The sequence below is a fragment of the Ammospiza caudacuta genome, chromosome 23 (genome assembly GCF_027887145.1).
Source record: "Ammospiza caudacuta isolate bAmmCau1 chromosome 23, bAmmCau1.pri, whole genome shotgun sequence".
NCBI classification, from domain to species: Eukaryota; Metazoa; Chordata; class Aves; order Passeriformes; family Passerellidae; genus Ammospiza; species Ammospiza caudacuta.
The window spans coordinates 7,389,197-7,456,521 of NC_080615.1; the positions used below are offsets into that span (position 1 = coordinate 7,389,197).

The following is a 67,325-nucleotide window of genomic DNA, read 5'->3' on the forward strand; positions in this document are numbered from 1 at the left end:
CGGGAACCGGGCAGTGAGAGCAACAGGGAGAGAAAAGGGGAGCAGGGAGAGAAAATGGGACTGGGCAGTGAAAAGGGGACCAGGGACAGAAAAGGAACCAGGGGGTCAAAAGGAGGCAAGGGAAAGAAAAGGGAACCAGGGGGAGAAAAGGGACCAGGGGGACAGAAAAAGGGATCAGGGGGAGAGAGGAGAACCAGGGGGTCAAAAGGAGGCAAGGGAGAAAAAAGGGAACCAGAGGGAGAAAAGGAGATTGGGGAGAGAAAAGAGGACGCAGGAGAGAGAAGAGAACCAGGGGGAGAGAAGAGAACCAGGGGGTCAAAAGGAGACAAAGGAGAGAAAAGGGAACCAGGGGGAGAAAAGAGAACCAGGGGGTCAAAGGGAGGCAAGGGAGAAAAAAGGGAACCAGGGAGTGAAAAGGGACCGGGGAGAGAAGAGGGGAGCAGGGAATCTAAAGGGAACCACGGAGGGAGTTCAGAGCTGACGCCACTAAACCTTTAAAAAAATTACAACATGGGCTTGAGAGTCAGTTGAGTTCTGTTTCTTTGCTGCCTTCAGATCCTCTTTTCATCTCCTCTCCAGGCAGAAGAACACATCCTTTTGCAAAAAGCAGCTGTGGCTGCTGCCACAGGGGCTGTAAGAGGAAGCCAGGCAAAGGCAAACTGTGGGTTTGCCCACATCAGTCTGGGGAACACGAGCACCCCAAACTCGGGCCTGGAGGTTGGACAGCACAGCCCCAGCCCCTAGATCCAGCCTCCTGCAGGGAGCTTTGTGGCACCCACTTGCTGAGGAGCCAAATGGACAGCACGGCAGGAAGCAGCACTAAACACAACAAGGGAGCCCAGCATGGATTGGTTATAAAACTGCCTGCCTTCATTTTATTGCCTTTGGTAAAGCTTGGTAAATATTTCTGGGACAGGCAACTCCTTGTCTGGCTTTAATTACCTGGGCAAATTTTCCTAAGGATTATATTGACCTCAAATATGTCACGGTTTATTGAGGCCGTGTTCCTGAGGCTTTTCCCATTAGGTGCTAATGGATTCTGGCTAATACTCAAGCAGGATTGACCACCAGCAGGTGCCCTGGCCAGCTCCACGCTACCACAACTACCTGGGGAGAGAACTGGGGAGGGCAACACCGCCTTTGTGAGAGCCAAGTACAAAAATCACCATGGCTCTGATCCAAAGAGATCAGGGAACACGCTTGAGTAATTGCATTCCTGACTATCTGCTTCTCTGGGCATGATTCACCCCGAGCTGGGGCTGGGAGATTTCAAGCAAAGGGTGATTTGACTGGGGACTGTTGTGACTGTCTCACTTGGGGCTTTTGGGAGGGTTTCACTTGGGATTATTGGGACTGATGCAGGGACCCCACACCTTGGTGCTGCTGGGGGCTCCCAGCCACGCTTTTCCCACCTCTCCCTTGACCGTTCACCCCCAAACGAGCCTGCAGCTGCCAGCTCTGCTCCCTCCCAAGCTGTCAGCTCCCAAAATTTCTGCACAAGGACTTTCTGCCCCCCAGCTGCCTGCACTGAGCCCAGAGGACGCGAGGCAGGGACTCCAGTGTGGCGCTTCCGTTCACGCTCGAGAAGGGGCCGAGGTAAAACCTCAGCCAGAGGTTTGTGGTTCTTGGCCACATGCAAAACTCTGTGCTCGTTTTCACTCTCCCACGCTTGGCAGAGAGGTGAAATTTCCCCTCTGGGATCCCCCCCCGGGCCCCCTGCCCCAGCATTGTCACCACCCTGGTGACAATGGGCAGGAAGGGATGTGTCACCTGCAAGGGAACCCTCAGGAACAGCCCTTGCTGTGGAGCACAATGGATGCCTGCAGGAGTTTGCTGTCAGTTCCTGCAGGTGCAATGCCCAGGGGCTCTCAGCCCCCACCCTCCCAGCAGCACACCTGGAGAGCTCCCCCCATCCACTGCCCAACTCCAGGCTTGGGAAGAGAGGATGGATCTGGCCCTGGGATGTGCTGCCCACAACATCACCCACACAAACAGCAGTGGATTTGTCCTTTAATCACCCCAAAAGGGTGGTGCAGGAGCAGGGTGGTGCTGGCTGCTGGACACTCAGTGCCCACAGGTTCAGGGAGAGGAGCAGCACAGGAGAGATGTCCATGCACGTGCAGATCTGAGCCAACCCTCGAGTCCCCTGGGTCACAGTGCAGAGGGCAGCACTCCAGCTCTTCTGGGAACTCCAGAGCCTGGAGCTGGGCAAGGGCTTCATTGCAATGTCCTGAGCAATCCCTGGAGGTAGCTGGGCAGGTGAAGACACAGCTCTGTGGTCAGGGCAGGAGGAGCTGCCAGTGTGGTTGGTACAAGCTCTGAGGCAGCCTGGGTGGGCAGAGACGAGTCCCTGGGAGGGTCATGCTGTGAGCCAGGCATGGAGACACAGGAGCTGCGTGTGCAGGGTCCATGCTGAGCAGTGCTGAGCCCGAGGGCTGCCCATGGCCTGGGTGGAGGTGCTGTGTGGAAGAGCCTGTCCAGAGGCTCCTGGGCTGTTAGAATGCCTGGCACAGCTTTGTGTGCTCCTCCTGGCGCTGGCTCTGCAGGGACGCAGGTTGGAGGGGTCATTCTGCCTGGCCCTGTGGCCAGGGGAGCGCACAGCCTCCTCCTGGCAGCACCACAGGTGCCAGGAAATGTTGGGATGGGTGGAATAGGAAGGTGGCAGCACTCAGAGCCCTGCCAGGCTGCGAGCACTGCCCTGAGCAGTTACCTGTATGATCTCTATGCTGTTGGCAGCAGCCATCAGCCAGGACACAGGTCCCTTGGGTGCCACCTCAACGTCACAGGGTGCAGGGGAGCCACTGCGAGAGGGCAGGGAGGGCGTGCAGGAGCCTGAGGCGGGGTCGCTGTCCTCAAAGAACTGCAGGGGGGACAGCCCGATCTGGAAGAGCAGGAGAGGGATGGACACACAGCCCCTGTGGGGGACACCCATTCCATTGTACAGCCCCACAGCACCCCAGGGCTCCCCAGCCAGAGCAGGAGCGTGTCCCCAGGACCCACCGAGTGGTAGAACTCGTCCCCAGCGGGGTCGATGACCAGCAGCGTCACCTGATCCTCCCGGGCGCGGATCCTGTGCACCGTCTGCTCGTGGTCCAGCCCCTCGATGCTCTCCCCGTTCACGGCCAGCACTCGGTCCCCTTCCCTCATCCCCGCCTGCTCTGCTGGCAGCCCCACATCCACATCCCACAGGAACTGGCCTGCCACAGCACAGGGAGGGCGCAGAGGCTCACAGAGAGGAACTGGCTCTGCTGACCCCCGTGTGCAGGTGGGGACAGGGTATAGAGCTGTCAGCTCTTCCCAACCCTCAGAAACGCCTTTCTCACATACAAACTGCCCTTCTCAGGGTGGGGACAGGTCCCATTGCAGGCACAGAGCTGTCAGCTCTTCCCAACCCTCAGAAACGCCTTGCTCAAGTACAAACTGCCCTTCTCAGCCCTCTCACCTACTCCTCCCGAGCTGCAGTCATCCTCCTTGAGCAGGAAGCCGTAGGCAGCAGGACCCTTCACCAGGTGCAGGTGGGGACAGGTCCCATTGCAGGCACAGAGCTGTCAGCTCTTCCCAACCCTCAGAAATGCCTCGCTCAGGTAAAAACCGCCCCTCTCACCTACTCCTCCCGAGCTGCAGTCATCCTCCTTGAGCAGGAAGCCATAGCCAGCAGGACCCTTCACCAGGTGCAGCTCCCGGACCTTGAAGGGCAGCCTGGAGGTGTCAGCCAGGGCAGCCGTGACCCGCAGGCCCCGCAGGCGGTAGAACTCCTCCACGGCGCTGGATGCCACCAGCAGCGTCACCTTGTTGCCGCTCTGCTTGAGCTGGATGGGAAGCACAGGTGACATTCTCAGTGACATTCTCAGTGACATTCTCAGCCCCATCCCTCGCCCCCCATGGCAGGAGCAGGCACCTTTCTGGTGAGCTGGGTGTGGGAGTAGCTCTTGACGCTGTCCCCGTTGAGCTCCAGCAGCCAGCAGCCCGGTGGCACCCCTGCTCTGTCCGCTGGCCCGTCCTGCAGCACCGACAGCTGGAAGGTGCCCTTGGTGCCTGCAGGAGGAGCAGAAGGGGCACCTTGGGGTGAGTGAGGTGCTACAACGGGGAGGCTCGTGGTGGCAGCATCTCGTTTTACCTTCTGGACACGACACGCTGAAGCCAAAGCCGCTTTTGTCCCTGGTGACGTGGCAGAGGCGTGGGCGGATGTCCTCGGGCAGCATCTGGGACAGGTCCCTGCCCAGGGCTTTGGCTGCTTCGTAGGAATCACCATCCAGCACTGCCAGCAGGACCTGGTTCCCACTGGCCTTGATCTTCTGCACCACCTGGAAGGACCCAGGAACCCTGAGCAGGCACCCTGTGATGGGGTGGGGTCCCTGGGGTCAGCAGGGCTTGTGCATGTGGTGGTGTTTGCAGGGGTCCCAGGGTGAGGGGAGAGAGGAGAATGTTGACTCCATGTTTCAGAAGGCTTGATTTATTATTTTATGATATATAGTATATTAAAACTATACTAAAAGAATAGAAGAAAGTATTTCATGAGAAGGCTAGCAAGCAAGAAGAAGAATGAAATGAATAACAAAAGCTTGTGTCTGACTGAGAGTCCAAGCCAGCTGACTGTGATTGGCCATTAATTAGAAACAACCACATGAGACCAATCACAGATGCACCTGTTGCATTCCACAGCAGCAGATAACCATTGTTTGCATTTTGTTCCTGAGGCCTCCCAGCTTCTCAGGAGAAAAAATCCTAAGGAAAGAATTTTTTAAAACATATCTGTGACATATCACCACATATCACCTTTTTTATTTTAATTAAATTAAAAAGTGTATGTAATTTCATCTGCTGGGCCCATGCAGAGGAAAGAACAAACACTTGAGAGGTTATCTGTTGCCAATCAAAACCTCAATCAAGTGCTGATGTGGAATGATCAGGGAAATTCTTCACCTGTAGAACATCAAATTCTGTCATATCACTAAAACAATCTTACAATGTAAGAAAATGCTAAAACAACGCAAAGAAAGTGAAATGCTTCAAGTGCAAACAGCTGAGCCAGGCATCCTCTGTGCCCCTGGCTGGGCAGGACCCAGGGATTCCCATGGGAATTGGGGAATCAGGGATCCTAGGTGTTCCCATGGGAATCAGGGATCAGGAATCAGGGATCCCAGGCATTTCCATGGGAATCAGGAATCCAGGGGTTCCCATGGGGATCAGGAATCAGGGATCCCAGGGACTCAGGGATTCCCATGGGAATCAGGAATCAGGGATCCAGGTGTTCCCATGGGAATCAGGGATCAGGAATCAGGGATCCCAGGCATTTCCATGGGAATCAGGGATCAGGGATCCCAAGGATGCAGGTATTCCCATGGAAATCAGGGATCAGGAATCAGGGATCAGGAATCAGGGATCCCAGCTATTCCCATGGGAATCAGGGATCAGGAATCCCAGGCATTCCCATGGGAATCAGGGATCAGGAATCAGGGATCCCAGGCATTCCCATGGAAATCAGGGATCAGGAATTAGGGATCCCAGGTGTTCCCATGGGGATCAGGGATCAGGAGTCAGGGATCCCAGCTATTCCCATGGGAATCAGGGATCAGGAATCCCAGGCATTCCCATGGGGATCAGGAATCAGGGATCCCAGGCATTCCCATGGGAATCAGGGATCAGGGATCCCAAGGATGCAGGTATTCCCATGGAAATCAGGGATCAGGAATCAGGGATCAGGAATCAGGGATCCCAGCTATTCCCATGGGAATCAGGGATCAGGAATCAGGAATCCCAGGCATTCCCATGGAAATCAGGGATCAGGAATCAGGGATCAGGAATCAGGGATCCCAGGCATTCCCATGGGAATCAGGGATCAGGAATCAGGAATCCCAGGCATTCCCATGGAAATCAGGGATCAGGAATCAGGGATCAGGAATTAGGGATCCCAGGTGTTCCCATGGGGATCAGGGATCAGGAATCAGGGATCCCAGGCATTTCCATGGGAATCAGGAATCCAGGGGTTCCCATGGGGATCAGGAATCAGGGATCCCAGGGACCCAGGTGTTCCCATGGGAATCAGGGATCAGGAATCAGGCATTCCCATGGGAACCGGGGATCAGGAATCAGGGATCCCAGGGACCCAGCGTTGCCATGGGATGCTCCCAGCTTACCCTGAGGTGGTCCATGTGGTCCACGAAGTGGCCATTGACCTGGAGCAGGCGGTCCCCGTCCTGCAGCCCCCTGCGCTGGGCCACCCCCCCCAGCTCGATCTGCCGGATGACGTGGCCCTGGCAGCCCAGCTCCTCGTGCAGGCAGAAGCCGAAGGTCTCGGTGCTCTCCTTGGTCAGCAGGTAGAAGCGGGGCTCCCCCACGCCCTCACCGTCTGTGGGGGGGCACAGCCCGTGAGCAGGGCCCTGCAGGGATCCTCACACAAGTTCTGCACCCCATCCTGGGCTGAGGAGCTGCTCATCCCTCCTGTGGTCACCTCCCACAGGTCCCCAGTGGGACAGAGAGCTCAGGACCCCAGCAGTGCCCAGGTACCACAGCCCTGTGCAGGGACCGGGACACTCAGGTGTCACAGCCCCGTGCACAGACACAAGGACACCCAGGTGTCACAGCCCCGTGCACAGACAGGGACACCCAGGTGTCACAGCCCCGTGCACAGACACAGGGACACCCAGGTGTCACAGCCCCGTGCACAGACACAGGGACACACAGGTGTCACAGCCCTGTGCACAGACAGGGACACCCAGGTGTCACAGCCCCCTACACAGACACAGGGACACACAGGTGTCACAGCCCCGTGCACAGACACAGGGACACACAGGTGTCACAGCCCTGTGCACAGACACAGGGACACACAGGTGTCACAGCCCCGTGCACAGACAGGGACACCCAGGTGTCACAGCCCTGTGCAGATACAAGGACACCCAGGTGTCACAGCCCCGTGCACAGACACAGGGACACACAGGTGTCACAGCCCCGTGCACAGACACAGGGACACACAGGGGTCACAGCCCCCTACACAGACACAGGGACACACAGGTGTCACAGCCCTGTGCACAGACACAAGGACACCCAGGTGTCACAGCCCTGTGCACAGACACAGGGACACACAGGTGTCACAGCCCCGTGCACAGACACAGGGACACACAGGTGTCACAGCCCCGTGCACAGACACAGGGACACACAGGTGTCACAGCCCTGTGCACAGACACAGGGACACACAGGTGTCACAGCCCCGTGCACAGACAGGGACACCCAGGTGTCACAGCCCTGTGCAGATACAAGGACACCCAGGTGTCACAGCCCTGTGCAGATACAAGGACACCCAGGTGTCACAGCCCCTGCAGACACAAGGACACCCTGGGAGATGAGGGCATGTATTTACCCGTGTCCTCAGTCAGGGTCAAGGCTGGGTTGTCGATCCCAACTTTGGGGTTAAATTCAAATTTTCTGAAATGATAAAGGGCAGGAGAGGCCACGTTAGTGCAGGGTGGCCATGCCCCTGCCTCCCCCAGCTTTGGGGAGCTTGTTCCTCCATAAAGGGCCAACTGGGTCCTGTGCCTCCTTTTCCTTGGGGAAAGCCAGAGGGGATTTTCCTCTTGGACCATTCCCCACGTCTCTCCTGAGCCCCAGAAAGCCCCTGGTCAAGGGGAGATCAGCACTTACATGATGGACATCTTGTCTCCCTCGAGCCCTGCAGGGGGAGAGGAGAGGTCAGCACAGGAGGGGGTGGGCTGGGAGCAGACCCCACGCTCAAGCACTCCCAGGCTGAGCCTGCCATCCATGTGAGGGGGTTTGCCAAGCCCACACAGCCCCCAGGCCCCTCTGTCTCTCAGCACAGGTTGTTCCTTGGCCCTGTCACACTGTCCTCCTGCCTTCCCAACGGCAGGATGAGCTGCTCAGGTCCCATGGGCAAAGCAGGGCCCAACAGATGGGGCCAGTCCTGGGGGTTACAGGGCTCTGCAGTGAGGGCTGAGAAGGTTCACCAGGACCCCAGGGAGCTGCTGGAGCCAGGAGAAAGAAACAGAGACCTTCCCTGGCACACACCCCCCCCATAAAACCCCTCCACACCTCTTTGGGCACAAGGACCCCCAAAAACCCAGGGAGAGGGGATGCCTCCCCAGCATCCCCACAAGGTGACATTTCCCTGCACGCCTCTGGCTCCTTCCACAGGCTGCCTGGGCCCTGACAGTGCCTTGCTCCACCTGGCAGCAGGGCCTGTGTGTGTGGGGAAGGGTCTGCGGAGGATTCCCCGGCAGGCACATACCTTTTGTTTGCTTCATGGCTGCAGGGATTGCCAGAGGGAGCAAGGTACAGGGTGAAGTGGCAGGGAAGTGTCCCCGCCTCTCCCAAGACGCCCCAGGTTTAATGGTTAAACAGCCCTGAGCTTCCCCTGCCCTCCCAGCCAGAGCTGGGAGCAGGGACCAGCACCCCAGGACACCCAGCTTGGGGACAGCTCCTGGTGGCTTCCCAGGGGACACACAGAGAGGGGAGAATGACTGGTTCAGCACTGGAGCAGAGGTGGGCTGCTCCACGCCAGTGCTGGGAGATGGGGAAAGGCAGAACCCTGCACTCCAGCTGCTCCAATTCCTCCCCAGGAAGGGCCCCAAGAGGAGATCAAGTCTTGGTACTAGTGTGCTTCAGTGGAAATAGAGAGGTGCACTTTAATGCTCCCAAAAGCTTCACAGACAAGCCCCGATCCTGCTCCCTGCCAGCACTCTGGCCAGGCTGCAGGGGCTGGCTTTCCACAGGCCCAGAAGAACAAGTCCCATTTGCTCCTGACCTGGTTTCTGTGCCATTCCCACACTCGAGCCTCGCGTGCAGATGAGGCTGAGCCCCACACACCCAGCACCCTTGACAGCACCATCCACCCAGCATCTCCAGGTGGGTGAGGGCGCAGGGAACGTGCTGCTGGGCACACTCCACTGCCCCACCCTGGCTGGTGGATGGGCAGCAGGTCAGAGGCTCCCATCCTGCAGTTCCCCCAGCATTTTCTTGACCTCGCTCTCGACTCGCAGGAATTTGGCTTTCCTCCAGGGGTTGGCAGTCTGGCTGCGGCTGCTCTCCAGGTCCTGCAGGAGGAGGGCGAGGTGCTGCCGGACCCGCTCGCGGTCCCAGAAGGGCAGGTTCCTCTGCACCACGTTCAGGATGTGGGACCAGTAATCGGAGACGTCGGTGCCCGCCGTGAGGAAAACCAGAGCCCTGACGCCGTCCCGGTCCATGCGCAGGGAGTCGAGGGCCCTCTTGCCATCCTCGCTGATGTCGTTGAAGTAGAGACTGGGAAAGCAGCAGGAGGCACTGGTGAGGGCTGAGGGGAAGGACAGGGGCACACAGGGCAGGGATGCTGGGCGGGTAAAAGGGCAGGGATGCAGCAGAGCGGACTCACTGCACTTTGTCCAGCGTCTCGTGCCTCTTGGCCACCTCCACCACGCGCAGCGCCGCCGCGTCCGTCAGGGAGTTGTAGCCCAGGTTGAGCTCCTGCAGGTGCTGGTTCTGGGCCAGGTGTTCGGCGATGGCCTCGGCGCCGGGGTCCCCCAGCGAGGTGTGCAGCAGGGACAGCTGTGTCAGAGAGCGGTTGCCGGCCAGCGCCTCGGCCAGGTAGCGAGCGCCCTGCTCGCCCACGGGGTTGTTGGCCAGCCTGTGGGACACGGAGCTCAGGGAGTGCCCAGGCACGTGGGGGGACAGCAGTGGCAGTGTCATGCAGGGCGGGGGCCGTACTCACCGCAGGCTGCTCACCGCACACTTGTCATGCAGGAGCAGGTCACGGATCTCCTTGCAGGCGTCGGAGCCCAGGCTGTTGAGCTGCAGACTGGTGCAGAGCAAGGCACGGGGGTGAGAAGAACAAAATGGCTGTTACCTGGGAGCCTGGCAGCCCTGCCCGCTCCGTTTTGCCCATCACCATCCTCCCTGGGCTCCCCAAACTAGGCCACTCCAGGTTTCCTCTCCCAAAGGGAGCGCGGTGACACCGCACCCGAGCATGAGCCAGCAGAGCCAGTGCCAGCAGGAGCGGGGCAAGGGGAAGGGGATGGCGGAGTCTTCAGGAGGTGGATGAAGGTCAGAGGAGGGATCAGGGCTCCATCAAGCCCTCCTGAGCATCTGGAGGCAGGAAGTGCGGCACAGCCCAGCTGCACAACCCGATCCATCTGTGCTGAGCACGTCTCGCCACCACCTGGGCGGCAGGAAGACCTGCAGCTCCACAAACGTTCTGGAACGTCTGTGGGAACATCTGCACAGCCCAGACTCCCACCTCTGGGACTGCATACTCCTCACAGGGCGAATGACACGGGGATGCCGGGTAACTTCGCGTAGGGACTCGGGTCTGCCAGGACAGCTGGCAGCCCGCCCAGCCCGTACCAGCTGCAGGGAACTTCCCAAAAATTCCTGTGGGAGTGCGAGCTGGGACTGCAAATCCCAGCATGCAGTGCCCTAGAAAGGCTGCTCAAGGAGTGTTGCATGTTGGAAGCTGTAGTTCCCTAGGAATACACTGGGATAAACATGCCCTCGCCTCAGTTTTCCATACTTGGGCTCCTAAAGCATCCCTGTGATGGGCAGAGGTGAGAAAAAACCCGATTTTTGAGCAGGAGGAGGTGGTACTCACTGGAGAGCTTTGCATCGCAGCAGGACGGGGAAGAGGGTCCTCAAGCTGCCGCTGTCCAGGTTGCACGAGGTCAGGTTCAGCTCCTCCACCTCGTGACTCGTGGTGCTCATGACAGACGCCAGCACGGAGCACTTGAGAGGGGTCATCTTGACGGACGAGAGGTTGACGGCACGCAGGGAGAGGATGGCCTCGGCCGTGAAGCGCTCGTTCTGGAACTCGTGCAGGAAGAACAGGTAGTCCATGAGCTCCGAGGGGGGCAGGCCCCGGCGGCCCTTCCTGATCACCGTCTTCTTCATGGCCTTGGCGATCTCGAAGGCTGCCAGGTTCTTGATGGAGCAGCCCAGCTGCTCCAGGATGGCGCGGTTGCGGCGGGACAGGATCCCGCCCATGAAAATGGGGAAGAGCTCAAAGACCTCATCATCCGGGGCCTCATCGGGGTGGCGCATGGGGCCCTCCACGCCCAGGATGCTGGAGTTGATCTGGTCCAGGACATCATCATTGTAGTAATCCTCCTCTTTGAACAGCTCCTCGGCCATGGTGTGGGCAATGGTGTCCCTGTCCTTGCCACCCACCCGCGAGAAGTAGCGAGGGAAGATCTTGAGCAGGTTGAAGAGCACGGGGAGGAAGCGCAGCGGCAGCACCTTGGAGATGATGTTCACAACCACGGCAACATCTTCACTCACCTTTCCCAGGACCTCTGACAGCTCCTTCCCCACTCTCTGCACCAGGGTCTTCTTCTCGCCCAGCACCACGTACAGGGCTGCCAGGTACTCCTGCATGGCGGGGATGGTGAAGACAAAGGTGTGCTCCTTGCCCGGCTGCACGCACGGGCTCAGGAAGAAACGGAACACATCGCTGCGGAAAACCTCCAGGAGGTTGAGCTCGCTTTCAGTCTTCATCTCCACCTCGAAGCACTGCCGCAGGTCCTCCTCTGAGAAGCAGGTCTTGCGGGACATCACCCCCTCGTAGGCCAGCTTGCCCACTGTCTTGGCCACGTACTTCATCATGGAGATGTGGGTGGGGTCGCTGCTGTCCAGCACCTCCCCGCTGAAGTTGAGCCTCAGGAAGCTGGTGTAGATACCAGTGAGGGTCTGGCTGGGAGGAACCGTCCTGGTGAAGTAGAGGAAGTGCAGGGTGGTGCACACCAGCCAGCAGTAGGACGGCAAGAAGCAGGCAGCCGTTATTTGGTTGTGGCGCTCCAAGTTCCTCGACAGCATCTCCACCAGGTTCTCCTGCTCCGCTGAGCGGTGCTCCTGGCTCTCCTCCCCGGAGCAGCCGGGCTGGCTGAGGCGCATCTGGAAGTAGAGCTTCTGCAGGTTGGTGTCGGAGAAGCCGCAGATCTCGGCGTAGCGCCCCACGTACTTGCCGGGGATGCGGCGCACGGCCGAGGGGCGTGTGGTGACAATGATGCTGGCCTGGGGACACAGGGCTGGATGAGCCTGGGGCCCCTCAGCACCACTGCGGGGTGCACAAGGGTCACCCTGTCAACAGGGTGGGGTTCACAAAGGCGCTGGATCAAACCTGGCCCAGGCAGAGGGGAGAGAAGAACTTTCCCCATTCCCTCCTAGACATAAAGTCTGGAAGATCACAGCCTTCATTACCTTACCAGGCTGTCACAGATGTGGTTTATGAAAAATCCTTTCCTTAGGATTTTTTCTCCTGAGAAACTGAGAGGCCTCAGGAACAAAATGTAAACAATGGTTATCTGCTGCTGTGGAATGCAACAGGTGCATCTGGGATTGGTCTCATGTGGTTGTTTCTAATTAATGGCCAGTTACAGTCAGCTGGCTCCAACTCTCTGTCTGAGCCACAAACCTTTGTTATCATTCTTTCTTTTTCTATTCTTAGCCAGCCTTCTGATGAAATCCTTTCTTCTATTCTTTTAGTATAGTTTTAATATAATATGTATCATAAAATAATAAATCAAGCCTTCTGAAACATGGAGTCAGATCCTTGTCTCTTCCTTCATCCTCAGACCCCTGTGAACACCACCACACAAGACCTCAAAGACATAAATAAAATCTGGAAGATCACAGCCTTCATTAGCTTACCAGCTCCTCCCAAAGACCCCACCAGTGACACGAGCCCACCTTAGCAAGTCCCTCCAGGAGCAGAGGCTGCCTGCTTGTCCCCAGCCAAGCTGGACAGCGATTAATGACCACAACAGCCCTGTGACACCTCAGGGCTCACCCCCAACCTGCCCCCAGCACAGAGCAGGGCAGCACCCACCTCGGGCAGGAGGTATTTCCGCAGCAGGTTGACCACGATGGCAGAGGGAGGCACGGGCTCGTTGGGGTCACAGCACAGCTCCGTGCCAGCCAGGCGGAAGTCCAGGTTGAGGCGCTCCAGGCCGTTGAGGATGAAGAGCACGCTGAGGTTGGAAGCCTCCAGCACGGGCACCACGTCCCGGAGGTGCTGGTACTTCTTGGTGACGAGGCGCCGCAGGGACACGTGGGCATGGCTGTGGGACAGGTCCTCGCAGGAGAAGGGGATGACCAGCTGGAAGCGGGGCAGGCGGCCGTGGCACCAGTCCACCACCATCTTCTTGATGAGGGTGCTCTTGCCCGTGCCCACGGTGCCGTAGAGCACCACGTTCTTCACCTGCCGCCCACAGGCGTCCATGTCAAACAGGCTGTGCAGGCTGATAACCTTCCTGGAGGGCTGCTGGAGCTGGTTCTGGATGGTTAAACCAGGGGAGGGCTTCAGAATCTCCTCAAGGGAGCTCTCCCGGATCACTGGGTCCACGTGGACGGCATCCAGAGAGAAGGAAGGGCCAAACTGCCTCTCCTCATTGGGCTGGTGGCTGAACCACGCAGACAGGCTCTTCTGGTGCTTCTTGATGGCACCTGCAGGGAGGAAGGTGCTGGACATGACAAGGGTTGTGCAATAGCAGGGTACTGGGGAGGTTGCCTGCCCCAAGACACTGCAGAGAGGGGACAGCACCCAGTTATGGGAACCCTACCACACTGCCTAGGACAGCAGCTGCCCCCACCCTGCTGTGTAGGACCCTCCCTCCAAACCAGAGCTGCAAACTCACCAGAAAAGGCCACTTTCCTCAGCTGGGACTGAGCATGGTGAGAGGAGCTGGGCTGGGCAGAGTTCTCCTGGGAGTCTCCCTGGTAGCGAACACAGCCCCTGCAGGAGGAGGGAGAGTCACAGGGAGCAGCTCCAAACCCCACCTGGGGCAGGGTGGGCAGAACACCAGCGAGGCTGTGGGAAGTGCTGAGAGGAGCCAGCTCAGCCCTTCCTTCCCCCACACCATGGCAGAGCGTGGGGCCAGGGCAGGGGCACGGCTGGGAGGTGAAGGCAGGTCAGCAAGCCATGGACTGTGCGTTCCCAAAAAACCCGTGCAGAGGCAGGGGAGGTGGGCTGGAGTCAGAGGGTCTGGGTGTTTGTTTGGCAGCAAAGCAGTGTGCAAGGTGCCAGAGCAGCCAGCTCAGCCAGCTGTGCTGTGACAAAGAGCCCCAGCCGTGTGACGCTGTACCTGGGCAAGGAGATGCTGCTTGTGCCAAGGATCCTCCTGAGGAAATTCCTGCCGGCACCACCTGCTGGGGAGGAGGAATGCGCATGGTCAGGGACGGACCCCTCCATCCCAGCAGGGTAACCCCACACCCCTGCCCAGCCAGGGGACACAGGGCTGAGTGCCCGAGCACAGAGCCCAGCTCACCTGGCACGGCAGCAGCGCACACGGACACGCTGCGGGTCCCCCTTGTCCCTGCCAGGCACCAAGGCAGCCGTGCCCATCTGCCCCAGGGCAGGCAGCCCTGGCACTGCATGGCCCGGGACATCCTGCACCTGAAACACAGGGGGTGAGAGGCGGGTGAGGGGCCCCGGGGGCTCAGCAGAGCGCGGGGGCTGTGGGATGGGGTGCACAGAGCCCTGCCCAGCCTTACCTGCCCCAGCGTGGTCCAGCCCGGCAGAACCGGCTGTGCTGGCGCTGACTCAGGCTCCCGCCCCAGCAGGGCTCAGCAGGGCGATCCTTCAGGAGCCCGGGCGGTGCTCACAGCCCCCAGCATCCCGGGAAACTGAGGCACGGGGGGGGGGGGGGGGGAAGACATAATCAAACCCCAGCCGAGAGGACGGGACGAACAGAGTGACAACTCCACTCACTCACTCACTCACTCACTCACTCACTCACTCACACCTCGCACAACCCACGCTGTTTACAGCCCCTTTTTATGTGATCCAGGTGGAGAAACTGAGGCACAGGGGCAGGGGCAGAGGGGCTGACCTTGAGCACAGGTGTCCCGACCTCGGTGCCCCTGCAAAAAACAACCCCGGGCTGTCCCATGCCCGGCTCCCAGCCCCTGGCCCGAGCGGAGGGCCCCGAGCTTCCCTCCTGCTGCTGAGCCCTTCAGGGACCCCCCTGGGGACCCCCGTGTCCTGGTGGCCCCCGTGCCCTCCTCGCTGCACGGCGAGGCCGTGGCCGGGCAGGACCGGAGCCCGGGGCTGGCCCCGAGCGAGCCAGGGGTTACCTCGTCCTGCAGGGTTGCAGCCGGGATCTGCCCGTGCTCGATCAGCCGGGCTCACGGAGCGCAGCCCCGAGCTGCCCATCCGCCTGTCCCGGGCACGGCTCCGCTGCGGGGGCGGCAGCTCCGCAGGCAGAACTTCCTGCAACGCCATCCTGCCCTGTCCCGCCCCGCTCCGCCGCTGCCAGCTCCGGAGCATGATTGGAGAGCGGCTGGAGCCAGCAGGAACACCCGCACCCATCACTGCCAGCTCCAGAGCACGATTGGAGCCTGGCAGGAACACCGGCACCGGGCTCTGCCAGCTCCAGAGCACGATTGGAGAGCGGCTGGAGCCAGCAGGAACCCTCACCCATCACTGCCAGCTCCGGAGCACGATTGGAGAGCGGCTGGAGCCAGCAGGAACCCTCACCCATCACTGCCAGCTCCAGAGCACGGTTGGAGAGCGGCTGGAGCCAGCAGGAACCCTCACCCATCACTGCCAGCTCCAGAGCACGGTTGGAGAGCGGCTGGAGGCAGCAGGAGCACCCGGAACACCGCACTGGGCTCTGGCAGCTCCCCGAGCACGATTGGAGAGAGGCTGGAGCCTGGCAGGAACCTGCACCGGGCACTGCCAGGATCACCCGCAGAGAGCACTGCCAGCCCCCCGAGAAGGATGAGACGGTGTCAGGAGGCTGCAGGATCACCCGCACTCCCCGCGGCCTCCCAAACACGGGCAGGACTGCGGGAGCCGCGCTCTTACCAGATGTGCAGCCAGGCGGGGATGTCCTCCGGACACATCTGGCGGCTCTGCATCCCCAGCTGCTGCCCGGCCGTGCAACCCGAGCCTGCAGGACGCGTTCTGCTGCGGAGAGGATCCCTCCCCGGCGGGGGAAGGAGCTGGGGGAGGCTGTGCCTGGTGAACACCACAAACACGCACACCTGTAACCTGTACCTGCCCTCTGGCTGCCGGCAGAGCCGCTCTGGCCACCCAGCGAGTGACAGCTGTGTCACCGAGGCCACACACAGCCCCTGGATGCTGTCCTGAGAGATGCCAGCCCACCCAGGGGTGCTGAGACTGAGGAGGTCCCACCTGTGTATTTATTTAGACCCCAAATTCAATGCTCCCCATCACCCGTGTGCCCTCGAGGCTCTCAGGAAAGGAGACGTGCGGGCAGTACACTATAAATATAAGTTTTATTGATGTGTGAAATCCAACAAGTACAGCTGGCATCTCGGAAACACCGACACAAAGCAGAACATCTCCTCCTGCCCGACAGCTCCTGGCACCCTCTGGGTGAGCAGCAAGCTGGCACCTGGCACCCCGGCCCTGCGGGGCACTTACCTGCGTGTGCAGCCCAGCCTGGAGAGCCCAGGGCCTCGCCTCCACCCTGCCTGGTTCCTGCCAGGCTGCAGCTGTGGGCAGCAGTGCCCTGCTCCTGCCTCACAGCCCCCTCCCAGCAAGGCAGAACCACCTGGGCAAATGCCCCCGGAGCAGCTGGCACAACAGAGCTGTGCCAGGAGACTCCCTCGGTCTCTGAGCTGGTACCTGCCCCTTATTTTGGTAGGAAGGTAGCTCACACCTGTGGTTGTGTGGAAATGTGAGTTTCAATGCCTGCCCTTCTCTGCGTGGTGCCCCCCTGGATCACACGTGCCCACATTGTCCAGCCTGGTGTCCTGACACAGCAAAATCTGGAAAATCACAGGGCCCAGCATGGCAGGGACACACACAGAGCCCAGGGCAGGGGGACAGGACAAACGGTGTCCACACACACACACAGAGTGAGAAGGAAACACTGTTTTATTGCCTGATTTGGGAGAGGGGTGACACCCTGGGAGAAGCCCCATCCCCTCCCTGTTCTAGCCCAGCCTCCCCTCCAGCAGACCCCAGCCAGGTGATGAAGCGTTTGCTCTTCTTGTGCGTGTGACAGAGGTGGCCTGGACATGCATGGAGGTGAGTGGCCATGTCCCTGCCTGCCTGCCTGCCATCAGAGCCCCCGTGAGAGGCAGAGCCTGACACGGCCATGGGCCAAAGGGGCTGCAGCAGTTTGTGGTGGGTTGAGGCTCAGCTGGCGCTCCCAGGGAGCCAGAGCCGCAGTTTGAATCCCACCCTCGTCCACTCGAAGTGCATCACAAGGGAGGGCAGGGGCAGGAGAGGAGCTGTGGGGGAAGAAGCCTGCTCTCCTCCATCACACTCCTCCTGATTATCCGGACGCGTTCCCCCATGGCATTCCTGCAGCCAGGAGCACCCACGGCTCTGCTCCCTGCTCTGATAAAGTGCATCCTTGCTGCTTCCCTCAGGGCTCCTTGGGGCAGGATGGCTGCACCCCCATCCCTCTGCCATGCCCGGGCAGAGAAAACCCCAGGAGCAGGGCAGGGAGCACCCAGGCAATGAACCCGGGGTGCTCAGCCCAGCCCTGCCAGCCTGGGGGCTCAGTGCAAACGTGCTTCTCCTCCTCGCCTTTCCCTGCACCTTCCACACCTCTGGGGCTGTCCTTGAACAGAGGGAAAGCACAGTGACACCTTGGCTCAGCTCCTCAGGCAGCACTGAGGGCGCCTTTGCCCTGTGCCACATCCCTCACTCATCAGCCCCTTCATACCCACACATTCACTTGTGTCCTGCTGCCCTGGGGTCTGCCCCACCACCCCCACCTCAGGGACTGCCGTCCTGCAGCTCCAGGCTTTGTCCTGGCCCTCTGCCCTGCAGTGGCCACGTACCTGATGGGCACAGGGGGCACAGGCTGTGCTGAGCCCTCCTGGACATCCCAGGGTGCTGCCCCATCCCAGGCAGGCTGGGCCCAGCAGTGGGAGCCACCGGCCCTGGCAGTGCCTGTTCCATGGGGTTTCACTGCAAACTGCAGAGCCTGCTCAGCAAATCCTTCCCTGGGCATGGGGACACAGCCAGTGGCTGTCCCTGGTGCCTGCTGGTGGCCCCTTTGCTCCAACACCAGTCCATCTTGTCCTGGTCCTCCTGGGACAGTGGTGGCCCTGGCTGTGATGGCACAGGGCTGTCCAGGTGTGCTGGGCGCTGGGGACAGCACTGGGGACAGCAGCACCCCCAGGGTGCAGAAGACAGGACCCACCAGGAGAGCCCCAAATGCCAGGGGGAAAGCAGGAGCTGTGCAGAGCTGCCCCACTGACACCTCCTGCAGCTCAGGATCCACCCAGGGAAAAGCCTCAGCCCAGCAGAGCAGGGACTGGTCCCAGCCCAAAAGCAGGACAGAAGCAGAACCAGCTGCAGAGAGAAGCAGAACCATCATCCCACCAGCTCCAGGGACAAGGAGAAGGACAAGGGTGACAGCCCCACATCCCCAGCTCCCTGCCCAGCTGTGCACATTGTGACAGAGCAGTCACAGGGGCTGCCCCCCCTCCGTGCCCCCGTGGCTGTGGCTGGCAGCCCCGCAGCTGGCACAGCTCCACTGCAGAGCACAGCACTGCAGGAAGGCCCAGGAGCAGAGGGGAATTTTGTGAGGGCAGTGAAAAGTCAGAGAGCAGCCCCTGGGGATAACCCCAAGCTCAGCGTGGAAAGGGCAGCAGGGAGGGTCCTGCTTCCAGACCCTCAGTGCAGGAGAGCCCCATGGCCAAACATTCCTCGATGCCCTCCAGCAGGGGAAGCTCAGCCTTGCTGAGTGCCAGCATCAGTGCCAGGCCAGCCAGACTCTGCTGTGCAGCCCCAGCCCGAGCCAGCAAAGCCAAAGATCATTCCCCAGGACTCTGCTGGAACCTGGCATCTGCCCTGCCATCCCTGGCTGCTCAGAGTGCCAAGACAGGATCCCCAGGCTGAGCTGAACCAGGGCCGGCCTGCCAGGGTGGGGCAGGGCTCTGCCTCCCCCACGTCCACGCTTGCCAAAATCCTGCAGGTTCCCACGTCTGTGGGTACCACGTGCAGCCCAGTGCCAGCCCATGGAGCTGTGCTGGGCAGGGCAGCAGGGTGCTGGGTTCCCAGCAGTGCCAGCAGTGCCAGCATGCCCACAGAGCTGTGCTGGGCAGGAGAGCAGGGTGCTGGGTTCCCAGCAGTGCCAGGATGCCCACAGAGCTGAGCTGGGCAGGAGAGCAGGGTGCTGTGTTCCCAGCAGTGCCAGGATGCCCACAGAGCTGAGCTGGGCAGGAGAGCAGGGTGCTGTGTTCCCAGCAGTGCCAGCACCTGCAGATGGCCCTGGTTCAGAAGCTCTGGGCTCAGCTCAGTTCCTCTGGAGAGCCAGCACGGTGCTGAATTGCCTTCCCTCTCTCTGCAAGGTGTGCGAGTTTGGAGCAGCCACCAAAGCCACCAAAGGTTCCTTCTGGTGCCATCACTAAGTGCAAAGGCCTTCCCAGAGTCCGTGTCACCTGCTGCAAACAAACCAGCCTGGGATCTCACCTGGTTTCCAGCGCAGGCACTGCTCTGCAGAGGGACCCCCTGTGCCCAGTGTCACCCTGGGCGCTGGCACTGTGCCAGGCTGGGTGTCCTTGGTGTCCCCTCCCTGCAGTCGGTGCGGAGCGAGGCTCGTGTGCTGAGACAGCCCCGGGGGAGCTGGGGCACAGAGGCTGCAGGGAAGGGCTCAGGGCCAGCTCTGCTCCTGCAGCACAGCCTCCAGTGATGACACAGCTGAGCCCAGCCCTGCTTTCCATCCTCCTGGCACGGGCAGGGTGTGGGAACCCAAATCCTCCTTGCTCCGTGCAAGGGACCAGTCACTTCTTCCATGTTGGTTAAATCGCTTCAGATCCTCCTGTCTCAGACCCCAGGGACAACAGGGACTGAATGAGAGACTCCCTAAGGTCTGAGAACACTGTCCTGCTCCCACAGACCCTGCTTTGGAGATCCTATCTCTGAGCATGATGTCCCAGCAGGAGTTTGAGACAGAGCCCCAAGTCCTTCTCTGCCTGTTTGCTCCCTTTGCTGAAGATGCAGTGGGGCTTGTGGGGAAAAAAAAATAAAGAAAAAAGAAAAAAAGGAGGAGGATTTGCACAGAAAGGAAAGGGGGATGCAGCAATCTCTGTGGCTACAGCGACAGGAAACTCTAAAGCCTTGTGCAGCTCCACCACGGCATCTTTGGGCTCCTCTCAGCGCTGACTCCCACGCTGCTGGCCAGGACGAGGAACGGGCCCATGGCTGCACCTCCAGCTCTGCAGCTCCCTCCTGCCAGCCCAGCCCAGCCCAGCCCAGCCCCAGCTGCTGCTCCCCCTGCTCAGGGCAGGCTCCTCCCAGCCGTGCTGGGCACAAACACCTGGGCTGGGCTGTCCCTGCTGTCCCCAGGGCACAGACAGGGACAGCAAAGGGGGAGCCAAGCTCTGTCAGTCCTGGGGGAGACAGTGGCACATGCCAGGGCTGTACAAAACGTTTCGCAATGAAGAGTGTGTGTGTGGAAAGGTTAAAACAGTTCCGAGATGTCTCAAAACCCTTCTCGACTGAGCCAGGCCTGGCTGGCACCTCCCAGTGCCTCCACCACGGTCTGGGACCTGCAAGAGCACCGTGTCCATCTGCAGAACATCTCTCACAGCAGGCCAGGCCCGGGGACGGCACCGGGGCCCCACGGCCCCCTTATCTCTCAGATTTGACCTTGTACCTGAGCACCAGGTAAGCCAGGAGCCGCAGGATGACGAAGAAGATGCCCAGGATGAGGAAGTCCAGGTAGAGCTTGGCCTCCTCCACGTCCAGCTCCTGCAGGATCTTGATGGGCTTTTGGAAAGGGCAGAAGTCCTCGAGGCACTCCAGGTCCTCGCGCTCCATGGCGTAGATGGTGAGGATGACCCCCTCGAAGCCATACCTGGGGCAGAGCACACCTGAGGGTCACCAGGGGACCAGGGGAGCCCAGGACAGGGAGCTCTGGCCAGAGCCGGGGCCCCACCTGACGTAGGAGACGTAGGAGCTCCACTGCAGGTAGGTGGGGATGGTCTTGAAGCTGACGAAGAAGCCCGAGAAGAGCAGCACGGGGATGGCAGTGACAGGTCCCACAAAGGTGGCCACCTGGGGAACACAGGCCGCTGGGCGTCACATCCCTGCCCACCCACAGGCAGCACTTCACCCCAAACCCTCCCAGGGACCCTTGCAAATCTCCACGGAAGAGGCAAAGCCTGCCAGACCTGCAGGGAAGTGGAAGCAGCTCCGATGAGCAGCCCCAGGGACTGGGCCACCAGGGCGGTGGCGGTGGCCAGGGCGGAGAAGAGCAGGAAGCGCGTGGCCTCGGGGGGCTGGCCCGTCATCCAGTACACGATGCTGCAGTAGGCGATGGGGCAGATCACCTGCAGGGGACAGACAGACAGCCCTGCTGGGCCCCACGGCCATGCCCACCCCACCGACCCCACAGACACCACCCATGGCCATCCCCACCCCACAGACACCACCCTGCTGGGCTTCATGGCCATCCCCACCCCAGAGATGCCACCCTGCTGGACCCCATGGCCATCTCCACCCCACTGGCCCCACAGACACACAGCCCTGCTGGGCCCCACGGCCATCCCCACCCCAGAGACACAGCCCTGCTGTGCCCCATGGCCATGCCCACCCCACTGACCCCACAGACACCACTCACAGCCATCCCCACCCCAGTGACCCCACAGACACCACTCACAGCCATCCCCACCCCAGTGACCCCACAGACACCACTCACAGCCATCCCCACCCCAGAAACCTCACCCTGCTGTGCCCCATGGCCATCCCCACCCCACTGACCCCACAGTCACAGCCTGGGGCACTGGGCAGGGCCTGGCCGTGCCAAGGGTGGCGCAGCAGCACCAGGGTGGTACCAAAGGCACCAAAGCTCACCTGGAAGGGCACGTCTGCCATGGTCTTTGCCAGGTAATAGGCTTTGAGGCTGTACCAGTAGTTGAGGTGCTCCCTCAGGAACACGGTCATCTCCTGGGGGACTGCAGGGACACAGGGGGTGAGCAGCCAGCCATTCCCTGCCCTGGGGGGGCTCCAGCCCCTCTGACACCCGCCCTGCAGGTGGGGTGCACCAGGTAACCCCCAGCTGCATCATGAGAGGGTGCCCAAACCTTCCTTGGGGAAAAAAAATATCAGCGGCTGATACGGGGAACTTCCACGTGGAAAAGTCAGCTTGGGTGGGGCTTTTTACATATTTACATTTTCACAGATCAAAATAATAAAATATTAAAATTCCAGCATTCTGCTTTGAGCCAACAGGGGTCAAATTATAGCCAAATAAAGGGCAAAACTGCAACACAGGCAAACAGATGGCTTTCCCCTGTTAAAGTTTTTCTCTCCTCTCTTATTTTCTCCCTTTTGCCTGATCCCTCTGGCTCCCCACGCCCTGCCCAGCACACCCACAGTGCCACACAGCTGGAGCGCCCCTGGGAGCAGTGAGGGGATTTGGGGGCAGGGAGCTCCTTACAGGTGAGGATGGTGGGCATGAGGGCAGCGAACATGAGGAAGAGCATGGAGAAGAAGAGGAAGCCGGTGTTGTTGAAGACCTTGCCCGCGTCGTTGCCGATGTGCAGGTAGAGCAGCCCGATGAGCACCCCGATGCAGATGTGGGACATGAACCGCAGGTGGGTCAGCACCTGTGGGCACAGGGGGGCTCAGCACCCCAAAAACACCCCAAGGGAGCCAAGGACAGCCCATGGAGCTCCTTGGTGCTGCCAGGCCCCAAAGAGCCCAGCCCTGAGCCCTCACCGTGTCCCGCAGGATGCAGATGAAGGTTCTCTTGAAGAGGATGCAGAACTGAGTTGTGGCGCTGGTGGCGAATGTGTGGCTCTCGATGTGATCCACATCCTGCAGGAGCACAGGGACGTGGGTCAGCTTCTCACCACTGCTGGCACAGGTGGCTCCTCTGAGCCCCACTCACCGTCCCACACGTGGGGCACGATGAGTCTGCCTTGTCAGGGCTGCTCTTCTTCTCGGCCATGGTGCACATCCCGTTCTGGACGGCGCGGAACAGGACGGGGTTGAGGTCCCCGTACTCCCCTGAGGCCACCTCGATGACTGTGGAGGGGGACAGGACCCCTGAGAGGTGCTGAGCCAGCAGCACCCGGCAGGAAGGGCACGGGCAGCTCCCTTGGGCATCCTGGGAGGTTTGGGCAAGGGGTTTGGAGCTGGGGTGGGGGCACTCACTGAAGTCAGCGGGGTTGTGGTACGTGGGGCAGTGGAGGCCGAGGCCCTTCAGGTAGGGGATGAGGTTGGTCACGACGCCCTTGAAGATGCACTGGCCCTGGCTCAGGATGTAGAGCTGCAAGAGAAAGCCAGGATGTGGCAGGAGACGGGCAGCCAGGGCACTGCCACCCTCTCCTGACACAGGCCAGCCTTGCCACAAGAACCCAGCACAAATGGCTGCAGCCCACCCCTCCCGTGGCCTCTCTCCTTGGGGCCAGAGGGAGCCTGTGCCAGGCCAGACCTTGTCGAACATCTCGAAGAGCTTGGCGCTGGGCTGGTGGATGGTGCAGATGATGGTGCGCCCGCCCTGAGCCAGGGAGCGCATCAGGGACACCACCTGGAAGCAGGAGGCGCTGTCCAGCCCGCTGTGGCCGTGCAGGAGGGGTGGAGAGGAGAGAGAGACAGCAGAGAGAGAAGGGGAGAGTTGAGAGAGGCACAAGAACATCCTAAAGATGCCCCACTTGTGGGCACCCTCCCCTCAGATCCACACAGAGCAGCACCAGCCCCAGGGGCACAGTCCCATCCTGTGCTCAGGCGGGCACCAGAGGGCACTGACCAGGCCAGCAGGGGCAGCCCAGCTGGGCAGGCAGGGCTGGGAGCCCCTGTGGGCTCACCTGGTGGGCTCATCGAAGAACATGACGGGCGGGTTGTTGACCAGCTCCAGGGCGATGGCCAGGCGCTTGCGCTGTCCCCCCGACAGGGAGCTGGTGCGGGTGTAGGAGCACTCCAGCAGCCCCAGGGCCGTCAGGATCTCGTTCACCTGTCACACAGGCAAGGGTTTGGACAGGCTTTCATCCCCCTCCCTTCACCCCTGCCATCCCCTGCTCCCCTTGTCCCCATCCTGGGGAGAGCTGAGGGGGTCTGGGCCCACCCTCCCCGGCCCTTACCAGCTCCTTCTTCACCTCCTGCTTCTCACTCAGCTTCAGGTTGGCAGAGACCTGCAGGGAGAGGATGGCCAGGGAGACAGGACTGTCAGATGTAGAGAACAGAGCTGGCTGCACCATGATTCCACCCCTGACTGCTCAGCATGGAGGGAGCACAGACAGCAGGATTTTGTTCCTGCATCCCAGAGCCCTTGGAAATGCCCAGTGCTCGTGTGGGGTCAGTGCCCAGCAGGAGCCAGCCCACAGCATGTCCCCAGAGGATGTCCCTCAGCCCACAGCATGTCCCCAGAGGATGTCCCTCACCTCTGGATGTCCCCAGAGCTCACCATCATGGCCTCGAGCACGGTGAGGTGTGGCAGCAGCATGTCATCCTGCATGATGTAGCAGGACATCTTGCGGAAGGTGCGCAGGTCCCGCGGCCGCCCGTTCACCAGGATCTGCCCCTTCATGCCAGTCTCCCTGCAGGAGGGAGGGCAGGGGGATGCAGCACAGCCCTGCAGCACAGCCCTGCAGCACAGCCCTGCACCCCCAGCCCCCCTGGGCCCCCCCAGCCTCACCTGTAGCCAGCCAGGATGTTCATGAGTGTGGATTTCCCAGCTCCTGAGGGGCCCATGATCCCAATGAGCTCCCGCTGGCAGAACTTCCCCGACAGGCATTTCAGGAGAGTCTTGTACCCTGCAGGGGGAGAGCAGCAGGGGTTTGGCACTGCCACCCCAGCTCCTGGGGCACCTCAGGACCCCCGTGTGCCATGGAGGAGCTCTGTGTGCCCCATCAGCACCCCCAGGGCTTTGGCCACGGCAGCTGCCACCTCCAGCACGATCCCTGCCCCTGGTCCTTGGCTGATCCCGCTGATTCCCGGCGCTGAAGAAGCTCCTGACCTGGATCACAGCAAAGAGCGGGGAAATCCCCGGGTCAGGGCACTGAGCCGCTGAGGGAGATTACCAGGCTGCTCCTGGGTTTGTCTTCAGACGCCGATCCCCAAGGCCAGGGGCAGGGCCAGCCGGAGCAGGGCAGCGGGGGGCAGGCAGAATTCCCGATCCGGCTGCCGCCTTCATTGGCATTCGCGCTGTGGCACCCGGCAGCAGCCGCTGCTAGTCAGACCTGGAATTATCTCTGCTTTAAACGCGGCTGATTAGCATTTTCTGGCAGGAGGAACACGATGTGTCGGGAGCAAGGAACAAGCACAGCCTCGGGCTCTCAGGAGCCGCCCCTGAAATGGAGCCCTGGCTGGACAGGGATTGGTTTTGGGGGGTGATAACCCCATGGACCGAGCCTGAGCATCCCTCTAGCGGAACTGCGTCCCCTCTGTGCCCCACGGGGACAGCGCTGTGGGGCGAGGGCAGCAAAGCCAAGGTGGGGCAAGCGCAGGGACAGAGCAGTGACAGCCCCACCTCTCTGGGGAGCCCTGAGGCTTCTCCATCCCCAGGGAAGCGCATCCACCCCGTTCCTCCTTTGAGCCCCTCGGGGTCAGGACCCCCGTATCAGGAGGGGTCCCGCGGGCAGGGGGCGGTCAGGGAGAGGCCGGGGGGGCTGCGCAGGGTGGGCAGGGGCGAGCAGGGCCAGCAGCCCCCCCCCGGCAGCGCGCACGGCTCCGCACCGCGCATGCTGCTCACGTCGGCGCCACTGCAGCTTGCGCAGCGGTTACTCACGTTCATTGACTGCCAGTAACCTCCTGCTCGGCACAGCGGGCCAGCGGGGCCGGGGGATGTGGGCAAAGCCACCGCGACCCCCCGAAAGCCCCGCCAGCCTCGTCTGAACCGGGGGAACGAGGGGAGAAAAGCCCCCCACCCACCGCCACCCCAGGGACCCCCGGGTTTGCTCCCACCTGGCCCAGCTGCCCGAGCCTTCCCCCTCCCTCCCTCCCTGCAGGCCCTGGCCCGCTGGCAAGGAGCCGGTTCCTCCTGGGTGCTGGAGCACAACCCGCCCTGGCTGTGCCATGGATCCTTCTGGGATGCTTCCTCAGCATCCCGGGTAAACAGGGAGGCATCACCCCGGCTGATGTCAGGGATGCTCCCAGGGTGTTTCAGCGCCTCGGTTTCCCGAGCTTTGCACAGCCTGGGGATGGGGCAGAGCCCACCGGGTACTCCTGGCTGCCAGAGCCCCTCACTGAGCCCTGTGGCCTCCCTGCTCGTCCCCTCCTGCCTTCAGCTTCTGCAGATCAGTTCACCCTCCATCTTATCGGGCTGCCTGATTGGCATCCCATTAACTGAAAGCACTAATTAAAGCAGACTGCCACCCACCAGCCGCCATCTGCCTCCCCTCTCCCCTCCCTGAGCTCCTGGCCAGAGTCACTCACAGGGAGGGGGCCCCGGCCTGGGCTCACAGGGAGAGGAAATCCCCCACAAACCACACCCCACACCTGGCCAGGCTGGGAGCTGGGGCATCCTGCTGCATCCCACACAGACACCATACCCCAAACAGCACTGCTGGGGAACCCCATCCCATCCATCATACCCCAAACAGCAGTGCTGGGGTGTCTCATCCCATCCCATCCCATCCCATCCCATCCCATCCCATCCCATCCCATCCCATCCCATCCCATCCCATCCCATCCCATCCCATCCATCATACCCCAAAACAACAGTGCTGGGGAACACATCCCAGCCCCAAACAGCAGTGCTGGGGAAACCCACCCCATCCCATCCCAGGGTGTCTGCCCAGGCCAGAGGTTTCCCTGGAATTCTTTCTGCCTTCCCCTGGCATTGCCCAGCACAGGTTTCTCCCCCGCCCTCCCAAAGCACCCAGAACAAACACCCGGGCACAGAGAGCCCTGGCACTGGGAGCAGGGTGAGGTCATGGCGTGCAGAACAAGAATGGGCTGGGACAGCCCCGCGGGTCCCCTCCCCTCCCTGCCCTTCCCCACCCGGCAGCTCCTACCTCTCTTCCTCCACCAGGATCCCTCCCGCACGGAGTAGGACAGGTCGATGAACTCGATGTTGACAGCCGAGCGCTTGGGGAGGTGGGAGAACCTCTGCGCCTCCGTGATGTGGTTCTCCACCTTCTTCAGGTGCGTGGTGAGCAGCGGCGCGTCGGGAGGGCCGGCGTGGCACACCGTGTCCTCCAGGGCGATGGAGACGCAGGCGGGGTCCATGCCCTTCTCGGCCATCCTGCCGCTCTGTGGGGAGCGCACGGGGCTCGGCTGCTCTGCCAGGCACTGCAGGGACCGGCCCACAGCGAGTCCCGTCCCCGCTGCTCCTGCTGCCTCCGCTGTCCCCTCCGCCCGGCTGGGGCCGGCACCCACACCCGGCTGCGAGGATGGAGCGGCCGAGCCTGCGCCCAGGGGCTCGGAGCAGCGGGGTTTGGTTCAGCTCCACAGTCAATAATTGAGGCACCTCCTGCAGCTCGGTCCGGCTCTGCTGCCGGGGCTGCTCAACTTCCCCAGCCCCGGGGGCCCTGCCCCGGTCCCGTCTGTCCCGGTGGGTGCAGGATGGGAGGGGGGAGAGCTGATGTCCTGCCCTGTGCCTGGGGTCCCCAAGGACTCGCCGGGAACCAGCCCTGCGCTGGCCTTGGGGAACACAGCTATGAAACCCTAAACAAGCAGATGATTCCAGCTGGTTTCCTGGACAAAGCACTCCGTGCTCCTGGGGCAGAGCTGTCCTGGGTGCATCAGACCTCAGACAGTGCCTGGGGTCCCCCTGGGCTTGCTGGGAGAGCCTGAACACAACAGGGAGGGGGCCCTGCCGGTGCCATTCCTTCTCTGCCTTCCTCGGCTCATCATTTCGCCTTCCGGGCTCTTCCAGCACAGCCTCAGCGGCCAGGCCGGCACCGAGCCGGGGCCATGACGCTGATCCAGCTGCCCCAGCGCTGCCGTGCCCGCAGTGCTCCACAGCCGGCTGCAGCACGGCCGGCCCCGCTGGGCTCGGGGCTCTGCGGCGCCGGAGATGCTGAGCGGGCAGGGCGGGGAGCGCGGCTCTCCGAGGCCGCCGGGGGCTCGGGGATACCCCCAGGAACAGCAAAAGGAGCTCGGGCTGTGCCGGAGGGGCCGTGCCCTGCACCCAGCTCGCCTCCCAGCCTGGGGTCCCACCGCCGCCTCGCTAACCTACATTGGGCTGCGGGATGCGGGCAGCGCTCGCTGCGGCTGCAGCGCTCGCAGCGGCCCCTGCGAGGGGCGCCGGCAGCTGCGGGAGATCCCCCAGCCCAGCCCAGCCCAGCCCAGCCCTGCTGCAGGCAGACCCCGCTCAGGGCTGCAATGAAGCCAGCCCAGCCCCGGGGAAGGAGGGGTGGGGGTTCCCATCCCGAGGGTCCCCTCCCGGCATCCGCGGGGTGCAGGAACGGGGGGTTCGGGGGTGCTGCTGGGGGGCAGCGGGCTCGGAGCGGCCTCGGGCTCACCTTGACTCCTCCGGCTGGGCGTTCGCGGAGCGCTAAATCCCGCAAGCGGCTCTCGGCGGCTTAGCCCAGCCCCGAGGCGCGGGGTGGGGACGGGAAGGCTTTGCCCGAGGATGCTCTTCCTTCATCCGCGCTCCCCGCCGGCCCCCTCCATCCCCAGCCCCCCCGGGCCCGGCTCCGCTGCCGGCTCTCCCGCAGGCTCACCTGGCAGGGTGCGGGGCGGCGGCTCCGCTCCCGCAGCGCCCCCGCCTCGCCTCCTCCGTAGACAAAGGGGCGCTGCCCGGGGGGCCCGGCCGGGCTTGGCTCGGTTCGGTTCCGCCCGGTTCGGTTCGGTTGCGGTGCTCAGCGGCGGGAGCCGGGCTGGGCGCTGCCCCCGAGGGTGCCCGGCCCGGGTCTCCTCCCCATCCCTCCGCGGGGCTGGGTGGGCAGGGCGGGCGGGGGGCGCTCCGGCCCCGCAGTGTCCAGCGCTATCCCCGCAGTGTCAGCGGCCCCCGGCCGGGCTGCTCGGGGCTCCCCTCTCTCCCAGCCCCGTGGCCGGTGCTGCCGGGCGGGGAGCAGGATGGATGGATGGATGGATGGATGGGCTCTGCCCGGGCGGGCAGCGCTGCCAGGCAGCGAAAAAAATCCTCTTAAAGGGACCGGCCCTATTTCCTCTCGCCGCCTGCCAGCAGGCCCTGAGCATCCCTGAGCGCACGGGCGGGTTTGGCAGCGCTGCCTCCGCACCCCCCTGCACCCCAGGGCCCGCATTGCCCCCACAGCCCAAACCCCCCTCAGGGAGCCCCACACACCCCAAAGCTGCTCCTGCCCCCCAGACCCCTGTGCAGACCCCCCAGCACGGGCACAGTGGGCAGTCAGGGCTTGGGACAGCCAGGGGGTGACAGTTGGTCACAAAGGGGGTGGCAGGGGGTGTCCCTCCGGGGCTTTACCCCCAGCACACCCTCCCTGGTGCAGCTCGTCCTGCAGGATCCCCCTGCACCTCCCAGTACCACGCCTGGCTCCCTCCTCACTGTTACTCACACCTCGCACCCACCACAGCACTTAAACACCAGAGACATATGGAAATGAGTGGCACCAGCAAGAGTATTAATTAAAAAACCATCTGTTGAGCCAAGGAGAGCTTTCCCCACCCCCTGCCAGCTTAGGGCTGGGACAGATCTCAGGGCAGGATCCAGGCAGAGACTGGGGAGGGCACGAGGAGCAATCCATGGAGCCAAGCTCCTCATGGAGGCCTTAAGTCATCTTGTTCTGGAGCAAAAGGCACCAGGTGGGGCTCACCCAGTTCTCTCTGTACCCAGCTGCCTCCCAGCCCTGGGGCACTCCCTGTGTGCAGGAGCCAGCCCAGCCCTGCTCTGGGCAGTGCCACAGCCTTTCCTCCCTGCAGGGAATGGCCTGGGAATGAAATCCCTAAATCCCTAGCCCCTAAACCCCTTTCTGCTCAGCTGGGCCCAGGCTGGTGGCCATGAAACACCCAGCAGCCGTGGGGAGTCATTTCAAGGTGGGAGGAAACAGGGATGGAGCCCAGTGCCGTGGGGACCTTCACATCCCTCTAATCCCCAGCTGGGACCTTCCTAAAGTGGCCTTGTCCACAGCTGTGTCCCCACCCAGGACAGTGGCAGGGGGAGCCTGTCCTGGTTCTGTCATCTGTGTTCAGGGCTGCAGGAACAGAGCAGGCAGCAGAACCTCTTGGCATGACAGGAGAACCTGTGGGATTCCCTGCAAATATATTTTTAATGACCCGTGGCTGGTCCTCCAGCACCCTCAGCAGCGCCATCACTTGTGCTCCAGACCACCCTCTCCTTCCCTGGACAATAAAACTGCTTCCATCGAGGAGCCAGAGGTGTCCCCAAGGGGCACAGAGCTGTTCCTGGCTGCAGCCACATCTCCCCCTTTGTGGCCCCAAGCTGCTGGGAGGAGAAGCCCCTGCAGGAAGGGGCTCTCAGGACAGGACCACAGAGCCCCTGGCAGGAGCAGCCCCAGCAGCCATGCAGCAGCCTGTAGGACAGATTTTCCACCTGGGAGATGAGACCTTTCCCCTCTCTGCACTCCCAGGGAGGCTGCAGGGCAGTTTGATTCCTCAGCACTGGGTGCTGCAGCCCTGGCCAGGCTGCTCTGTCCCTGCTGTGGGGACAGGAGGCAGATGTTACACTGGCCAGGCTGCTCTGTCCCTGCCGTGGGGACAGGAGGCAGGTGCCACACTGGCCAGGCTGCTCTGTCCCCGCTGTGGGGACAGGAGGCAGGTGCCACACTGGCCAGGCTGCTCTGTCCCCGCTGTGGGGACAGGAGGCAGATGCCACACTGGCCAGGCTGCTCTGTCCCTGCCATGGGGACAGGAGGCAGGTGCCACACTCCTGCTGGCCCCAGCAAGTTCAGGGGGCAGCTCCAGCTCCCAGCTCAGGGCCTGGAATCCCCTGACACAGAGAAATCTCAACCTGCAGCACTGAAGGACAGGTATTTTGCACCAGGCACAGGTCCAGGCGCTGCCTCCCCCCTAAGAGGGGCTCTGAGCCCCCTCTGGGAAGCAGCCAGGGAAATGGGTGATGGCACCCCCAGATCCCAGCACCTGCTGCTCCCAGAGCATCCCCTGGCCCTGGAGAGTCTGGGGTGATCCCCCCTGCAAGAGTGAGTCCAGAACATCTCAGATGACATCCTCAGGACAGACAGAGCTTGTGGAAGGAGCACAATGGAGACACTGGTGAAGGGAAGGAGAACCCAGGCTCGAAACCTCCCTCAGCGCAGTGGTGACAGCCCTGGCTGGCCCAGCTCTACCTGGAAGAACCTGAGGAGAGCAAAGACAGGATTTTGAGCTGTTGGCATCTCCCATCTCCCAGCGCCAGCCTTCCCCTCGCACCGGGCAGTGCCACCCAGGGCTCACCGCAGGGCACGTGGCAGTCGCACTCGCAGATGTCGCAGCGCTGGAACCAGCGGGGCCAGCCCGACAGCTTGGTGACACAGCCCGAGATTTTGATGCAGCCGCGGCTGGGGGAGGCTCCCAGGTGCTCCTGGCTGCCGCACGACGAGGAGCACCGGCCCGTGAGGTCCCGCTCGCTGATCTGGATGCGGCCCCGCAGGCAGATCCCTGGGGGGCAGAGCCCATCACGGGGGGCTCACCTGGGGCGGGGAGGGTTCGGCGCCGTGCCTGCAGCCCTGGTACCCCCGCGATACTCACGGAGAGCTCACCCAGAGCCCACCAGGGCAATGAGGGTTCGGGGCCGTGCCTGCAGCCCCGGTACCCCCGGGATACTCACGGAGAGCTCACCCAGAGCCCACCAGGGCAATGAGGGTTCGGGGCCGTGCCTGCAGCCCCGGTACCCCCGGGATACTCACGGAGAGCTCACCCAGAGCCCACCAGGGCAATGAGGGTTCGGGGCCGTGCCTGCAGCCCCGGTACCCCCGCGATACTCACGGAGGCAGGAGGGCTTGGGGCTCCATCGCCCGTCGGACTGGCAGGCGCTGGCGGGGTCCCCCAGCAGCACGAAGCCGGGCCGGCAGCTGTAGCGCACCACGGAGCCCACCCACCAATCATTGCCGTGAACCACCGAGTTAAAATCCGCCTCGGGCCGCCCGCAGTTCACTGAGGACAGGGATGGAGCCAGGGTGGCAGCCTGGGCAGGGGGCAGGGGTCCCCAGGGCTGAGGGGACAGGGGCTGCGCCCTTCTGGCCACGGGACAGCCGCAGGGGTCACCGGGCAGGGCCGAGCGTGCCCCAGGCTGTGTCCCCGCCTGGCCCAGGCTGCTGGAGGCGCTCACACTTTGTGTAAGTGTGGCACAAAGCCCTGCAGCATCCCCAGGGATCCCCCGGCTTTACCTCTGCAGAAGGATTTGTAGCCCAGCCAGCAGCAGCTGCCGTTCCCACACTGGCTCCTCTTCAGCTCCTTGTGCCGCCCCTTGCAGCCCCCCAGGCAGATGGGGGCCGTGCCAGACCAGTACGTGTCCAGGTCTCCTGGGGCCACCGGGGCAAGGACACCACTGCCAGCCCTGCCCAGCCCTCCTGGGGCCATTGGGGCAAGGACACCACTGCCAGCCCTGCCCAGCCCTCCTGGGGCCATTGGGGCAAGGACACCACTGCCAGCCCTGCCCAGCCCTCCTGGGGCCATTGGGGCAAGGACACCACTGCCAGCCCTGCCCAGCCCTCAGAGCCCCACAGGGCGGTGCTGGAGCCCACAAAAGCCACCCCATCCCTCCCCAGCCCTGCTGTGAGTGCAGCCACTCAGCTCCCACGTCCCTGTGCCAAGCCTTGCTCTTGCTCTTTACTGGGCACCCCATAAACCTTTCCCTCATGCCCCAGGCCCCCCGTTACCTTCTGGCTCCTGGCAGGAGGTGAGCGTGGCCAGCACGGCGAGGAAGAGGAGGCCCAGTGCCATCATCTGCCTCCTCCCCTCGCCCCTCCAAGCCCAGAGCCCTCTGTGCTCGCCCAGGAGAAAGTGAACTTGGTTTGCACACACCCCCCAGGCCCGGGATGCTGCAGGACAGGGGGGAGGGAGGGGACATTGCCTTTAATGCCAATCCTCTCCCCAGCAGATAATCCCTGGCAGCTGAGCCTGCCCGAGGCGGTGTTTAAAGGGACACTCCAGCAGCAGCCCCAAGGCAGCAGCAGCAGCACAGCCCAGCCTGGGAGCTGCAAACAGAGCCAGGCTGGAAGTGCTGCGAGTGCAAACCTGGCACGGGGCCCTTCTGTCCTGCCCTCGAGGGCAGCTGAGCCCAAGGCAGGGGCCAGGCTGGGCAAGGCAAGTGCCCAGGGCAGGGATGCTGTGCCCCCAGCAGTGTGTGCTCCCAGGGACAGCTCCTGCCTCTCCCTGCAGCTCTGGGATCAAGGGGTTTCCCCCAAAATCCAGAAATTCCAGCAGCTTTTGCTCAGCTGCTTGAGAGGGAGCAATGGGGGAAGTCGGTGCCCAGCCAAGAGCAGCACTGTGTCCCCCTGGGCACATCACCTCCACACACAGGGCAGGGAGGGCACCCCAGGGACCCCAAATTCACTGTCCTTGTCCAGCCACTCAATAAAGGATGAGCTGGCTCTGCTCCCAGGCCCAGGATACTCCCTGTATTCAAACAAACCCTGGGGAGGCACCAAAACTCAGCCCCACAGCAGGAACAGAGTGCCAGAGCTAAACCTGGCCCTGCAGTGCCACCTCTGGGGAGCAGCACACTGCAGTGCCAGCTGCACAGTGCCAGGAGAGCCTGGCAGCTCCCCAGTGCCCACCTCCCACCCTGCACCACCCCACAGCACGGCTGGCAGGGCTGGGGCTGAGCACAGAAACACCAGACACTGCTGGGCCTGGCAGCCTGATGTTTATTTGTCTTGCCAAAGCACACCCTGCCCAAGCAGGAGCCCAAACCCCAATGTGGGGAGGACACCTAGGGGATGCCAAAAGCAGCAAGAAGCTCCCAATGTCCCAGTGCTGCCCTGGCCTCCTCCCAGAGCTGGTTCTGGGATCAGGGGAGCAAACACCACCAGCAGCAGCAGGTGAGACAGGAAATGTGTGCAGGAAGTGCTGATGAAGGCATGAAACCCCTGGAGAAGGCATGGATGGGGCAGGACAGGCCTGCCAAGGGCCACACATGTTCCCAGGGAAGAGGTTCAGCACCAGAGTGTGCTCCACACACCATCCTGCCCGGGGAACGGGCTCAGAAGGGCACAGCTGGTGAGCACTCCACCCTGCCAAACCTCCCAGAAGGGTGGGGGAACCCTGACAGACCCCAATCCCCAAAAGGAGGAGGCAGACAGCTCCGTCCAGCTCAGATCACTTGGTTCACACCTGGGGGACGTGTCCCTCCCCTCTCCCCATGCTGACCAGAACCAGCAGCACATCCTCAAGCCCTCTTCCAGCAGCACATCCCAGGAGGCTGAAACTGTGCTGCAGAGGGGCAGCCTCTGACAGGATCTGGATGCCCTGCAGCCCCTCACAGGATCTGGATACCCTGCAGCCCCTCACAGGATCTGGATACCCTGCAGCCCCTCACAGGATCTGGATACCCAGCAGCCCCTCACAGGATCTGGATGCCCAGCAGCCCCTCACAGGATGTGGATGATGCCCAGCAGCCCCTCACAGGATGTGGATGATGCCCAGCAGCCCCTCACAGGATGTGGATGCCCAGCTCCTCAGCTGTTTTCTGCAGCCTGTCCATGACGTTCTCCTCCAGCTCCAGGGCTGCAGTGCCCTGCTGCTCCGAGGCTGTGCTGGCCAGCACGTAATAGACAGTCTCACTCTGGCCCTGCTCGTTGGTCCTGCTCACCACACGGATGATGGGGCTGCTGCTGCTGCTGCCTCCTTGCTCTGAGGAGGAGGAGGATGAGGAGGCAGCTCCTGGAAAGGGGCTGGGCCGTGCTGGCTCAGGGCTGGGAGCAGAGCACAGGGCAGGGGGCACAGGCAGCTCTGATGTGTTCTCTGCTGGGGCAGGGTTTGCTGGAGGCTCCAGAAGGATTCCCTGCAGGCTGCCCTCGCCCTCAGGCAGCACCATGCGCTCGCTGGAGCCATCCAAGGCCTCCCCACGCTTCTCCCTGTCCTTGAGCAGCTGCTCTGTGAGCTCCACGCTCTCGTAGCGCACCAGCTGCAGCCTCATGTAGCCGTCCTCGTGCTCCCTGTACCTGGGCACAGACAGGAGGGGTCAGCCTGGCACATTCCCCTTCCCAGGAGATGGGCAGCAGCCAGGGGAAGGGCACAACAGCCAAGGTTCAATCCCCGTGCGGCACAGATGGTGTTTCAGCCTCTAGTCCCAAAGGCACACCCATGTGGCAGCTTCTGAGCTCTGTGCCAGGCACAACGCCCTCCCCAGCCCACCTCCTTCCACCACTCTGCTTCACTGGGACCATTTCATGTCCATCCTCTTCCCCTCCCAGCTTTCAGGCTCTGGAAACCCTCTGGAGTTTCCTACAAGGGGTGCAGCAGAGGTTTCTGTCCCAGGACTGATCTCTCTAGAGGGGGACATCCTGCCAAGCTCAGAAGTGTCCCAGCAGAGGGAGCAGTGATGGCAGCACTGCCCTGGAGCTGCCAGCCAGCACTGCTCAGAGCCCACTGAACATTTACTGCCCTCCCAGCCACTGGGAAAGGGTCCTGAACACATTTACAGAGCCCAGGCACTGCCAGCACCACGCAGGATGCACTGAGGAGCTGCAGCTGAGCAGTACCTGAAGCGAGGATGTCCTGAGGGCCATTTGAACTGGTGCTTCTTCCTGAGGTGCACAGTGAGGTTGTTCCCCCGTGTGAAGCACTTGTCACACACGTGGCACTTGTACCTGGGCTCGGAGTCACCCTGAGAGACGCAGAGCGATGTCAGCACCCACAGGGGCAGGGAAGGACACAGAAAGCTCTCTGAGAAGAGCAATGCAAGCTCTGCTGCCTTCCCACCTCGTGGACCCTCCTGTAGTGCAGTTTGATGGAGCAGAGGGAGCGAGCAGAGAAGCTGCAGGCCTCGAACTCGCAGCGATACGCCGGCTCCTTGCTGTGCGTGTCCAGGTGCTTCCGCAGGTCAATGAGGTTCTTGCAGCTGGAAGCACAAGGTGAGGGAACAGAGCTGCAGCACACACACACACACACACACACACACACAGGCCTCTGGGGGGTCTGGGGAGGGGGCCAGCCCTGGCCCTCACCTGTAGTCACAGTAGTCACACTTGAAGGGGCGCTCCTCGCTGTGGCGGAAGCGGATGTGGTTGCGCAGCGACGAGGGCAGCGGGCAGGTCATGTCACACAGGGGGCACTTGTAGTGGTTCACTGGGCCAAAAACAGGGAGAGATGTCAGCCCAGAGCAGGGCAGGGCAGAGCACATAGCCCATGGGCTGAGCTGGGAGCAGGGCCACTCACTCACTCACTCTCACTCACTCACCGTGGTTCCTCATGTGGTCGCGGAGCAGCCTCTCGGTGGCGAACCTCTTGGAGCAGTGGGAGCACTGAAACCTCTGCTCTGCACCAGGGGCAGGGAGGCCACAGGGGACATCAGGGCAGGAAGAACAGCACAAGGAGCAGTGAGGAGAGGGGTTCCAGGGGGCTGCAAACCCTGGTGGGCAGCCCTGGGTCCCCGCAGGAGGAACAGCCTCCATCCTGCCTCTGCCAGGAGACACTTCCCAGGGGACACAGACTAAAGGTGGGCCAGGGGAGGTTCAGGTGGGATTTCAGGAGGAATTTCTTCAGGGAAAGGATGGTCAGACGCTGGAAGGGACTGCCAGGCCCTGCCCCCTCCCCTTTGAGGCCCTGCCCACTCACTGGTGCTGCCCAGGGGGGTGGGAGAGTCCCTCCCCTCATGGCTGGCTCACACGGTGAGGATCAATCCCAGTGGTCTTTTCCCATCTCAGTGATTCTGGGGCTGCCATCACTCAGCAGCCAAGCACACCCTGCCCTTGGCTCACAGGGTTTAGGCACCTCCAGCAACCCCACCAGCCCAGGGCAGCCTTCCCCAGCCCCTCCCTGCCCCAGGGCTTACGCTCCAGGGCAGTCTGGCGGCGGATGTGGTCGAAGAACTTGGTGTTGTTGGCAAACATGCCCCCGCAGGTGGGACAGGCCACCACCTTCTCCTGCGTGTGGCTGCGCAGGTGCTCCCGCAGCTTGCAGCGGCCCTTGAAGCTGCAGTTGCAGTCTGGGGAGGGACAGCACAGCTGAGAGCCCTCCCAAAGGACACAGCCTCACTCAACAGCAGATTCCTCATCCTGTTTGGGCCAGCAAGGCTCCAAAATCCCCACAGAGCAGGGTGAGATCAGCACAGGGAGATCACAAGTGGTTCTAGCACAGTACAACCAGTGTGGCCCCTCAATCAGTTAAAGCAATTGCAAATAGAAGAAATTAATGAAAAAAGTCAAAGTAAAATAAATCAGCTGTAGCCTTTTCTCCAAGGTACTGATTACACATAAATAGGAAGTTCTGAGCACTCAAGTGGATTCCCTGAGGGAACTTCTGCAGGAATCTTTCATGGTCAAAACCATGGAATTTGAAAACCTATTTTTGAAGGCCAAGGGGCTCTCTGAAACCTGTTCCCATGTTTGCCACCCAGCCCAAAGCTGTGAGGAGAGGCCCTGCAGGCTCCCACAAACCTTTCCAGCCACAGAGCAGCACGTGGTTCTCCTTCCCTGCTGCCTTGTACTCGGAGCAGAAGCTGTGATCCTCCACGTGCCGGTAGAACCACTCGGGGTTGTCAAACGACCTCTGAGGGGACAAGGACACACAGGACAGGGTGAGACAGACCAGAACAAACCCAGATGCTCCCACATGGCTCCAGACAGAGCCTGTAGTTGTGCAGCACAGCGGCAGAGATGATATTTTTGCCGTGACAATGGGAGAGAATGATGCATCTGACTCCACCTTATCAGAAGACTAATTAATTACTTTATTATACTGTCTTATTCTATGTTATATTGCACTATGTTACATTACAGCTAAACCGAATCTGCCAAGCCCTCAACTGCACTGAATCTCATGACTGTCAGCCCACAGTCCTGACACACACACACCTGGCCCTGACAGGCCAAGGAACCAAAACCCCACCACTGTGGGTAAACAATCTCCACGTTGCATTCAGCTTTGGCACAAACACAGGCACAGCAAATGAGATAAGAGTCGTTGTGATCATTCTCTGAGGTTCAGAGAATGTGAAACCCAGGAATATTCTTGGGAAGAACGGTGCCTTGCTTTTCTCTGTGAAGAGAAATGTGGTAACATGTCACGGTCACATTTCCTGAAAAATCCCTTTGCCAGGATTTCTTCTCCAGGGAAGCTGAGAAGCCTCAGAGAAAAATGAAACCAATAATTATCTGATTGCTTCTCCTGTGTTTGGCTGCTTTGGAATGTGGTCTGCAGATTTTTTATCCAACTGGTCATTGTTTGATTGGCCATTAAGTAAAAACAATTCACATGAAACCGATCATGGCCAGCTGTGTCAGACTTTGAGGAGTCAGTCATGAATTTTTATTATTCATTCTTGTTAAGCCTTCTGTCTGTATCCTTTCTCTTTCCTTAGTATAGTTTTAGTATAGCATATATATTATATATATATATATAATATGTATAATATAATGCAATGTAATGTAATATAATACCATGTAATATACAATGTAATGTAATGCAATGTAATATAATAAATATAATATATCAGCCTTCTGAGAACATGGAGTCAGTCATGAATTTTTATTATTCGTTCTTGTTAAGCCTTCTGTCTGTACCCTTTCTCTTTCTTTAGTATAGTTTTAGTATAGCATAATATAATATAATGTAATGCAATGCAATGTAATATATAATGTATGTGATATAATGTAATATGATGTGATATTATGTAATATTATGTAATAGAATGTAATATAATGTAACATAATATAATATAATGTTATATTATATTACATTATATTATATTTACACATTCATATATATTAATGTATATATAAATGTATAAAACATATTATATATATTATATATAATATTAATGTATAGTATAACATATAAATATATTAACTATAATAAAAATAATTAATATTTATTATATATTAATTATAGATTAGTATATATTAGTATGTATAATATATAATGTATAATATAATATAATATAATATAATATAATATAATATAATATAATACAATGCAATACAATGTAATAGAATGCAATGTAATAGAATGCAATGTAATACAATGTAATAGAATGCAATGTAATATAATATAATATAATATAATATAATATAATATAATATAATATAATATAATATAAGCAATATAAGATAATATCACTAATATAATATAACAGCGAATCAGCCCCTGAGCACATGGAGTGGGACTCACTCCTGTCCCAGCCCCTCCTGGGCTCCCCCACAGCAGCCCCCCGTTGCCCGGCCCTCACCTCGCAGTACTCCCAGAGGCACAGGAAGCTCTCCTGGATCTCGGGGATGATGTTGTGGCTCTGGAAGTCCAGCTGGCAGTGGCTGAGCTCTGCCTGGCCCTGCAGGGCCCTCAGCCCCCACTGCTTCAGCTTGGTGTGGTAGCAGTGGAAGTAAACGTGGCGCACCAGCTCGGCCGAGCTCGCCGGGGAGCAGAAACCACAGTCCTGCCACAGGCACGTGTACTCCTCTGCAACGGACAGACAGACTGCTGCAACCGACAGACAGACAGACTGCTGCTCTGCAACAGACAGATGCTCTGGAACACAGACAGACAACTGCTCTGGAACACAGACAGACAGCTCCTCTGCAACTCAAACTGCTCCTGTGGAACACAGACCGACAGACAGCTCCTCTAGAACAGACAGACTGCTCCTCTGGAACACAGACCGCTCCTTTGGAACACACACACACAGACAGACAGACAGCTGCTCTGGAACACAGACCGCTCCTTTGGAACACAGACAGACAGACAGACAGACAGACAGTTGCTCTGGAACCCAGACCGATCCTCTGGAACACACACAGACAGACAGACAGACAGACAGCTGCTCTGGAATCCAGACCGCTCCTTTGGAACACAGACAGACAGACAGACAGTTGCTCTGGAACCCAGACCGATCCTCTGGAACACACACAGACAGACAGACAGACAGCTGCTCTGGAACCCAGACCGCTCCTCTGCCCCACACAGGCACAGCTCGAAGGTCTCTCTAAGCAAATCCGCTCCTCAAGTCCCTTCCCTCTCGCAGTCCTTGTGCTGCTGCTGCCTGCGAGCACAGCCCGACCTCCCTGGCTGTCCCTCCTGTCCGGGGCTCGTGCAGAGCCACAGGGCCTCCCTGAGCCTCCCTTTCCCCAGGGCCTCACCCAGCGGGTCCATGTCGGCGCTGGGCCCGCCGGAGCCGGGCAGGTGCTGCTGCAGGTGCTGCGCCACATGCGCGCAGAACTGCTCCATGCCCGAGGCCACGAAGGAGCACTGCTGCCACTCGCACTGCAGCACCACGGCCGCCTTATCGCCCGCACGGCCGGGAGCCATGGCCGGGCTGCTGCGGGGCCGCCCGGGGCTGCCGACCCCGCCCGGAACCGGCGCCGGGCCCGGCGGGAGCCGCGGGCTGCGGGGAGAGCGGCGCCGCCAGCCCGGCCCGCCTCGGCCCCGCGGGGGGCCCTGCACCGCGACGCACCGCGCGCGCCCGGCCGCCAATCAGCGGGCAGGAACCCGCTGACTGTGCCCGGCGGCTGAGAGGTCCCGCCGGGAAGCAGCGCTGTGGCACAAAGGTTCCCACGCTGTTTAGGGTCGTGGGTAATGGCAGTGTGGAAACGCCAATCGCTCGCTTTTAAAATTTAAAGACTTTAATAGTAATAAAATAGTAATAAAAATAGAAATATAATTAGAGTAATAACAATTTGGACAATTTGGGTTAGGACAATATGAGACAATAAGAACAAAGAGTTACAGACAGTCCGGACAGTCCGAGTACCTTTTCTTGGTAAAATAAGCCCAAAAAAGGACCCACATTAACAGAGGATTAACCATTAAAAGCAACAGCCTGTTGCATATTCATACAGCTCATCCATGATGCATAAATTCCATTCAAACACAGGATTCTGGCTGGGCAGTGTCAGCTTCTTACCCTGAATCCTGGCGGCGTCGCTAAGCCTGAGCGAGGCAGGAAGAAGTTCGTTTCTTCTGATAAGGAAGCAATAAATTTACTCCCTTGTCCGAATAAGTTAATAATAAATAAATAAATAAATAAATAAATAAATAAATAGAAGAATTCCCTTTTTCTCTGAAAGATTTAGGTGTCCTGTGGCTGCTATCTCACAGCAAGTCCTTCCTTAAAAAAGGTATCTTACCTAGCATCGTTTCTATTTTAACATTTTGTTATAACCTAAAACTATATTTAACACAGCACTTAAGAGAATTAACACAGCATCACTTTCTAACACAACACATAGAATATTCATTTGAATATTTGTGAAAAGCCAATCATAAAATACCCATTTTATTGTTTACATTTCGTTTCTGAGGCTTCTCAGCTGCTCAGGACAAAAGATCCTAGCAAAAGGATTAAAGGATTTTTCATAAAATGTCTGTGACGCCCAGAGTGTGTCGTGCCAACACACAACAGCCTCTGCCCTGATCTGAGTGGCAAACACGTGCCCAACTCCACCAAACTCCCCAGAAAATGCGGGTGTGATGATTTTTGAATAGAAAACCCCACGCAAGAGGTTTTCATCTCAAAGAAGCCTGGCTGAGCTTTTGTTCTCTCTCTGTTTTCAATAGAATTGCTTTGCAGCCAGCACAGCAAACACCTGCCCTGAGCAGCCACAGGATGGGGATTTAACCGTGTGAAAAATGCCAATCACTTGTTTTTAAAAATTTAAAAGTAATAAAATGGTTATAAAATTTCCCCTTTCCTTTCCTTTCCTTTCCTTTCCTTTCCTTTCCTTTCCTTTCCTTTCCTTTCCTTTCCTTTCCTTTCCTTTCCTTTCCTTTCCTTTCCTTTCCTTTCCTTTCCTTTCCTTTCCTTTCCTTTCCTTTCCTTTCCTTTCCTTTCCTTTCCTTTCCTTTCCTTTCCTTTCCTTTCCTTTCCTTTCCTTTCCTTTCCTTTCTTTTCCTTTCCTTTCCTTTCCTGAAATTTCCTGAAATTTCCTGAAATTTCCTGAAATTTCCTTTCCTTTCCTGAAATTTCCTTTCCTGAAATTTCCTTTCCTGAAATTTCCTTTCCTTTCCTGAAATTTCCTTTCCTTTCCTTTCCTGAAATTTCCTTTCCTGAAATTTCCTTTCCTTTCCTGAAATTTCCTTTCCTGAAATTTCCTTTCCTTTCCTTTCCTTTCCTGAAATTTCCTTTCCTTTCCTTTCCTGAAATTTCCTTTCCTGAAATTTCCTTTCCTTTCCTGAAATTTCCTTTCCTTTCCTTTCCTGAAATTTCCTTTCCTTTCCTGAAATTTCCTTTCCTTTCCTGAAATTTCCTGAAATTTCCTTTCCTTTCCTTTCCTGAAATTTCCTTTCCTGAAATTTCCTTTCCTGAAATTTCCTTTCCTGAAATTTCCTGAAATTTCCTTTCCTGAAATTTCCTTTCCTTTCCTTTCCTGAAATTTCCTTTCCTTTCCTGAAATTTCCTTTCCTTTCCTGAAATTTCCTTTCCTGAAATTTCCTTTCCTGAAATTTCCTTTCCTTTCCTGAAATTTCCTTTCCTGAAATTTCCTTTCCTTTCCTGAAATTTCCTTTCCTTTCCTGAAATTTCCTTTCCTGAAATTTCCTTTCCTTTCCTGAAATTTCCTTTCCTTTCCTTTCCTGAAATTTCCTTTCCTTGTCCCTTCCCTTCCTTTCCCTTAAATTTCCTTTCCTGAAATTTCCATCCCTGAAATTTCCTTTCCTTTCCTGAAATTTCCTTTCCTTTCCTGAAATTTCCATGGAATGTCAGCTCAGGCAGGAAGGAGCTCCTGGGGAAGGACCCACACTGACCATGCAAAGTGGAGCCAAACACAGATCCAGGGATTTGCATTTAAGCAAATCCCAAACGAGGCACGGTGCTGGAGACGTCCCTAAATTCTAAAAACCCATTTCCGCCCGGCTCAGCTGGAACTTCCCCAGGGAATTATGAGCACGGGCTTCACTCTGCTCTGGGAAGCTGATGAGGGACAGATCTGCCCCAAATTCCTGCAGGATCTGGGAGCTGGGACTCGTCAGCAGCACCAACAATGGAAGCAGGTGAGTTCCAGCAGCTCAGCTCCTCAGAAATTGAGGAATCTTCATGGCAATATCAGGGAAGGAACAAACTGTGCTGTCCTTGGGCTCCTATTGAAAAAAAAAAAAACCAAAAAAATCTGTCTAGAATAGACATGTGACATCTTAAATGTCCAAGAATTTAATAGTATCAATTAATATTCTGCCTTCTCCAGAATGAATTTATATTCCTTCACAGGGCAATGCTTTGTTCCTATTTTTATTTTTTTTTTCAAAAGGCCGTTAGATCAAAGTGATGTGAAATTGGATTCAGTTTGCTTGGAAATTATTTAAACTCAGGCCTGAATCAGCATTTTCTTCCCCAGTGCTGCCAGTGGCAGAGTTGTCTGAAGATTTTTGGATAATCCACAGGCACCAACAGGTCCAGCTGTGTGACAGCTTCAGCCCGGGGTTAGAGGGCTGAGTGATGCTGAATTAAAACAATTTGGGCAGAGGAATAAGTGAGGATGTGAGAACAGAACAGCAGAGGGGTGTGGAAATGATTTTCTAATGCCTTCAGAGCACAGCAAAGGTGTCAGGAAACCTGCAGAGCACCAGGCCTGCTGGAATTCCTCCACCTGGGAGAGCTGATGTCCATTTCTGGCCACTTTTGTTGCTTTTTTTATTTGGGTACTCTCATCTCCACCTCATTTTTGGGTATCTCTCCCTTGCTTTGTGTTTGCTTTGTGCCTGGCCTTGGCTGAAGCTCTCTAGTCAGCACTCAAACACCAACATAAAATTCCTCTCGGCCAAATTTGCAGCTGCTATGACCTCAAAAATAATAAAAAACCCATTTGGGGCAAGGCCGAGGCAGCAGTGTGTTGTTTAAAACCCTCCCACCTCTCCTGGTATGCGCGTGTGTGCACCTGGAGCCACAATGGCACCAGAAACGGAGCCAAGGGACACATCCTGAGGGGCAGAAGAGCCAAATGATAAGTCCTGGAGATCAAACACATCAGCTGTGCCCTGGCAGTTTGCTCTGCCTCGGGAGAGCGTGCCTGTGTGTTTTCCAAGGGATTAGCTTCAAAGGCAGGCAGGTTTTTTCCGGGATAATTCAATAAAAGCCCCCGTGGATGCTCCTCCCTGGCTCCGCAGGTGCCAGCTGGGTTCAGGCAGGATAAAAAACTGTCCCTGCATTGTCCCCCAGCTCTCACCTGTGCCGCAGTCTCTGTGCAACCCCCAAAATCCAGCCCGGGCTCAGGGGGAGGGCAGATCCCTCGTGCCAAAGCCACCCAGAGCTGCTTTGGGCTGTGCTGGGCTCCAGGGCAAAAAACAGAGCCAGACCCTGCAGGTGCCAGGGCAGGGAGCCTTTGTGCCTTCCCAAAAGAATATTCTATTAATATCAACCACAATATTTTATTAATATTAATATTATCTATCTAAATAATAAATACATTTTCTATATTCTCTCTATATATTTCTATATATGGGAATATATATAATTTATTATATATATATATTCCCATTATATATATATAAATATATCTAATATTAATATATTAGATATAATATATTATTCTATATTATCTATTATATATAAAATATATAATGTATATAATATACAATATATATAATATATAATATATAATATATAATATATAATATATAATATATAATATATAATACATAATACATAATATATAATATATAATATATAGTATATTATATATTATATATTATAAATTATATATATTATATTATATATTATATATTATATTATATAATATATATAATATATAAAATTGAAAATATAATATATATATTATATAATTAGATATATAATATATAATAGATAATTTCCATACCTAGAAAGATATCTTTCTAGATTACAAATACTTCTGTATTTCTAGATCTAAGAATTGCAGATTTGTACTTTCCCCTCCCAACCCGACGCACAGAGGCGCTGAATTTGCCTCTCGCGGCTGCTCTGTGCTCTCCCTGAACCCTGCCCTCGCTCAGTCCCTGCAGATTTCGGCAAACGCGTGTACCAAGGGGTGCGAGTGAAGCACACGGTCAAGGATCTCCTGGCTGAAAAGCGATCCCGGCAGAGCAGCGGCTCCCGCTTCAGCGTGAGTCCCGTCCCGTCCCCCACCCCCTTTTTAACCCCATAAATTCCCTCATCCCACCCTCTGCTTCAAAACCAGTCTGGGACACTGCCAATATTGATAGAATTAATATAATTAATATAACGCATGCCCCAAAACATGATGGCTCCTTGACTTTCAGATCTCTCAACCTTAAATGCCTCAAAGCCCTTTTTTTTTTCCCCTTTTCCAAGCATGGCAGTGATGTTAAATCCCCTTTTCCTTTCACATCCCACGTGTGACACCTTCCCAAGCCAAGTTCCTTTTCCAGCAGCTACACTTGGACAAGTCAGTGCCCTGAAAATATCTGTTCTTCCCCGAACGCTGAGCTCCTTCCAGCTCCTCTCAGGGTGCCAGGGTAGCTGCAGGGATGTGATGGGCTGGAAAGAGGCCAAGCATCAGCTTGGAAGAGATGATTTCCTCTTCAAGTGCTTCTATGGCAACAGCAAACCCAAGTCCTGCTGCACTACATTGGGTTTACGTCTCAATTGCCAGCCAGAAAAGTGAGGCTGTCCCAGAAGGGGACACGATATTGTGATGGCAGGATGAGGTGGCATCCAGAAGGGGACACAATATTGTGATGGCAGGATGTGGTGGCATCCAGAAGGGGACACGATATTGTGATGGCATCCAGAATGGGACACGATATTGTGATGGCAGGATGAGGTGGCATCCAGAAGGGGACACAATATTGTGATGGCAGGATGTGGTGGCATCCAGAAGGGGACACGATATTGTGATGGCATCCAGAATGGGACACGATATTGTGATGGCAGGATGAGGTGGCATCCAGAAGGGGACACAATATTGTGATGGCAGGATGTGGTGGCATCCAGAAGGGGACACGATATGGTGGTGGCATCCAGAATGGGACACAATATTGTGATGGCAGGATGTGGTGGCAGCCAGTGGCACAAAGAACCTTCCCTGGGTGCTCCTGGCACTCCCCTGTGCTGGGCAAAGCTCCTCACCTCCAGCTGGGGCAGTGGCAGAGGAGCAGGAGCAGGAGCTGTGCCCTGCAAGGAGAGAAAGGCAGCAGAACCTGGGATCACTGACAGCAGAAATTGGGAGTTCTGATGCTTTTTTCCCCAAAAACCATTCACCTCTGCCTTCTTTTTTATACTGAAGGAGCCTCACAGTGACTTACTTGCTGTGACTTTCAGGCCCACTAACTCTGCAACAAAACAGGCAGGAAAAAATCCCAAAACAGGATTGGGCATCACCAAACAGCAAAATCCAGCCACTCATCCATCCCCACAGGCTCAGCTGCTGCAGGCAGGCAGAAGCCCCCTGAGGGAAGAGTCACAGGGCAGGGCACACTCCCAGCAGGCAGATATTTAGGAAGAGTTCTCTTGGAATCTCTAGCTGATCAGAGTGACCCTGAGAAGAGTTTGAAAGTCTCTTTTCCCAGCCCAGAGCTTGAAGAAAGAGTCAGGGCTCTTCATTTCTCAGTCCCAAAGTTGTTTATTGTATCTTATCTATAAAAAATTTTCTCCTGCCCTGCCGAGGTCCATCCAGCAGGACAGTTCCAGGCACTCTGCCTACCCCCAGGGTGGTGTTATGTCTTTATACTAGAAAGTACGTGTACAATATTTACAATTACTTTCCAATACCCATCACCTATGTTAGACAGTGAGCTTCTACTCTAAACCAATCTATAAGTGCCACCATCACAGCAGAAGATGGAGGCCAAGAAGAAGAAGAAGGAGAAAGGCTGGACATACCCAGTTCCCTCCATCTTGCCTCCTGAACCTCCATACCAAAAACCCCAAAATCTACTTTTCCACCCTGTGATAACTTCACTATTATTCTACCTAAACTGTTGTGGCTTGCTGATCCTCATACAAGGTTGGTAATTTGCTCCATGGGTCATAATCAAACCCATGGGGGCATTTTGGGCTCTGTGCCAGGGACTCTGAGCCCTCTGGCAGGGTCTGGGCTGCTCAGGACAGCCAGAGGGATGTTCTGGGTCCTGACAGAGTTCTTGGGAAGCAGCTGAGAAAACAGCTCCTGTTGGTGCTATCACCAGTGACCTGCTCCCTGTGTGGAGGCGGCAGCTTCAACAGCCACAGAGGAAACGCCCTGGGACTGTAAAACCCTCCTGGCTTTTTTGTCCTGGGCTTTGTGCTCAGAGACCAGCATTGTGTGTGTGTGTGTGATGCAAAACCAGCCCTGCTGCTCATTCCCTGCGAGAGACAAAAAATGATTGTGCAGGGCAAACATCCGTATTTGCTTGGACGTATCATGAAAAGAGCAGCTGGGAGTGCAGCTCTGTTTGTCTGGCAGAATATAACCCAGAAAACAAGCCAGGGGCAGATAACTGAACACCCCCGTGACTGTTGGTGATGCAGAGTCATTTAGCTGCATCTTTTGTTTGAGGGTGATCTTTGCTCCAGAATTAAACCAGCCCTGGGCAGTTGTTGGTGCCAGGCCTCTACTACCACCCTAGCCTGAACCTCCTCACTCATCCTCCTCCTTAGCCTAGGAATAGTCTATGAATGAATTCAAGGTGGATTAGAATGAGCAGAATAACAGAAAGTTAGTCTAATTAAGACAGTTGATTTTGACTAAACAAATGATAGCTCCCACCCTATAACTTTCTTTATGTCCTACCTCCATCTAAGCTTCTCCTCAGCCTTCAGCCTCAGCAGAGCAGAGTTTTGGGATGAGGTTTCAACAATTTCCTGGCAGCCAGGCCCTGCACATGTGGAGTGATGGAAGTCAGGGGGTGCTGTGAGGAAACCCACCCAAAATCAGGGCTCAGGGCTGGGATTTAGGGAGGCTCTGGATTTTCCTTTGCATAGGGGGAAACCTGCAGCTGTTCTCTGCAGGGTGAAAGGATTCCTGTGAAAAGATTCCTGTTTTCTCTGAGGTGTGGAAGGGGGTACCTGCACAGGTGAAGCAGTGCAGTGCTGTGGTTTAAAGAGGATTCATTGCTCAGCGCTCCCAGGGCAGGGACACACAGCCAGCACTGCCCTGCCCAGGCCCAGCTTTGCTTTTATGGAGGATTTCTGTTCCTTCAGCTGCTCCACTCCCCCAGAGAGGGGATGCCCTGATGCCAAAGCATTGCCACAGGGCAGGGCCAGGTCATCATTTGGAGCTGGATCCTTGAATTTAGGCAGGTTTGTAGGGGAGTTAGGAGGCAGTGAAGCAGCAGAGCAATCCCAGGCAGGATCTGTGGCTGGCCACGGGCAGGGCAGGCTGAGCCCAGCTTATCAGCAGCTGGACACACTCTGGGCCCCAGGGAGGCTGAGCAGAGCTGCAGGAGATCCAGGCTCCCATTGCCATGGCAGGCAAAGGAAGCAGAGCAGGGAGGAAATGAACTAATGGGTCTCAATTAAGGCAGATAAGGAGCAAGGAGGGGAATGAAATGCAGGGCTCTGCTCTGATGAGGCCAAGGATGGGCTGCAGCAGAGGCTCCTGCACTGAATTCAGGCAGGCAAAGCCCTGGTGGCTCCTGGCACCTCTGGGACTCCTCAGCACAGGTGTGTACACACAGCCAGGCAGGTCCAGGGGCTGTTGAACAGACAGGATCAAAGATTAAATGCTCTGGTAACTGGAAATGATCCCTGCTGGAGGCTGCCAGCCGTGCCCAGGGAGCTGGCAGAGCATCCCAGCTGCCATCCCTGCAGCCCCTTGTGCTCTGGGCAGCAACTGAACCTCCCAGCTTGGCTTTTCCCTCTAAAAGTGACCTGGATTTGCATGGGATGGCTTCAGCTGGGGACAGGTGCAAGCCCTGCCCGTGTGACAAGGACACTCCTCTGTCCACAAGCCCAGGGGCTCCTTCCTGACACCTCCTGTCACCTCCTCAGCCCGTGTGGCCCGTGCAGGCTCAGGGCTCATTTCCATGGTGGAGCAGGGAGCAGCTGCAAACCTTCCCTTGCAGCAGAAGGAAGTCCTCAGAGCTGGCAAATTTAATTCAAATCTAAACCTCGAAATTTGGTTGCCTGCTGTGGCAGGAACCTCCTGTTTGCACTATGCAAACTGGACAGAGCGTGCCACCAGCATGGCAGGGGACAGCAGAGTGACAGCAGAGTGACAGCAGGGCAGCTTGGGGCTCTCTGTTCCTTTCTGGAGCCCCCAAAACCAGAGCTCAGGGGGATTCCAGAGCAGCAGATGCCTTGGCCAGGTGCTTTGTAAGGAATTAGGCACTGGGAGCACCACTCCAGGGGTAATTCTCTTTTACCTGGGAACAAGAGGAGAGGATGATGATTAATATTATTATTATTATTATTATCATCATCATCATCATAACCATTGCTGTAGGACCCAAATAGGATTTAGGAACTCTCCACCCACCCACCCTCCCAGGAAGGGCCAGGTAAAGCAGCCGTGGGGCAGCAGAGCCAGCCCAGCTGAGCTGGAATCTGCCCCTTTTGGCCACTCAGATCTCACATCTCACCTTGCCTGGTTTGTGCCAACACCCAAGGACTCCTCAGCGCTCTGCCTGCCTTGAGGACCCTGTGGGACAGGAGGAAGAAGCCAGTTATGTTGATACTCCTCCTCTTAGCAGCTCTGCACAAGACCTTCACAATCTCTGCTTAGCCTACATCTGTTAATTCCTGTGAGGAAATCATGGAGTTAAACCCCTCACAGCAGCCAGGCTGAAATAATGTGTGTGAATCCCACTCAGAGAGCTGCCTTGCTTTGGAAAGTCATTCTTTCAAACATCTCTTTATCTTTTGCAGGGCAGCACCAGCACAGCACAGTCACCCTTTGGCCAAATGCCAGGTGAGGTTTGCCCTCCATGCTAAACGCCTTCCATGCAGGTGGGAGGGTTGGCACAGCCCTTCTGTTCTCCTCCAGAGGATGTGGAACAAGCCCCAGAGCAGGGCCACCCCTCAGAGGGAGCCCAGGAGGAAAGTAATTAAAAGAATCAAAAAAAAAAGAACAGCAATAATTTGTATAAAATCCTCAAACTGAGTAATTAAAGCAGTTCCCACCTCCTTTAGCAGAGGAGCTGTGCAGAACCCCTCCTTTTCCTACTGTGTTTTCCCATTTTCCCTGGAGCTGCAGAGAGAAGGCTCAAAAGCAGGAGCTGACCTGTTTCATCCCTTGGCTCTCGGGCAGGGAGAGCAGAGTGAGGCTGGAACCTCCTCCCCAGGGCTGTGGCACAGCGAGGAGGAAGCACAGGCTGAGCTGACCTCCATCCCCCTGCCCTCCTATTTAAAGCTCCCCCAACACTTTGGGTTTGCTGCCGATGGAGTCACCAGGTGTAACCAAAAGCACCTCTGTGCCCACACACCTGTGTCAGGGCAGGGATGTCACCCTGATTTTTTAAGATTTTCTAAGCCTTCTGACGTTTACATTCTTGTAGCAAACTTTCTCACACACTTTCTGTAAATAAAGTGTGTTTATATATTCATTGTTTTGCATTCCTTCATGGAGGAGGAGAAATTTGATGGGCTGTTGGTTTGTGCAGTGTCATTGGAGAGGTGGCACAGTCACCCTCCAATCCACTGTCACTCTTAGAAAACTATAAATGTTGGAGTCAGAAATTAAACTTCCCTTTTTACCTTGAGAGCAGCAGTGTGTGCTCATGTTGTTTCGTGTCCTACAGTGCCACAGGGTGGGTTCCTGAGTGATGGTGGAGTGAAAAGAGCTCTGCTTTGCACCATCATAGGGGTGTCCATCATTCTGTGGCAGCTGTTAGAATTTTCTTTACACTTTTCCCTTTCCCACCCCATTTTCTGTCCCCAGGCTCTCCCACCACCGCTGGTTACTACGGCGTGCGCAGACCCTTCCCACCCGAGCTGGATTTCCACGGCACCAAGCAGTTTGGCAGCGATGCCTACCCCTCCCCTCTGGCCTCCAAGCCCTTCTCCTGCGACCCCTCTGCCCCCCAGGGCTGCCCAGCCCTCCTGGAGCCCTATCTCAGCGAGCAGTTTGGGGAGCACCGTGCTGCTCCTCCTCCTCTCCCGGCTGCCACCAGCTCCTTCTTCAGCGCTCCAGCCGTGCCCCCTCTGCTGCCATCCTTCCCCAGTGACACGGGACACTTCCTGCTCGTGAGTGCCTCCATGGCTCTGTCCCCAGGGCAGGGCCACCCCCTCTAATGTGGGGTTCAGTCAGGGGGGCTCGTGGGGGAAGGATGTGGCTGTCACAGGAGCAGCCATGGCAGGTGGGACAGGGCTCTGCAGGGAGGGTTTTTCTCTTTGGTTCCATCTAAATGTGGTTTTTCTCTTTGGTTCCATTTCATTGTCCCCTGTTCCTGTTGGAGCCATCCCTGGAGACTCCCATTCTGCCCTGAACAGGACACTGCCCCCAGGCTCGGGGTGGGATTGTGCAGGGCCAGGAGCAGGATTTGATGGTCCTGGTGGGTCCCTTCCAGCTCAGGATAACTCTGTTATTCTATGGTTTTATGAATCCCTCCCTCCCTGAGGTTCTAGAAACAGCCCTTGGTGACTCCAGGCTCCCTATCCCAGCTCCACTCACAGCCCTACCACAGAGCTCCTGGATCCTGTGGGATCAGGGCTGGTCAGTCCTACTGGGACCCTGCCCCAGGCCCTGCTGCCAGGACGGATGTTCCCTTTCACACTTACAACCCCAAACACTGCTGATAGGAGGGATGTTCCCTTTCACACTTACAACCCCAAACATCACTGATAGGATGGAAGTTCCCTCTCACAGCTCAAACCCCAAACACTGCTAACAGGATGGACATTCCCTTTCACAGCTCAAACCCCAAACACTGCTAACAGGATGGATGCTCTCTTTCACACTTAAAACCCCAAACACTGCTAACAGGATGGATGTTTCCTTTCACACTTAAAACCCCAAACACTGCTAACAGGATGGATGCTCCCTTTCAAACTTAAAACCCCAAACACTGCTGATAGGATGGATGTTCCCTTTCACACTTTAAACACCAATCACTGCTGATAGGATGGATGTTTCCTTTCACACTTTAAACACCAATCACTGCTGATAGGATGGATGTTTCCTTTCACACTTTAAACACCAAACACTACTCCAGAGCCACAGAAACCCTTTGGGCATTCCCAGGGATAGAAATTCCATTCCCTCCAGGACAGGCTTTTGTTCCTAAGCGTTCTCCTTGCCTTCTCTCCCTGTTTCCCTGCAGAGAGAGCCCTGGGAGCAGCCCTCACCCGAGAGCCTTGGCCAGCCTGACAGTGCCTGCTCGGAACCACTGCAGGCGCTCCCTGCCACCTCCAGCTGCCTCTCCCTGCCCGAACCCGGAGCTGCTTCCCCGTTCCGAGGCTCAGGTTGGAGCCCAGCCCTCCCTGGAGCCCAGGCCTACCCTCTGCACCCCCTTGAAGATGCCCACTACTCCCCCAGCTACGCTGCCACCTCGCCCTACAGCCTGTCCCCGTTCATGGCTGTGGCCAGCGAGCCCTCCAGGATGAGCCACCTGTGCCCAGAGCCACCCTCGGAGCCACCACACCTTCCCGAGCACTCTGCCTGGGCCAAAGAGGATGGAAGTGCCCTCTGGGGGACTTATGAAGGCAGGAGAACTTACTGAGGAGAGAGAAGAACTGGAGGAAAGAGAAGCAGACCATTATAAAGCAAATTTTACGCTCCTTCCTGTGGTGGTGTTTGCAGGGTTCCCAGGATGAGGGAAGAGATGAGAATCTTGACTCCATGTATCAGAAGGCTGATTTATTCTTTTATTATATATATTAAAAGAAAATTATATACTAAAACTATACTAAAAGAACAGAAAAGATTTCATCAGAAAGCTAGAAAAGAATAGAATGATAATAAAATCTTGTGACTGCTCACAGCCTCGACACAGGTGGCTGTCATTGGTCATCAAGTAAAAACAATTTCACATGTTAAGTAAACAATTCTCCAAATCACATTCCAAAGCAGCAAAACAGGGAGAAGCTGAAGCTTCCCAGCCTCTCAGAAGAAAAGATCCTAATTAAAAGATTTTTCAGAAAATATCTCTGAGACACCTTCCTAAAACTGCTCCTTCAAGCGTGATGCTTTGTGCTCTGGTCAGAAACACAATCACTGGACACACCACACTGAGCTCAGGTGGTGCCTTCTGGTGCCTCCAGAAAGGGATTTCTCCCAGCCCCACAAGTAAAATACTCAGCCTGAAAAACCACAGTAAAATACCAAGTTAAAACCCTCTGTGCTCTTCAGGTTTTTTTCTGCAAAAAGGATCCCTCTTCAGGGGGCTTTGCCAGCCTAAATGGTCTGGGGGCTCTGGAGGGTGTGGGCACTGCCCTGCCTGCTGACCTGTGCCCGACGAAGCCTCACCATCCCTCAAGGGCACCAAATACTCCATCCATGACACCCCTTTTACCCTGAATGAGCTCACAGCACATCCACACCCACCTGGTGGCCTGCTTGGGGACATCCAGGAGGGCTGGTAGTGCCAATAGGACCAGCCCCGGGGACACCCAGGCGGGCTGGCAATGCCAATGTCACCGGTCACCAGCCCCGGGGACCCCCAGGTGTGCAGGCAGTGCCAATGGCACCACTCACCAGCCCCAGGGGCACCCAGGCGGGCTGATAGTGCCAATGTCACCGGTAACCAGCCCCGGGGACACCCAGGCGGGCTGGCAGTGCCAATGTCACCGGTAACCAGCCCCGGGGACACCCAGGCGGGCTGGCAGTGCCAATGTCACCGGTAACCAGCCCCGGGGACACCCAGGCGGGCTGGCAGTGCCAATGTCACCGGTCACCAGCCCCGGGGACACCCAGGCGGGCTGGCAGTGCCAATGTCACCGGTCACCAGCCCCGGGGACACCCAGGCGGGCTGGCAGTGCCAGTGGCACCGGTCGCCAGCCCCGTGGCCACTAGAGGTAGCTCTGCACACACGAACACCGTCATGGAGCCCTCCCAGAGCTGCACACCCTGCTCTGTCCCCGGAGGGGTCACCCCCTTCGGCCCCAGCTCACCCCTAAACCTGGCACCCCCAGCAGCAGCAGCAGGAGGAGGCTCTGGAACATTCCAGCCCCAGGGAATGTGTGGGGATGAGGAGCTTTCAATGGATGAGGTGTTTCAATCCCTCCTTGCCTTTCCTCCTTAAATCCTGGGGAATTTGAAGCTTTCCCAGCCCCTTCCACTCAGAGTGGCAGCTGTGGAGCCTCCAGGGGTGACCCTGCCCAGCCAGAGCTGTTCCCCCATCAGCTCAGGGTTTCTGCAGCTCTCCTGACCCCACATACAGCCCTGTTCCCCCCAAACCTGAGCCCAGTTTGAGCCTTTTCCACCCCACAGCTGTCAGCATTGCTGGGCTGAGCCCCGGTGTCCATCTGATCTGCTCCTTGTGCCAGGTGAGCAGGGCCACCAGGCCAGGGTGGCTGTGCTGTTCCCAGGCCCCGGGCAGAAGCAGGGACAGGGTTTTGAGGTGTCTTTAAGGGGTTTGACCCACTCAGGCACTCACTTCCAACCCAAGCAGGGTTTTCCTGGGGGTTTGAGCAGCAGGGACAGGGTTTGGAGCTGTATTTAAGGGGTTTGACTCCAGCATCCAGCAGGGATTTCCTCAGCCTGGAAATGCTCTGCAGCCCAGGAACAGCCAGAGCTGCCCTTCCATTCTGCTTCAGCTCTCAGTTTGTGGCTGGAAAATGTTCAATTTGGCACCTGTGGAGGTGTCACTGCTGGGCTGAGCCCCAGGGACCATCCAGTGCCTCCCTCAGGGCCTGAGCTGTTGCTTCTGCCAGGGGCTGAAGGTCAGGCCCTGAACCAGGCCATGGTGGCTGTGCTGCCCTCAGGCCCCGGGCAGAAGCAGGGACAGGGTTTTGAGGTGCCTTTGAGGTGTTTGACCCACTCAGGCATTCACTCCTAACCCAGGCAGGGTTTTCTTCATCCTGGAAAGGCTCTGAGGCCCAGGAACAGCCAGAACTCTGCTGCCTCCTGGTTCCTGAGGGCGCCCAGCTCGCCCAGGGCTGGAGCTGGCAGCCTGCAGGCTCTGCTCTCTGCTTTCAGGGGTAAACAATCACCACCCCAGCCCCCTGCAGCCTGCACACACCCACAGCAGCTCCAGCCCCACTAAGGGAAGGGTTTCAGATCCCAAATTCCTCAGTGAACCCCCTCCCCTCCCTGCACAGCACATTCCTTAGGTGGGCTCCTCTCCTGGTGGGCTGTGTCCCTATAAAGCTGTCCCAGGCAAGGCTTGGCCTACCAGGAGCTGCAGGGGCACATTTCAGAGGCAGGATTGGCCTCACTCCCCACAGAAATCAAGTGTTATTTGTTCAACTTAAAAGAAAAAAAGAAAAAAAAAAGATTCGGCTGTGACAACAGCCAGCCTGAGCTGCTGGTAGATGATTAACCGCTGGCCTGCTCTCTGCCTCACTCCTGCCCGTGCCTCAGGCTGTGGTCCCCAGGGAAAAGCTTAAAAGCAGCCTAAAACCCCAATTCCAGCAGTGCTGGGAGGGGATGTTCATCCCAAAACTCTGAGCCACACGCTGAGCTCCACAGCTGCAGCTCCCAGGGCAGGCCAGCACTGGGCTTTGCGAAGAAAAGGCCAATTTGTGCAGCACAGACAAAAAGCCTGAACTGGGGGAAAGCACAAATAAACTCCAGGGTGAGCCCAGCATCCAGGCAGAGGGAGGGAATGCTGTGGGGACAAGTGGGGCCCAGCTAACTTCAGCCACCCGGGTGCCCAGGGCAGCCTCTTTGTTAGGCCACGCCTGCCTGCTGCCATTTGGGCCCCAAAACCTCAGAATTTAGCCTTAAAATGTGAAAAAATGTGTAAAAAGCAAGTCAGTCCGTTGCAGAGTGCTCAGTGCAGGTAGCAAATGAAATCTGAGAGGGCTGGAACCCAGCCTGTGCATCTGAGGGGAAAACACCGAGCTGCTTTGGAGGCATCTGCTTCATTCAGGGAAAGATGGATAAAACCCTGCAAATGTCCCAAAAGCAAAGGGTGGGGAGGGTGACTCCACCAAATCCTATTCCCCCAGACCCTCTGCTAGATGGGGATGTGCTCGGTTTCACAAAAAGATAGCCCATTTTGTGGAGCCTTTGAATATTCAAATTGAAAGTATCGCGCAATCATTGATTGTCAAATCATTGGTTTCTAGAGGTTTTAAATACTTGGCATTAGGAGAGAAAAACTCAAACTTATACCCGTAGGGATAAAACAATAATATTGTCGGGATCCACCTGCCATTGCCACCGGGCAGGCAGGTCCCCTCACCCCCAAATTTCGAGGCTGACTCCTCTTGCCCCCTTGGCCAGCTTGTGGGGCCGGGGCCACCTCTGCTGCTGCACCGGGCACCTGGCGAGGCGCTGCCCGCTCCGGCTCGGCATGTCCGGTAAGCCCCGCTCCGTCCGCAGCCCCGCCGCCCCCGCACCCCGCTTTGGGGCCGTTTCGGGGTTCGCCGGGGTCACTCCGGCAGCGAGGCGATGCCGCCTGCCAAGGCAGGAGGGAGCGGGGAGGGCGGGGAGGAGGGAGGGAGGAGGCACGGCACGATCGGCTGCTGCCCGCCGGGTGCCAGCGCCGGGTGCCAGCGCCGGGTGCCGGCTCGGCACGGGGCTCCGCGGGCACCGAGCGGGGCTGCTGCCGGGCTGGCACACCCGGCCGGGGGGGCACAGGGGACCCCGCACATCTGGGTGCCCGCCCCGCGCCTCTGGGTGCCCACCCCGCACCTCTGTGCCCACCCCACATCCCTTTGTGACCACCCCGCACCTCTGGGTGCCTTCTCTGCATCTGTGCCCACCTCGCACCTCTGGGTATCTTTGCATCTGCGCCCTCCCTGCATCCCTGTGTGCCAACCCCACACCTCTAGGTGTCTTCTCTGCATCTGTGCCCTCTCTGCACCTCTGTGCCCACCCCACACCTCTGGGTGCCCTCTCTGCATCTGTGCCCTCCCCACACTCCTGTGTTCCCACCTCGCACCTCTGTGCCCTCCCTGCATCCCTGTGTGCCCACCCTGCATCCCTGTATGCTCTCTGCATCTGCACCCTGCCCTCATCCCTGTGTGCCCACCCTGCATCTCTCTGTGCCCTCCCCGCACACTCCACCCCAGCCACACCGCCCCTGAATCCCAGCCCCACTGTCCGACCCCGAGTCCACCCCCTGTCCTTGTCACCCACCCTCCCAGCCTTTCCCTCGATTCCCAGCACAGTCTCTGTGCCCCTGGACCCCCAGCCCCATCACCCTGCTCTCTGTGCCCCAGAATCATCACTCTGTTCCCTGACCCCCGACCCACCCTGCCCACCCTCCTCCCTGACCCCCAATCCATCACCTTGGCCCTGAACCCCAAATCCATCACCTTGCCCTTGACCCCCAGCCCACCCTCACCATCCTGCTCCTCGACCCCAACCCCACCCCAGCCTGTCATTGTCACCCTGCTCCTGATTCCCCACCCTGTGCCCACCCTTGCCCCCAGCCCCATCACTCTGCTCCCTTCCCACCCTGTGCCCACCCTCACCATCCCACCCTTGGCCCTGCCACCTCAGAGCCCTCCCTGCCTGCGGGGAGCTCTGGTAAAGCCATGTTCTCCTTAAATCCCACCCTTCCCTGCCTCATTATCCCCTAGCTTGTTGAACAGAAACAAAGCACCAAAACACGAGCCGCATAATCCCCAGCTGAGCCCAGCTCAGCAAACCGCCCCGAGGGCAGCCCTGTCACTCTCTGGAGGGCTCGGGGTGCCTGTCCCAGCTTGTCCTCCCCCAGATCACCTCGGGGGCACTGGCAGCAGAGGTTCCAGCACAAGAGGACAGTGCCTGCAGTGCAGGATTCCCTGGCTGTGTGGGCAGATCTGCAAACCCAGCGTTGTTTCTGTGCCAGGGTCTTCTGGCACCGTGCAGCTGCCCTACAGAAGGTGTTCTGTGCCCAGAGGTGGCACTGGAAGGCCGGGTTTACCTCTGGCACTGCTGCTCTCCTGCTGGGAGTTTATTTTTGGTGCCTCCTTCAGGGCTGTCTGCTCCCTGCTCTGGCGTTTTTTGAGTGTAGAGACCAGTCTGGGTGTGTTTCCTTTTATTGTGTGATTTCAATTAAAACACCAGCAGAAAGTTAGGACAGGAGCAGCTGCCAGAGGAGCTGAGTGTTTTACCATGAATGCAACAAGTGAAAGTGGTTTTTCAGAAGAAATAAATTCTTTATCATTTCCTGTCCTAAAAATCCCTCATTAGGTAGTGACTGGTGATTGCTGGCTGGTTTTGGCTGGATTAAACACACCCTAAATTCTTGTTTGAAATAAATAGGGGCTGTACATGAGCAGAATAAAGAGATAATCTAGGCTTTGTAAGAAAACAGTAATTTTATTCGTGTTTTGTTGAGCTCTCTGAATAACCACCCACATATTTCCATTGTTTTATTCCTGGGTTTCATCTGCCAGATGAAACACTTCCCACATTTATTTTCAGGTCCTGAGAGAGGCAAATATGTCAGGAATTTAAATGAGTCCAACAGCAGCACCAGATGGAGCTTGGTATTGGGAAAGCTGGAAGGGGGGCAGGGGAAGAAGGAGATAGGGAAGAATAAACCTGTGGTTTTAAAATATTATTAACAGCAAGATTTTCATGAGTGTCTGCTTGTCCCAGGCTGGAATAGCAGGTGTTGAAGAGGGCTGTGAGTGTGACTGCAAACAGAGACTAAAACTTAGTCATGTTAAGTCTAAAACTGTTCTCCACATAGAGCACACTGAAAAGCTGCTGAATTTGCTGTTTGCTCTGAGATTCTCCCTCCTTGCAAAGTGTTTTTCCACAAATTCTTCCAGGAAAGCCCAAGGTGTACCAAGGTGTGAGGGTCAAGATCACAGTCAAGGAGTTGCTGCAGCAGAGGAGAGCACGACAAGCAGCCACTGGTTCAGCAGTGAGTAAAATATTGTGGTATTGGCTTTGTACCTTCTCTTTCAATGGTTTTTTATTTGCCAGGACTGTAATTTCTGGACCAAAATCTGAGTGTCACAGGCTGGTGAGGATGGGGGAAAGGAACATTCAGTCTGAGCAGCTGCAGCAGTGACCTAAAGGAGTGAGAATGTGAGGAATAGAGGGAGAAAGCAGAGCTGCTGCTCCAGAAAAGTCACTCCCTCCGGGATGGAAGCACACCTGGGCAGCCCCATCCCTTCTGGAGGAGGGGCTGGAGCTCTGTGTGTGCACACACACCTGCACATTCCCTCTCATTCCCTCTCCCAGCCTTTGTAGGATTCCTCCAGCTCCAGCCACTCAGGGGATTTGCATAAAGAGCTTGGCAAACCATTATTTCTTCCTGGTTCATGACATTGCAGCTCTTGGAGCCTTTCAGATTTCAGCTTCTGTACTTTGTTGCGGCTGATTGCACAAAAATCAGCCTGAGATCCAGGGTCAGAGAGGTCTGGGTGAGGAGAATTGTCAGGTTTCGGAAATGCCGGGTCACTCACTGCTCCCCTGCAGCCCCAAGAGCAGCAGCCTCTCCATCACAGCCAGGTGTCCCAGGGCTGCGTGGAACCGGTTTTCACTTCCCACCAGCACTGTGCCCACACAGGAAAAAGTGAAAAGTGGCGGTGAGGGAAGTCACCTCGGTGACCTGCACAAGGTATGGCCCGCCCCAAAAGCCCCGGGGCTTTGGGCTGGCAGGATGTGCGCTGAGAAAAGCTCAGCCTGGGGACTCCATCGCTGCCTTGTCACGTCTGCAGCAGGGACAAAAGGCACCCCCGGCCCAGAAGAGTCACTGTTTCAGCAATTAAATGCACGGGATGTGCCAGGAAGTTGTTGCCAGGGAAATGAGCTGCTCACTCGAGAGCATCTTGAATAAAGGAAATGAAGTGGAGGGCTGGATGAATTAAATTTGAGGGGAAAATCCCACCGGTATTTGTACTTGCAGAGTAAAATCCTGGCCCCCAAGCAGCAAAACTCCCGCTGCTTTTGGGGTGGGTTTCTTCCTTCCAGCAGGTCAGGTTCTCAGAAGTGGTTGATCCGTCTTGCTTCAGCTTCCAGCAATCCTTAAAAACGAAGCTGTCCCTTTTCAGGGAGCACTGCCAGAGCTGCTTCTCAAACATCAATCCAGTCTGCTGGGACACCTGCAGTGGTCATTAGTTAATGGCTTATTCCCAGTAATATCCATCCCTAGGAATTCCTTGGGATTCCCTCCACGATGGAATTCACGCTCCTGGAAATTAACACACATTAGTTGCAGAGGCAGCTCTGTAGAATCGGGAATGCAGCAAAAAGAGCAAAAAAACCCCTCAGCTCGGAGCTGATTCAGGGGCTTCACCCCAGGTGGGTGCTGTGCCCAGCAAAAATCCTGTTGTGCACATTCATCTAGTGTTCTGGAGGTTTTCCCAGGCACAGCTAGGAGGGAAATAAGGTTTATTTCAAGAGTTTTCTCTGAAATCCAGACTCACCTCGCTGTGTGCCGCAGCTCCTCTCCTCCCTTGTCTTTGCTCAGGTTCCTTGGGACAGCAGCAGCAGCAGCAGCAGCATCCAGTTTGCAGAGCCTGTGTCTCCGCCTCACCCAGGTCGGTACAAAGCCCATCCACACGGCCCTTCCCGCCCCATTCCCAATTTTTTCCCACCGCCCCGAGCCTTCCCAGCCCTGTCTGAGGCCGGGGGTGCGGCCAGTCAGCACCTGCAGGGAGCCCGCGGGATGCAGATGAGGAGCTCAGAGCTCCTTTCCGAATTTATCCTTCCCCCAGCAGGGAATTCCATCCCTTCGGGTAAAAGATGCTCATCCCGAGGGAACAACATCGCCCTCCCCAGGCTCTGGGGCCGCTGAGGGTCAGAGTGCCCCGGAGCCCCTGGCTGGGCTCTGCTCTCTCCTGCCAGCATCCACAGGAGTGAGAGAAATACCAGATTTTCAACACCACCAAGAGTTTCCTCCTCCTGCCCGCGAATATCCAAGGAAAAGGGGGAAGGGGTGAGGGGAGGGGCACTTTGGGCTCGCAGATCCTTCAGTTGTCCCCAGCCAAAGCACAGAGGAGAGGCTGGGCAGGTGTGAGTGCACGCATTGCATGGACAAGGAAATTGTTAAATCATCGATAGCTGGAAATCCATTTGCTTATGTTAATAAAGAAACGTGAGACATGCCAAAGCTGACATGCCAAAGCCTTTTCAGGCTGGAAGGTCTCCATCAGTTTATGTATTTTGGGTGTTTCTCACTCCCCAGAGCCAGCTAAGCACTGCCACCCTTGACCTTGCAATGTGCACTTCAGACCTGTGCCCTTCATGTGGACAGGGCTTAAACCATGTTTGATCTTGGTGTGAAAAGATAATAATTCTGAAAAAAAGCCAGATCTGCTGTCAGCTTTCCAGGAACTCACCCTTTGGCCAGCAACACTTTGTGGTCACAATGCCACATCAGCCCTGCCTTGCTCCATTTGTTCTGCTCCTGTCTGGCTCTTTGGAGGATAAAAAAGCAAATTATCCTCCTGTTATCCCCTTTTTCCTGCAGGTGTAGCTGCCCCGAGTCTGGAGATGAGGCAGAGGCACATCTGCCAGGCTGGAAAGCACAAATCACTGCCTGGCACCTCCTGGGGCTGCAAACAGGGCACAGAAGGGAGGCCAGAGGGTCAAGAGTCTGAGGGAGTTTCCAGCTGGATCCCTGTCCAAAATGCCTGGGGCCAGGAGAGTTTCCAGTGTTTAAAGAGGTTTATAGCTGAGGGGCCTGCCTTCCCTGAGTTATTCACATGGTTTTGAGCATCTCCCTTGTGGTTTCTGCTTTTAAAAACAAAAATTCAGGCCCTGAGAGGCCTGTTTAATGTCTGAATTCACAGGGTTACTGAAACCTGCCCTTTGTGAAGGCAGACACTCATGTGCTGCTGTCTGCTCTCCTTTCTCTCCTAGAGCCTTTTGAAGTAGAACCCATCCCTCCTGTGCCCAGCTGCTGCCCACCCTGGCAGTTTTCCAGCTGCCTGTCCTGTGAGGAAAGCCCTGGGTACCTGGAGCAGCTGATTGATTCCTGCCTGCAGTCAGATGCCCCCTCTGAGCCAGCCTTCAGTGCCTTCCAGCCATCCCCACACTACACCCCAGACACCTTCCAGCCAGTCCAGCTCTGCTTCAACCAGGGCCTGGTGAGCTTTGGGAGCCAGGGGAGCAGCCACAGGTGTCCCCAGGGGGAGAGGGAGTCACCTCATGGGGCAGAGCAGCAGCAATGTGGGAATTTGGGGCTGCTTTTGGGAGCTTGGGATGCTCATGGGCTCTGAATGCTTTCCCATGGGGAGCACAAAATAAACTGGGAGAGGCTGCAGGATGGGGAATGTCCCTTCTTTCCCCATGGGGAGCCCCAAATAAACTGGGAGAGGCTGTAGGATGGGGAATTTCCTTTCTAGAGGTCCTGCAGATTTTGTGCAAATAGCAGCACAGCTCCTGCAAGGGGTTATCCCTACAACAGAAACTGCCTTTGGGTTTAGACCTCCAGGATCTCCCTGGGCAGGGATTGTCTCTGTTAACATTGGGTTTAGACCCCAGGATCTCCCTGGGCAGGGATTGTCCCTGTTAACATTGGGTTTAGACCCCAGGATCTCCCTGGGCAGGGATTGTCCCTGTTAACACTGGGTTTACACCTCCAGGATCTCCCTCGGCAGGGATTGTCCCTGTTAACACTGGGTTTACTCCTCCAGGATCTCCCTGGGCAGGGATTGTCCCTGTTAACTTTGGGTTTAGACCCCAGGATCTCCCTGGGCAGGGATTGTCCCCACTAACATTGGGTTTACTCCTCCAGGATCTCCCTGGGCAGGGATTGTCCCTGTTAACACTGGGTTTAGACCTCCAGGATCTCCCTGGGCAGGGATTGTCCCTGTTAACACTGGGTTTAGACCTCCAGGATCTCCCTGGGCAGGGATTGTCCCCACTAACATTGGGTTTACACCTCCAGGATTTCCCTGGGCAGCCAGATGAGAAAGGCAACAGCACAGCAATTCTGGCTGCTGGCCACATTGCCCTGAAATGTCTTTTTTCCCCTTTCTCTCCCAATCTCCAGGCTGCCAGCTCTCCCAGCTCAGCAGACCTGCCCAGCCCGTGGAGCTCCAGCTGCTCTCCCCCTCAGCTGTCTCCCCTCACCCCGCTGACCCCCAGCCCGCCCTACAGCTGCCCCATGGAGGAGTGGCCCTGCCACCCCCCGTGTCCCCTGGGCAGCCCTGCGTGCTGCTGCCCAGCCTGTGGGGCGCAGGGCAGGGACAGCAGGGCCCCGCAGTGCTGCCCCTGCCCCAGCTCGGACTGCCTGGAGCTGCTGCCACCCCTGGCCGTGGCCGAGGACTTCTTCAGGAGGGACAGGAGCTGGGACATCTGCTACAGCTAATGGGGGCTGTGGTTTCACACATCCACTCTATCCAAATCAGATTAAATTACCCATGAACTATGCAAAGTTTGCTGCCTGACACAGCCCAGTTTATCCTTCACTACTCACACTTTTATACACGATGCTGTCACTACATTGATCTACGGTCAGGGGGGTTTGTTGGTGGTTTGGTGGGGTTTTTTCCCTGTTTTTTTCATTGTTGCTCTTTTTTAAAATAAATCTGAAGCTGCCTTATTGAACGTTTGTTGTTAAACCAGCTCCTTTTGATACAAATAAATCATTTGGTGAAATGCTGAAGCCTGCTCATTTTTCATGTGCTAAAGGTCAGTGCTTTTCTATTCTGCTGCTGACCCTGCTCTCACAGAAGTGAGGATGAGATTTTGAGCAGCCTATTCAGTGACACAAAAGCTCTCACTCACCTTTTCTGGCAGATAAAAGTTCCATATTTAATCCAGCTTTCCCCAGAGAACTCTGTGCATCACCCAGCTCTGAGCTGGATCTGCAGCTCCTCACCTCTGCTGCAGCTCAGGCTGCCCTGGTGACATTTCCCAGTGCTTCTGGCAGCAAAGGAAAGTTGTTTGACACACCAGGGTTTAGCCCTGGCTCCTCAGAGGTAAAATCCAGAGCCAAACTTCTCTGGCTGCTGCTCAGCACCAGCTTCCCTGGCGAGGCAGAGTCTCAGGGAGAGGCTGATGTTATTCAGCAGCCCTTGGTCAGGTTTGGGCTGTTGATAAAAGGTTTTCAGCATAATCAGCTGAACAGGAGCTAAATTATTCAATTTTTTTAAAGTAGACAATAGGCAAGTTGTACTACCTGAGGATTTCCTGCTTCTTGCATAAACCCAGAGCTTCCTAACATTTTGCCTTGCCTCCTCTTGGTGAGGCAAACTGGAAAGAAATAAAGAAGCATCTCTCCATATTAAATCCCACCAAAAAAGAGAAAATAACTACACCTGTAAAGAGAAATATGAATTCTATCCATCTGTTTGCTCACCTCATCCAGACACTTGCACACTGAACTGAAAACCTTTCCAGTTCCTTTAACTTGTGTAAGGTAGCAATGGTTGGGGTTTTTTTTACCAAAACATGCTTTAAAAATATTTTGATACCTTCAAATAATATCTCCCTTTCTCCCCTGATTAATCTCAGCATTGGCCCAAGTGATAAATTCATGAGGTCACAGCAATATATATGTATATTATTATTATATAAATTGTAAAGAGCTGTAACTTTGCAGCAGTTAAAGGTGTGATCACCCCTGTGCAGGGACACCCCACCAAGCGTCATTTCAGTAGTGCTGGCAGCTGCTCCAGCCCCTGAGGGATCTTTTGGGGCACTGAAGGGCTGAAATTCCGCCCCAGAGCTCACCCAGTGCCAGCTGCTCCTGCCTGCTGCCTCAGGAGCAAGCACAGCTCCAGCCACATATCAGAACCTCTTATCAGCAGCAAGAAAAAGCCAGAGAATGAGGCTGAGGCAAGAAACTGGAGGCTTCTAGAGGAAATGGGGTGCCCACATCCTCCCCATGGCTTGGCAAGGCTGGCCTGAGCTTAGCAGAGCTCTCAGGGAGGAAAGGGCACCATGAAATGATAAATAAGGGTTTAAAAACAATCCATAACACATCTTAGAGAGCACCCTGTGGTGCTGGAGTCTGACAAGATATCTCTGACCTGCAGCTGAGGTGGATGTTTAATTCTGATAGGTTTTTAGTACATTGCACACTTATCAATATCTCGTGGTGTGGATCCTCCCCAGGACTGCTCTGTGCAAGGGCTGGGGTTGTGCCCATCCTGATCCCATTGCTGGCACAGCCAGGTACCAACATCAGCGCTAAAACCACCCTAAATCCCATCCTGATCCTTGGATGATGCCTGACCCAGGCCAAAAAACTCCTCCTCAGTGGAGGAGACCAAGATATTTCCAGCAGAATATTCCTACCAAAACCTGCCGGCTGTACCAGCTTCCACCCCATCAGCAGCACCATTTCCACCCCTTGCAGCCTCTTCCTCCTTCCCTGCTGCTCCTTCTGCAGTGGTTTTGCAATCCCACCTGTGCCAGACTGGAAACTGGTTTGAGATGCTGTCAACAGCCCCAGGGACACACTCAGGACAAGTAGAAGCTTGCTGGCTGTTGACACAAGGCCTTGTTGACACAAGAAAGGGAAAAAAACACAACAGAGGAGCCATTCAAACGTTGATGGTGTGTTTGCTGGCTGTGAGAAATGTATTATTTCCATCTTTCATCCCTCCCAAAAGTAAAAAGGAGTTGAAGGAAACACTTAGACCAGAGCTGGCTCTGCTGCAAGGCTGGCATTTCATCAGTCCCTGCCAGGTGAAGCCCTGACTGCCTCTATAAACACAAACCCGGGGATCATGTCGTGCTTACAAAGCCATGAATAACTCCAGAAGTCACCCACAGTTACAGAGAAAAGAAAAAGTTCTTATTTTCAGCTTCTCTGCCCGAGAATTTGATCTAAAAGTTTCCCTTGCCAACCGACTGACAGCTTTTCTATGGAGCCACTTCAGAGCGTTTGTTTGGTGATAACGAGCCTTTGTTATTAACAACTTATCCAAAGCCACAGGTAGGAAGAGATAAACTGTGCAAATAAAGGGATATCACACACTGCCAGCAAGGCCGAGCTTTGAGAAGTTACATTTCCCCTGAAAGAGCAATAAAAATTTGAGGGGTGAGCTCTGAACTGCTCAAATCAGTGAGACAAGTAGAGAAGACACTCAGGTTAGAGATTGAAAAGTGAATTTCTTCACAGCCAGGCCAGGAATTGGGAAAGGAAAAGGGAAAATTTGTTTTACACCCAGGGGGAAGCTGCAGCTTCCAACAGCCTGGTGGCTCCAGTCCAAAGCCAACAGGAGCAGCTTGGGGATTGGGGCTGCTTTCAGAGGAGGCCTCTGCAGGCTGGGCTTTGGGAAGCTGAGCACAGACAGGAGGAATCCTGGGCTGCCATGGGTGCAAACCCACTGCAAACCTCATCCACCAGCTCCCAGCTGCCAGGGGGATGCTTTAATTCCTGCCCTCAAAGGTATTTTCCCTGATATTCTGGGGATGGTGGTGGTTCCAGACTCCCATTGACACTGCTTTGTATGAAACTCCCAAGAGATGACACAATAATAAAGAGAAAAGCCACTCGAGGAAAGAAAGCTCCTGTATTTTCTCACTGCCAAAGGACTTCAGTCACCTCAAAGACATTTTTAGGTGGCAAAAAGCTTTTTACACTTTCACATTGCTCACAGTTTGACAGTTCTGCTGGTTCCAGAAATTGGTATTTTATCCATCATTGCCTTGACACACGGTACAACCTCCCTGATACACTTCTCACTCCATTCAGGGCGCGTTGTGACATCCTTCCAAGTGAGACAGCACTGGCTTTTGCTGGCCTGTGCTGAGATACATGAAAATTTATGCAAACACATGCAAATACATGTCTGCTTCTCTGTCAGCAGGATTGCAGGTACGTGTAGTGAGAGACGATGGCCCAAGAGCAGAGAGGAGGGCTGGAAAATCGAGATCTCTGCATTTCTTAAGAGCTTTTGTTCGTGTCAGTTGTTCAAACACTCCAGGCCTGCCAGTGCCTCAGGAAATCCCGGTGAGGCAGCAGCCAGTGGGTGCTCAAGGAAGTGGCTGCAGTGATTTAAGAGCTCTGCCCTTCATCTCCCTGTTCACCCTGCTGGGGAACAACCTGAGCACACTGAGGAGCCAGAAAAATCCAAAATACAGCTCAGAGTGAGCCCCAGCCTCTGCCAAAACACAGCCTTGCAGAGCCACTGATTGCACAGCAATCCACAAATCATTTCACAGAAACGCCAAAAAGAATCTGCCAGACCCCCTCAGGTGGGAAGGGAGCAGGGGAGCACTCCCTGCACACACCCACACGGGTCTGCTGCCCTAAAGGCTCTGGGAGACCCAAAGGGATTCTCTGTCTGCCACGGAGGTGAGGTCAGCTCCCACCTGAGCTGAGGGGCTTCCAGAGCTGGAGACTGGGATGGGATGGGATGGGATGGGATGGGATGGGATGGGATTGGATTAGATGGAATTGGATTAGATGGGATAGGATTGCATTTCACTGCATTGCATAGCAATGAATGGGATTGCATTGGACTGGACTGGACTGGACTGGATTGGATGGGATGGGATGGGATTGGATGTGATGGGATGGGATGGGATTGGGATTGGGATTGGGATGGGATTGGATTAGATGGGATTGGATTGGATGG

At 56.8% G+C, this 67,325-nt stretch overlaps 6 protein-coding genes across 6 annotated transcripts; 2 read left to right on the plus strand and 4 right to left on the minus strand.

Annotated features, from left to right (window-relative positions):
- Positions 1-2,149: 2,149 nt before the first annotated feature.
- On the minus strand, positions 2,150-8,255 carry NHERF4 (NHERF family PDZ scaffold protein 4). Its single transcript, XM_058819065.1, has 10 exons — positions 8,240-8,255; positions 7,639-7,666; positions 7,358-7,422; positions 6,138-6,349; positions 4,118-4,304; positions 3,899-4,035; positions 3,605-3,809; positions 3,001-3,197; positions 2,711-2,881; positions 2,150-2,540 (listed from the first exon to the last, which is right to left on the minus strand). Exons 1-10 carry the CDS (start codon positions 8,253-8,255, stop codon positions 2,496-2,498), a joined length of 1,263 nt encoding a protein of 420 aa, XP_058675048.1. The 3' UTR covers positions 2,150-2,495.
- On the minus strand, positions 6,183-14,597 carry NLRX1 (NLR family member X1). Its single transcript, XM_058819064.1, has 12 exons — positions 14,464-14,597; positions 14,238-14,365; positions 14,055-14,118; positions 13,608-13,705; positions 12,800-13,416; positions 10,571-11,985; positions 9,695-9,781; positions 9,359-9,610; positions 8,973-9,249; positions 7,639-7,666; positions 7,358-7,422; positions 6,183-6,349 (listed from the first exon to the last, which is right to left on the minus strand). Coding segments are annotated over exons 2-11 (2,961 nt in total). The 5' UTR covers positions 14,359-14,365; positions 14,464-14,597; the 3' UTR covers positions 6,183-6,349; positions 7,358-7,420.
- A 5,503-nt stretch (positions 14,598-20,100) lies between these two features.
- ABCG4 (ATP binding cassette subfamily G member 4) lies at positions 20,101-27,765 on the minus strand. Its single transcript, XM_058819103.1, is given in 17 exon segments — positions 20,101-20,759; positions 20,841-20,959; positions 21,076-21,234; positions 21,758-21,858; positions 22,344-22,512; positions 22,625-22,723; positions 22,797-22,933; positions 23,063-23,177; positions 23,343-23,466; positions 23,716-23,861; positions 23,989-24,039; positions 24,312-24,444; positions 24,543-24,660; positions 26,863-27,098; positions 27,598-27,644; positions 27,647-27,700; positions 27,703-27,765. Coding segments are annotated over 17 exon segments (2,097 nt in total). The 3' UTR covers positions 20,101-20,533.
- Positions 27,766-33,577: 5,812 nt separating this feature from the next.
- HINFP (histone H4 transcription factor) lies at positions 33,578-40,220 on the minus strand. Its single transcript, XM_058819048.1, has 9 exons — positions 40,024-40,220; positions 39,120-39,346; positions 37,330-37,441; positions 36,726-36,878; positions 36,132-36,209; positions 35,899-36,019; positions 35,654-35,792; positions 35,434-35,558; positions 33,578-34,893 (listed from the first exon to the last, which is right to left on the minus strand). The coding sequence occupies exons 1-9, from the start codon at positions 40,190-40,192 to the stop codon at positions 34,383-34,385; spliced, it is 1,635 nt and encodes a 544-aa protein (XP_058675031.1). The 5' UTR covers positions 40,193-40,220; the 3' UTR covers positions 33,578-34,382.
- Positions 40,221-42,690: 2,470 nt separating this feature from the next.
- Positions 42,691-52,450, plus strand: POU2AF2 (POU class 2 homeobox associating factor 2). Its single transcript, XM_058818962.1, has 5 exons — positions 42,691-42,871; positions 44,846-44,955; positions 49,659-49,701; positions 50,671-50,975; positions 52,052-52,450. The coding sequence occupies exons 1-5, from the start codon at positions 42,862-42,864 to the stop codon at positions 52,448-52,450; spliced, it is 867 nt and encodes a 288-aa protein (XP_058674945.1). The 5' UTR covers positions 42,691-42,861.
- Positions 52,451-56,286: 3,836 nt separating this feature from the next.
- POU2AF3 (POU class 2 homeobox associating factor 3) lies at positions 56,287-63,100 on the plus strand. The gene is made up of 8 exons (XM_058818963.1): positions 56,287-56,613; positions 57,643-57,707; positions 58,582-58,699; positions 59,351-59,401; positions 60,254-60,323; positions 61,648-61,874; positions 62,783-62,974; positions 63,014-63,100. The coding sequence occupies exons 1-8, from the start codon at positions 56,287-56,289 to the stop codon at positions 63,098-63,100; spliced, it is 1,137 nt and encodes a 378-aa protein (XP_058674946.1).
- The last annotated feature ends 4,225 nt before the right edge of the window (positions 63,101-67,325 follow it).

What these genes read in the sequence shown, in the direction of transcription:
- NLRX1 (XM_058819064.1), bottom strand. Translation starts at nt 14,358, where the DNA reads ATGTCCCGGGCCATGCAGTGCCAGGGCTGCCTGCCCTGGGGCAGATGG. An exon ending in AGCAGCATCTCCTTGCCCAG is followed by an intron (nt 13,706 to 14,054) that starts GTACAGCGTCAC and finishes CTCCTCCTGCAG; the next exon opens with GGGCTGTGTTCGCTACCAGG. An exon ending in GAGGAAAGTGGCCTTTTCTG is followed by an intron (nt 13,417 to 13,607) that starts GTGAGTTTGCAG and finishes TCCTCCCTGCAG; the next exon opens with GTGCCATCAAGAAGCACCAG.
- NHERF4 (XM_058819065.1), bottom strand. An exon ending in GGAGACAAGATGTCCATCAT is followed by an intron (nt 7,423 to 7,638) that starts GTAAGTGCTGAT and finishes TTATCATTTCAG; the next exon opens with AAAATTTGAATTTAACCCCA. An exon ending in GACCCTGACTGAGGACACGG is followed by an intron (nt 6,350 to 7,357) that starts GTAAATACATGC and finishes GCCCCCCCACAG; the next exon opens with ACGGTGAGGGCGTGGGGGAG.
- POU2AF2 (XM_058818962.1), top strand. An exon ending in GCAGCGGCTCCCGCTTCAGC is followed by an intron (nt 44,956 to 49,658) that starts GTGAGTCCCGTC and finishes TATCTTTTGCAG; the next exon opens with GGCAGCACCAGCACAGCACA. An exon ending in ACACGGGACACTTCCTGCTC is followed by an intron (nt 50,976 to 52,051) that starts GTGAGTGCCTCC and finishes GTTTCCCTGCAG; the next exon opens with AGAGAGCCCTGGGAGCAGCC.
- POU2AF3 (XM_058818963.1), top strand. Translation starts at nt 56,287, where the DNA reads ATGCCGCCTGCCAAGGCAGGAGGGAGCGGGGAGGGCGGGGAGGAGGGA. An exon ending in TGCCCACCTCGCACCTCTGG is followed by an intron (nt 56,614 to 57,642) that starts GTATCTTTGCAT and finishes CTGTGTGGGCAG; the next exon opens with ATCTGCAAACCCAGCGTTGT. An exon ending in GTGCAGCTGCCCTACAGAAG is followed by an intron (nt 57,708 to 58,581) that starts GTGTTCTGTGCC and finishes CTCCTTGCAAAG; the next exon opens with TGTTTTTCCACAAATTCTTC.
- HINFP (XM_058819048.1), bottom strand. Translation starts at nt 40,192, where the DNA reads ATGGCTCCCGGCCGTGCGGGCGATAAGGCGGCCGTGGTGCTGCAGTGC. An exon ending in TGTGACTACTGTGACTACAG is followed by an intron (nt 35,793 to 35,898) that starts GTGAGGGCCAGG and finishes TTGTGCTTCCAG; the next exon opens with CTGCAAGAACCTCATTGACC. An exon ending in TCAGGACATCCTCGCTTCAG is followed by an intron (nt 34,894 to 35,433) that starts GTACTGCTCAGC and finishes GTCTGTGCCCAG; the next exon opens with GTACAGGGAGCACGAGGACG.